Source organism: Ziziphus jujuba, chromosome 9, assembly GCF_031755915.1.
Source record: "Ziziphus jujuba cultivar Dongzao chromosome 9, ASM3175591v1".
NCBI classification, from domain to species: Eukaryota; Viridiplantae; Streptophyta; class Magnoliopsida; order Rosales; family Rhamnaceae; genus Ziziphus; species Ziziphus jujuba.
In genome coordinates, this window is record NC_083387.1 from 22,322,667 (window position 1) to 22,394,086 (window position 71,420).

The 71,420-nt window shown below is 33.9% G+C and overlaps 6 protein-coding genes and 1 pseudogene across 7 annotated transcripts in view; 5 read left to right on the forward strand and 2 right to left on the reverse strand.

Moving 5' to 3' along the window:
• The first annotated feature begins 269 nt into the window (after positions 1–269).
• Positions 270–7,227, forward strand: LOC107427377 (translation initiation factor IF3-1, mitochondrial). Its single transcript, XM_016037755.4, has 8 exons — positions 270–553; positions 907–994; positions 1,849–1,916; positions 3,029–3,127; positions 4,038–4,094; positions 5,410–5,478; positions 5,833–5,892; positions 5,994–7,227. Exons 1-8 carry the CDS (start codon positions 353–355, stop codon positions 7,041–7,043), a joined length of 1,692 nt encoding a protein of 563 aa, XP_015893241.3. The 5' UTR covers positions 270–352; the 3' UTR covers positions 7,044–7,227.
• A 6,876-nt stretch (positions 7,228–14,103) lies between these two features.
• Positions 14,104–25,481, forward strand: LOC107427410 (uncharacterized). Of its 2 annotated transcripts, none has more exons than XR_001582270.4 (15): positions 14,104–14,335; positions 14,938–15,595; positions 19,553–19,634; positions 19,723–19,779; positions 20,449–20,504; positions 22,063–22,297; positions 22,695–22,778; positions 23,008–23,082; positions 23,635–23,718; positions 24,231–24,295; positions 24,367–24,610; positions 24,683–24,771; positions 24,850–24,964; positions 25,052–25,153; positions 25,240–25,481. XR_001582270.4 is itself a non-coding variant. In XM_016037798.4 (15 exons), exons 2-14 carry the CDS (start codon positions 15,000–15,002, stop codon positions 25,091–25,093), a joined length of 1,824 nt encoding a protein of 607 aa, XP_015893284.3. In that variant the 5' UTR covers positions 14,104–14,335; positions 14,938–14,999; the 3' UTR covers positions 25,094–25,141; positions 25,240–25,481. The 2 variants fall into 2 exon arrangements, 1 of the variants encoding a protein (XP_015893284.3); XM_016037798.4 differs by having other exon boundaries at positions 25,052–25,141.
• A 2,095-nt stretch (positions 25,482–27,576) lies between these two features.
• On the forward strand, positions 27,577–30,355 carry LOC107427401 (monooxygenase 2). Its single transcript, XM_048480900.2, has 6 exons — positions 27,577–27,810; positions 27,923–28,069; positions 28,571–28,639; positions 28,724–28,889; positions 29,022–29,250; positions 29,662–30,355. Exons 1-6 carry the CDS (start codon positions 27,593–27,595, stop codon positions 30,198–30,200), a joined length of 1,368 nt encoding a protein of 455 aa, XP_048336857.2. The 5' UTR covers positions 27,577–27,592; the 3' UTR covers positions 30,201–30,355.
• Positions 30,356–33,700: 3,345 nt separating this feature from the next.
• On the reverse strand, positions 33,701–37,758 carry LOC125424203 (disease resistance protein RPV1-like). Its single transcript, XM_060820223.1, has 3 exons — positions 36,144–37,758; positions 35,499–35,786; positions 33,701–35,396 (listed from the first exon to the last, which is right to left on the reverse strand). Exons 1-3 carry the CDS (start codon positions 37,272–37,274, stop codon positions 33,840–33,842), a joined length of 2,976 nt encoding a protein of 991 aa, XP_060676206.1. The 5' UTR covers positions 37,275–37,758; the 3' UTR covers positions 33,701–33,839.
• Positions 37,759–53,958: 16,200 nt separating this feature from the next.
• Positions 53,959–58,738, reverse strand: LOC107427295 (disease resistance protein RPV1-like). The gene is made up of 4 exons (XM_048474731.2): positions 57,943–58,738; positions 56,164–57,271; positions 55,517–55,804; positions 53,959–55,414 (listed from the first exon to the last, which is right to left on the reverse strand). Exons 1-4 carry the CDS (start codon positions 58,437–58,439, stop codon positions 54,059–54,061), a joined length of 3,249 nt encoding a protein of 1,082 aa, XP_048330688.2. The 5' UTR covers positions 58,440–58,738; the 3' UTR covers positions 53,959–54,058.
• A 2,346-nt stretch (positions 58,739–61,084) lies between these two features.
• LOC112492955 (monooxygenase 2-like) lies at positions 61,085–63,767 on the forward strand (annotated as a pseudogene).
• A 5,143-nt stretch (positions 63,768–68,910) lies between these two features.
• The window catches only part of LOC107427372 (monooxygenase 2), a 2,877-nt gene continuing 367 nt past the window's right edge, over positions 68,911–71,420 (forward strand). The window contains 7 exon segments of the mRNA XM_048481020.2: positions 68,911–68,925; positions 69,320–69,396; positions 69,511–69,657; positions 70,050–70,118; positions 70,206–70,371; positions 70,505–70,733; positions 71,240–71,420. The exon segment at positions 71,240–71,420 is cut by the window's right edge and continues 367 nt beyond it. Coding sequence (XP_048336977.2) covers positions 68,911–68,925; positions 69,320–69,396; positions 69,511–69,657; positions 70,050–70,118; positions 70,206–70,371; positions 70,505–70,733; positions 71,240–71,420 — 884 coding nt within the window.

Sequence of the window (71,420 nt, forward strand, 5' to 3'; positions counted from 1 at the left end):
GCATTTATTGTTTTAGGCCTAGGTTATAGGCCTACTTTGGTTTTAAGATAGTCCCACACGTGTATTATTATATTTTTTCCAATTATAAAAAAAAAAAAAAATGGGTTTGAAAATTCAAATAAAAAAGAGATTTAAAAAAAAATAAAAAAGAAGCTTTTTGAAGGTAGGCCCATTTACTAATTGATACAGCCCAATCTCAGTCTTATGGGCTAATTAGAGAAAAGGCCCGCAATAGGTTTTCCTTTCCGACATGTTCGTCTTCTCTCTGCCTGACTCTGTCTCACTCATTGTGTGTGCTCTTCTTATTCAATTCCCTATGCCACAATTCCATATCTGCCGGTGAGAAAAGGCAATGGCTTTGTGGTGTAGGGTCGGCCAATCCAAGTTTAAGCACTTGTACCGCCATTTTAAGAGTGTCCCTTATGGATCTTTGCTCAATTCTACTGTTTCAAATACGAAACCATGTGTTTCTCCAGAGAACCCGTATTTGTCCTTTCTCAATAAACCCACTGATTTTTTCAACAAAGTGAGGTTTTTTGCTGCTCCTGTTCAGGTATTGATTTGGGAATAGCTAGTTGCTTATTGGGTAGTTGGTAATCTTTGGTAAAGTTTAGATTTTGGTGCTTTTTTTTTTTTTTTTTTTGTATTTTTTGTATTTTTGTCAGTGGTATTTGCATATTTTGCTTCCCCACCTACACTTTGGTGATGCTCTTATTGAGTAATTGAATTTTCAATTACTGGGGCATGATTGAAATTAAGTAGCCATCGGTTAATTTGTATGTTATCTCATTTTTTTGGTTGCTGGGTAGTCTGTAACTCTGGTAGAATGCTTGAAGTTTATGGTTTTTTAATATGGTATGACTTTTGAGTTAGTCTTAAGTGGTGCTGTGTGGTATGCTGTTTCAGGTTAAGCAAAAGGAGGAGAAGGATCAGAGTGGACCGCGAATAAACGAGCAAATTAAGGCTGAGTTTGTTCGGCTTGTGATGGAAAACGGTAAATCATTAGTTGTTGATAGACCATTATGCATCAAATGCATATTTAAATTTCCACCTTACGCATATCCATATTATATATACATTTTTATTCTGGTGTTGGTGATATTCTTATCGTAAAAAGGTATGTTACAAGCCCTTGCAATTGATATGAAAAGAAAATGAGGATGAGGCACCGTTGGTTAAAAAAATGAAGAATAGGAACTCTTATACTATAGATTCCAAGTAGACCAACAGTCTCATGATTGAATTATTGATCTGCACAGACTTCGGTATTGGGTGTGAGTGTTGAGTGCATGTCTAGTGTTGGTTTCTTTTTCCCCTTAAGTTTTTCAATGTATTTGAAATGTCTAGGTGGTGTATACATATCAGTGGCCAAGTGGCAGATGCAAATATGGCAAGATGTAGTAAATAGTCTGTGTAACATAGATTAGGAAAGCATAAGGGGTTTGAACATTTTGGAATGTAAACTTTGCTAGTATGAAATGCTTAATGTAAAAGAGAACAACAAAGAATAATCACTTCTCAAATGAACTAAAAAACTACGTTCTAGGGTTTTTTTTTTTTTTATATTATTATTATTATTATTATTATTTTTTTTTTTTTTGTAATAAAACTAATGAAGCTGTTAAGAATTGTTGCTTCTAAAATTGAGAAATAGCTTTTTTATTCATGTCCAAATAACTCTTGAGAAGCTGCTATAAAATGGTTTGTTCCAATGAAATTGTGAATAAGTTGCAATTATGCTTGCTGCTAATGAAAAGGGTGGAGTTTCAATTTTTGGTGCACTCTGCTAATCTATATGGCTGTAGTGAATTGTATGCTTCACTAATTCTAATCTACTTCTGCAAGCAGAGCATGCAATTGTCTCGAGCTGTGAGGCTCTGGATCGTGCAAGGAAACTCAAGCTTGATTTAGTCGAGGTATATATTTTAATTTTTGTGGTAATGTTACTTGTTCTGTAATTTAACAGAACCCGTTCCCCAAGTTCATTATTAATATAGTGATGCAAAAAAATATCGGTATACACAAGCTGCATGAGTGCATGAAAGCAGGCAGAAAATGAACGAAGCTACAAAGTCTAAAAAGAAAGGAAAAGAAATATTTAGCTAAGGAAAAAAAATATTTAGCTAACTGCTAGTCCTGAAAGATCAAAGTTACTGATACACACATAGATGTACTCTACTTCACAATTTTTTCTTTTTTTAAATAAAATTTTTCACGTGGCCATTTCTTCATACCAAGCTCTGAACATCTTGAGGTTTTGTTTTGCTTGATAAGAAACTTGGGTCTACCATTTCTCCCAACCTTCCCCAACCCCAGTATACACCTTTAATTATGTGCAACAATGCCCAACGGAATATATCTTTAACTTAGGGGGCCTTGTTTTGATCATCCACTAAATCCTAGCCATGGAAGACTACCTTCTATTTGTATATTGCATATATAAGATTTTGGGTCTACTATTTATCCCAGCCTTCCCCAACCTCAGCATACACCTTTAATTATGTGCAACAAGGCCCAGTGGAAGATATCTTTAACTTAGGGGGCCCTGTTTTGATCTGCCACTAAATCCTAGACATTCAAGATTACCTTCTATTTGTATATTGCATAATGCCGCCCAACCCAATTGTCTCATGTTGGGCAAAAATATACTGTTCTAGTCCAGCATAAGTGGCATGCACCTACTGAAAAGAAAGTATCAAACAAACTATAAGATCAACCTTTCTTTAATTTGTAGGAATCAATTAGTCCTTTTTGAATGTGGTATTATGTCTTCTATGACTTGAATAGGACTACATGCAAGTTTGTGTGTGACCACGGAGAATGTTGCATGCTTGCTTTCAAACACGTTAGTACATGCAGATTATTTAACTATTAATTAGCTACATCCTAGGTATGGGTATTGTTATTATGTCTGAAGCACATTATCAAAAACTTCAGTTTCTTATCAAACAGATAACTATTGATTATTGTAAATCATTTGTTAATGTAAAATGCATATCAATTAACATTGTTCACTTATATTTTACAGGTTCAAGGGAAAACCAATCCACCTGTCTGTAAAATAATGGACTTCCATAAAGAGAAGTATCAGAAAAAATTGAGGGAAAAGGATCGTGCAAAAGTCAAGGTACTATTTGTTATGGGTTTTCTTACCTTGTGTAATCTTGTTGCAATAAAGAAATCAATTTGCTTATGCGAAAGGAAAGACTTTGACAAATCTTGTTAGGTGGTAAAACTAAAGAGCATTACTAAGATTTAATTGAAAATGCATTCTATTGCTCTTTTTTTCATAACAAAAATCAATTATATCATCAAATTAAAGCTGTTATAGCATGAGAAAGATAATGGATATAATGCTTTAGATTAGCTTCTAGGAGTCAAGATGTAGTCATGATTCTCCCTCCTCTCCCCCATGCCCACTTGTGTAAGATTCCTTTAAATCTTTCATAATGTACTACCAAATTGATTTTGTGCTTTGAGTGGTTGCCTAGGGACATCAACTAACAGTTATGAAACCTTAACATTGTCCTCTAGGCTCACCTTGGTAATTCAAGTTTTTAGTTAATGAATTAATAGGAAAGAAATTTCAAGATTATGGAATCATTGTAAATATGTTACTGGAAATAGATTTGGATTGAAATTCTGTTAACCAACATGAAATGTGGAAGTGCTTTCTGCTTTGCCCTTTTACTTTCCTCTTGTTTGTGCTTATTTATGACTGGATCAGGAAAATGGTTAACAGTATCATATTTATCAATAATATACAAAGTGAATTGCTAAACTGGATGTCTCATTATAGCATGGCAAGTTTTGCCTGGTTGTTATAGTACTTCTAATTATTTTCTTTTCAGTAGATTGTTGCAGTTTTAAAACCAAAAGTTCTTTCTGTTTTGGCAAACTTACGTGGTAAATCGAGTAAACTAAATTAGGGTCTATAGTTGTTAATTTGTGTTTGAATTAGTCTTAGCTACTAGGTTTTTGTTTATGTTGATTGGCTGTGCTGATGATATTGAGGTCGGATTTTGTCTTCTATGCAGTCTGAGGGGACTTTGCGAACAGGAACTACTAAAGAAATCAGGTTTTCTGGAAAAATTGTGAGTTCTTTCTTTAAATTCCTTCTTGTTAGTTTTTTTGCACCATATGCTGATGCATCTTGAAGGCATGTTGTTAATTGATAAATAGGTAGAAACATGCTTCAAAAAAATAAAAAATTTTAAACCGGAAGCAAGTGTAAGGATGGTGCAAGTAGAAACTGGTTAAGGACTTGAACATCGATAAATGCATCTATGGTCAAATGTGTTTAGAGCAAGAATTTATTATGTCTTCTTTTTGTATGTTTAACTGTGTCGTAAAGTTGCCATGTAAAGTAATTAGTGGCTTAGTGCTCTGAATCATTCCATTGTTCTGAATTTTTTAGAAATTTCAAAATTTCATTTTGACCAGTCATGGTGAATTTTCCCTTTATTCACCTTCCCCAGATTTTGCTCCCTCTCAAGTGCTTAATTGAGTTCCATGTTTAAGGAACTTTGTGATTTATGCACTTAAATTCAAGCTTCTTAACTTTTTTCATTTTAATATATCTTTCCTATCTAAACATAAGCCACAAATTTGGAACCTTGATTTTATTTGGCAATATATGAAGGTCAAACATTTTTAAGTTGTGCTTTGTTTAAACTTGGAAGAAATATGTTTGTTTTTGTTTAAGCTGTGTGGTTTGATTACAATTGAAGGAAAAGATGACTGTTGTCATTTGTTGTCTATATTATATAGCTATCAGAAACCTAAATATTTTGGTTGACAATCATCTTTTTGAGTAAATTCTGGGTCTACTCATGTTATTATTTTCCCCCTACGATGAGTGCATATGTAACACCCCGATCCGAGAAAATGCCCCAGTTTGAATTTTTAATGAAGCTTGACCAAGGTTGACTGGGATTGACCAAGTGGGTCCCATGGTTGACTTTTTAGTGTGAATGGATCCTGACAGAGTGGTATCAGAGCTCTAGATTCTGTTATCCCTGGGAGTTTTTGGGATATAGTGTGATGGTGTATCCCGAGTAGTTCATTATCATCGTATAGTTATGGTCAGTCAGGGGATAACATAAGCAAATAGTCTTGAGTAGTGTGCAAGTCTCTGTTAACTCTGCTCCTGATCTAGGTCTATTAAATTTCAAGGACGAAATTTTTTATAATGGGGTAGGTTGTAACACCCCGACCCGTGAAAATGTCCCGGTTTGAATTTTTAATGAAGTTTGATTAAGGTTGATCGGGATTGACCAAGTGGGTCCCATGATTGACTTTTTAGTGTGGATGGGTCCTGACAGCATATGCCGAATCATCATTTGACATTTATTCGTTGATATGGCATTTGCAAACATATAAAAGAAAAGGACCTGCATCTGTTTTCAGGAACAAAAAGACCTGCAGATGAAAGCGGATATGGTAAAGAGATTAATGGAGCAAGGTTACCGAGTGAAGGTACTTCCATCCCATCTTTAAAACTAAAAAAAAAAAAAAAACTTGATTTTATCTTTATGTGATTGTTTTAGAGATGGGTGCCCATGTTGCATGAAAAATATAATGATGTATTTGATAAGGATTTATCTGCTATCTCTATGCAATATTTCAACTTCTACAAATTGACACTTTCCCCAGTTAGGCTTGTGGGGCACATGGACGGTGTTTTTTTTTTTTTTTTTTTTCAGAAAAAGAAATTATTACTGACATAGAGATGGCTATTATGTGGGCCTGTAGCTATCCTCTGGGAAGTCCTTCTATTAAGGTTTCAGGAACTAACCATGACTAACCAATGTCTCTTATGGTTTTAAACAGTGTACTGCCAGGGGGACTGCAGATGCCTTGGAAGGAACTTTAACCCGTCTCTCTGCTTTGGTATGTATTATCAGACTTTCCAAGTCTCCTCATAGTTCTGTCTGTCTCTGCTTTACTTCATTCTTTCTTTTTTCTCATTTGTTATTAGAAACCATTTGCAGATTGAAGATATAGCTGTTGTTGAAAGTGGACCACATTTGGGGAAAGATGGTGCATATGTGATAGTCAGGCATGTAAAATTTGGCTTATCAAAGAAGGGCGGTGGAAAAAAATATCAGGCTGCAGGAGATACGAGCCCTAAAGTTGAGAAGGTCACGTCAAACTCAAAACCAGTTGTTGATTCTGGTGGTCCTATTGAAGATCTGGAAGTGGAGGACATCCATTCTGGTGAAGCTGACCAAGCTATATCCTCAAAAGCGATGCAAAATGAAAATCTTAGGGGCAAGAGGACCCCCTGGTCAGTATCAGAGTCTAGTGATGATTTTGGTAAAGTATTCAACTTCAGTGAAGATGCAAAGAGAGTTGCCTCCAATCCTACAATTGAACCAATGGCTGATTCGCTACATGGGGCCTCCATTCGTTCTGATAGTGATGGTTCGGTATGGCATCCCAAACAAGTTTTTGATTCTACAAAAGCACACCCAATCGCTTCGCAATCAGATCCCAATATGACTGAAAATAGATACAAAAAGAACAACACAGTAAATCGATTTTCAACATCTAAAGTAATGGATGATAAGGGCATGGGTACAAGAGACCCAGTCAGGTTCCAACCCAGATTTTCAAATTATGGAAGGCAACCACCAACAGATATGAACTTCTCGCCACCAACGAGGGAGAGTGGGAAAGCCGAGGTCAAGGCTCCTCTATTTAAAAACTCGAAGCTTCCTCTTGATGATACTGCCAAGCAAGAATCATCTGGTCCTGGTGCTCCCAGTACTCCAAGGCCTGGTTATGGAATTTTTAGTGCTCAAAGTGCAAATTCTCCAGGGAAACAGAGTGTAGCAGGAGAAGTTAACCGGAATAGAGAAGAAAACCCTTATTCTGCGAGAAATCCTGCAATGAAAGGGTTCACAGCAAACCAGAACCCACCCGGTTCAAAATCTGGTGGAAGCCAGCCAGAGATTGATAAAGGTGGACAAGGGGGATGGGGGATCTTTGGCAGAGAGAGCTCTAATTTGGCCAGGAACAGTTTATCTAAGGAAAACTAGGCTGCAAATACAGTACACATTGTAATGATTATTTATTTTCAAGGTGTCTGATTGCTAAATGATATTTTTATTAGTCACGGTGCTTACCCATTATTTGAGAAGAACAAGATATTGATTTCCCTTCAAATATGTATTATTAGTTAGCACGCCCTTATAATATTTAACAGGCTGCTGAAAATTTTGATATTTCTGCTTTAAATTCTTTGTAGACAATCCTTGCATTGATAATAGAGTCCAATGTCTGGACCAACATTATGGTGATTACTAATGCGTTATTGCTGTTTTTTCTTTTTTTTTGGTTGGGTTTCAACATGTGGAAGTATATATATTGTTTTGCACTTTATTTGTTAACTTCTCCATATGTTGTTGCCCTCTCTCAAGCATCATTCCGATGGGATTCCAAATGATATTTCTGATTTTCACACAACTGGAAATTTGTGAGAAACAAAATTTACCTTATTTTTATATTATTAGTATTGATACCATATAAACCAACCTTTTTTTTTTTTTTTTTTTTAATTTTTCCCCTTCAATGTTCTAGTTTCCATGTTTTTGCAATTTACTTTTGTGATGTGCATGCACCATGTCACGGTCCCATTCTTTAGAATAAGCAAAAGTGGACCATGCGGAGCTTACAAGCCCCTCGTGGGTAGTGTGGTACTTACTAGCCCCTCGCAGATAGTAAGTTAACAGTTAGTGTCCCTTGAAAGCAAACAACACATAAAATATTAATATTATGCAAGCACAAAGTAAGTAATAAAGCAAACAACAATAATCGATAGTAAAAAGACAAGCACACAAGGCAACAATGAGATTGAGTGAAATGCACTCATTTTATTGGATCTTGGTGGAGAGAACAACAAAGCGGTTCAAGCACGCATTAAAAGTTCTCACCAATGCTAGTGGTATAGCCTAACACCTCGCCGACTAGCTACTCCCCCTCTAAAGAGCTTATTTAGCTATTTTTCTGATGAGAAGAAACATCAAAATACGCAAAAAATCATAATGGAACTATTTCTTACAACGCTAAATATAAATCACAGCAAGTGATCATGGACTTGACTAATGACCCTGGATAAACTTTAGTTTGGTCATTACAACCCAAATACAAGATACATGTCACTCTCACATTTTTCCTCACTCAATCTATCAACATCGTCGATGACGTAACCCTTTTAAATTCTTTAATCATCTACTCCTGTACTAGATGTTAATGGATGTATCTAACTCTGTCGGCTAGGATCTCCTTTGCTTCCTTCACCATCTTCAGTAGCTTAATGTTGACGTTGACTTTATCAGAGTTTGTGCATGCTAGATCTTCATTGTCTAAGTAATAGGGCTTTAGGTTGCTGACATGAAACATCGGGTGTACCGTCACCCATTATGGATTTACCACTTTATATAAGGCTCTCCCTACTTTGGCGACGATTAACATTGGCCCTTAATACTTCCTCATTAATCTGGGGTCTCTATCTTGCTGCCAGTGAAATTATTCTTGTGTCAACTTTACCATCACCATATATCCAACATTGAATTCCAAAGGCTTCAGCCCTTTATTTGCCCATTTCTTCATCCGGTTGGCTGCTTTATCCAAATAGGCTTTAGTTATCTCCATATTGCTTTCTATTCTTTTGTGAAGTTGAAAATCCTTGGGGTGTTACCCATCGTTCACTTACTGTATGAGGTAACTTGGGCTTCTAGCCATTAACTATCTTGAATAGGCATTTACTCGTGGAAGGGCCCTTTTATGCATTGAAACAGAATTGGGTTACGTAAAGGAGTTATGCCCAATTTTTCTAGTTGGCATTAACAAAGTATCGCAAGTACTCCTCCGACATGCCATGGAACATTTTTATCTGTCTGTATGTTTGCTGATGATAACTAAAAAAAATGTTGAGTTGGGAGCTAAGAAGTTTGAACAGTTCCAACCAAAAAGACTTTATGAATTTGGCATCTCGATTGCTAACAATATGTTGAGCACTCTCCAATAATTTACCACAAACTTAAAGAATAAACGAGCTGTCTTCTCAACAGTATAGTACTTTGAAATTGAGATGAAAGTTGTATATTTTAAGAATCTATTTACAACTACCAAAATACTAGGGAGATCCCCGATCTTTGAGAGGTTTATGATGAAATCAAGTGACACACTCTCCCATGATCGACAGAGACAAGAAATGGCTCCAACAATCCTAGTGGATTTTGTCTCTTCACTTTGTTTTATTGACACACAAGACAAGTTGAGTATAATCCATAACATCATCATGCATTTATGGCCAATCGTACCCCTATTTGATCAGTGTGTATGTTCTCTACCATCTTGGATGTCTTATCCATATGGTATCATGGCACTCTGTAGCAATATCTTCCTTCAATTTCCAAATGTAGGGACAAACAATCTATCCCCTTTCGTCCAAAGTAGGCCATCTTCTTTCTAGCATTGGTGTGTTTTCCCTTCTTTGCATAATTTTATGATGTTCTATGCACATGGATCTCCCCCTAGACGTTGCCTTATGAGTTCTCCTGCCTAAGTAGCTATAATGCTAGCCGCATCATTAGCTAGTACCCTTAATATTGCAAGTTCCATCTTATGACTTAATGCATCAACAGCTTGATTATTGGTCCCTGCCTTGTGTTTGAAGTGTAAGTCGAACTCTGCAATAAATTCATGCCAGTGAGCTTGTTTAGGAGTTAGTTTTGGTTGCGTGAGGAAGTGACTGACAGCTAAGTTGTCCTTTTTTTTTTTTTATGAATCTTGACCATAATAGGTAATATCTCCATGTCCTCAAGCAATGATTCACATCTAGCATCTCTTTCTCTTGGACAGTATAATTTCTTTCTACCCTTGATAGCTTTCTACTTTCATAGGCAACAAGGTGGTTGTCTTGAAGTAGGACTCCATCCAAAGCAAAATCTGATGCGTCAGTTTGTACTTTGAATGGTTTTGTGACATCCGGAAGCACCATCATTCATCATGGCTTCCTTCAAATCATCAAACGCACCCTGACGTTTGTTGCTCCATTCCTACGGCGCATGCATTTTTTTAGCAATTCCGTTAAATGAGTTTTTTTCTTTAAGAATCTTTTAACAAAACGACGATAGTAGTTTGCCAATCTAAGAAAAAATTAAGGTTCTTTGACATTAATGGGAGTCATCGATTCTTGGATGGCTTGCACCTATTTCATATTCATGCGAAGCTTCCCCTTTTCAATAATGTGACCTAAAAATTTGATTCTTTTCTTAGCAAAAGCACATTTCTCCTTTTACACGAACAATTAATTCTCTCGAAACCTTTGAAATACCAATCGTATATGTTCAACATACTCCTCAAGAGTATAACTGAAGATCACAGTATTGTCCAAATACACTACGATGAATTTGTCAAAAAAATCTCGAAATACTTAATTCATGGGAGTGCAACATGTTGCTGGTATATTGGCCAACCCAAATGGCATCACCAATAACTCAAAAGCCCTATATCGCATGACACAATTAATTTTCTCCTCTTCCCCTTCAATGATTCTCTCTCGGTAATATCCCGATCTCTAGTCTAGTTTGGTAAAGTACTTGGCACCACCAAGTTGGTTGAACAAGTTGGCAATTAAGGGCATCGAGTATTTGTTCCACACAATGACCTTGTTCAATGCTTGGTAGTCCACACACAATTGTAAAATTCCAACTTTCTTCTTCTGAAATAGCATTGATGCGCCATATGAAGCCTTCGAGGGCCTAAGGAACCTAGCTTCCAAATGTTCTATCATCTGCTTCTGGAATTTTGCTAGCTCTAGTGGAGCTATACGATATGGTGCTTTTGCTGGGGGTTTCACTCCAAGTTTCAATTTAATTTTGTGGTTGATATCTCATTGAGGGGGCATGTTCCTCGGTAAGTTAGCTGGCATTACATCGTTAAAAGATTTCAAAGCTTCTATCACTGCGGGAGGCGTTGACCATTGCTCTTACCCTCCTTTGCCACTAATAGTGCTATGTAAGAAGGTTCTTTGCATTTCAACCCTTTCTTAAATTAGAGTGCCGACAATAATTTGGAGTCACTTGGTTGCTTTCTTTGCACTAGGACCATTTCAGTTTGTTCGCCCATCATCAATAGCTATTAGCAACAAGAATGGAGATTGCTTTCTTCTCCACTAGAAAATCCAAGATGACATTAAAATCATCCATTGGAATCATAATCAGATCCACATGGTCCTTCCAAGATCCTAACTTGAGAGGCACTTGTCTCATCAAACCCACCATGGGTAAGGCTTTGGAGTTAAAAGTCTTCATTGGACTTGCATCTCTATGTAGGCTTAAGCCTAATCTCTTTGTTTTATTTTTTGAGCAAAAGTTATGGGTGGCACCTGTGTCCACCATCACACTTTTTGCGGCATTTTCATTGATCATCGCATCTACGAGCATGAGACATTTCTCATCAGTCTTCTTGTTCTGAACGACCTGTGTCTTAATGGCATTTTGAAATCTTAATGCCCTCACTTGAGTATTATCTTCTCTTTCTTTTATTATCTCCTCTTACGCTTCTACTGGCTCGTTCAATCGAATAGAAGTATGTAAAGCATTGAGGGTAGTTCTATGAGGACACTTCGTAACTATATGTGGACCATTGCATAAAAAGCATGCCATGAATCTAGGTTTGGTCCCTAAGGCATTGAATGTTTGAGGTGAAGGGTCTATTGGATTTGGAGGCTTCCTGTTATCACCTCTCCTTAGTTTTGTGAAATTGGTAGGTTTAAAGAACCTACCGTTTTTGGTATTCAATGGGGGAGGTTGGGGTTTCATGTTGTTAGAGCTTTCTAATATGTAATCCATTAAGCGCTTTACTGCCCCTAGTGCCGAGGCTAGATCCTATACCTTTTGTCATTGAAGTACTGTCCTGGCCAAGAATTCAAATCTTCCAGAAAGTAAAAAAGTTTTTCCTTTTATGACATATCATGGACATCTAATATGAGTGCCGAGAAAGCCTTCACATAATCTCTCACATTGCTAGTTTGTCTCAACTCTCTCAAATGTCGACAGGCAATGTAGTCCACATTCTCAGAAAGGAATTAGTTCTTTAGTTTCTTTTGCAATTGATCCCATGTATCGATAACACATATCTTATTTTAATGTCCTCGTACTTGGATTGCCACCATAACTTTGCATTGTTTATTAGATACATTGTGGCTATCGTCATCTTCATTTCCTTCAAATTTGGCCCCGCTGCTTGAAATTACTATTCCATATCAAATAGATAGTTTTTTAGCTCTTTTACATCGCGTGCATCTCCATATGCGTAGGGTTCGGGCCCTTTGAGTTGCCCGTACTTTACTCCCATTGGGGTGGTAGGTTGGTTCTCCACTATCTGCATGGTGAGAGTGAGCTTAGTATTCATATGCCCCCAACTTGATCTTGAATGCCTGTACGGTAGCTAGAAAATCCTCCGTTAAATCATTCACAGTAGCCAATAGGCTTGCTATTGCATCTTTCGTGACTACGTTTCGCTTGACAATAGTTGAGCCCGAAGCACTGTCAGCCCCCCATGGGTCTTTTCTCGCGATTGCTTTCAATTGACTTGCCAAATCATTAATCATCTCCATCCTTTCAATGACCTCACACCAATCATGGTCTTTGACATGTGTCTCCACAGTCCCAGCTAGCTCTCCGAGCTGCTAATCGAAAGCATCAAATCGCATTTCATTTGTCATCATTGCATCCGTGTGATTTGACTCGCAATCGTGCTTTGATACCAACTGTCACGGTCCCACTATTTGAAATAAGCAAAAGTGGATAATGCGGTGCTTACTAACCCCTCGCGGATAGTCAACCAACCATTAGTTTCCCTCGCAAGCAAAAAACTCATATGATATTAGTATTATTCAAGCACTAAGCAAGCAATAAAGTAAATGACAATAATCGATAATGAAAAGACAAGCACACAAGGCAACAACGAGATTGAGTGAAATGCACTCGTTCTATTGGATCTCGATGGAGAGAACAACAGAAATGTTACGAGCACACATTAAAAGTTCTCATCTATGTTAATGGTCTAGCCTAATATCTCACCGAATAGCTACCCCCTCTAAAAAACTTATTCAGCCATTTTTATCTTGGCGAGAAGAAATATCAAAATACACAAGGAATTATAATAGTACTATTTATTACAACGCAAAATATAAATCAAAATAAATGACTATGGACTTGATTAATGACTTCGAATGAATTTTAGCTTGGTGATTACAATTTAAAAGGTACATATGACTCTTACATGCCACATGTGAGAGGTTCCCTCACCCTAATTAAGGGCATAAATGGAATTAACCCTACAATGATGTTTAGTGTATGTTACAAATAAAAGTTGTAATGGCTTTCTATTCATAACATAAGGGTTTTGAATGAAATAAGGGCTTATTTCTATCCTAAAATGAATTTTCTTTAGTTAAATAAATCATAAAAGAATTTTGATTGATTTGTCATGCAAGTGCACATGCATCTTGACCATTTAAAACTCAATGTCAACATTTGGAACTGATGCTGCATTGTTCACGTATCTTATAGGGGTCTGTTTCTAATTTAAATACTATATGGGTGTAAAGTGCAAAAACATTAAAACTATCAGGGTATTTGTTTTTTTTTTAAAGTTGAACAGTAAGATAGTTTTAAAAACATTACAAGTTATCAAATATGCTGTTCATTTTATTTTATTATCATTTAAGTTGAACAGGAAGATAGTTTTATGTCATTCACCCAAAAAAAATTATTTTATTTACAATCTTTTGAAGTCATCAATTATATATTAATAATTTAATATTTCTTAAGCTTTTATAGTTTTCATATATATATATATATATATATTTCTTTCAAAATATAATATTATAGCCACAAATTTTATAAAAATTTATTTACATTCTCATCATTTGTATTATTATTAATTTTATATTATTTTTATATAAATATTTACCCTGTATAATATGATGGATATTTTACAAATACAACATATTATTTTTGTCCTAAATAAATTGTTGTAATTATAATTAATATTTTGATAATAAAAATTTTTAATTTACAATATCCAAATCTCAATTGTAAAGAAAAAGCTCGGCAGCCACTAAGAGAGCCTTTGCCCTAGAAAACGGAACGAGAACGCTCAAAACACAAACACAAACCTTAGTTGCGTACTTTGGAGCTGAGCTTAAACCCTATTCATCATCATCTTCCACCTTCTGAGCTTTACATTCACGACCACTCTTTTTACCCCCCTTCCGTCGTCAATTTTCGCTGCTCTTTTTGCGTTTTTCAATCTGGTAATTTGTTCGAACTCTCTCGCTAAAACCCTGCCTTTTTGGCTGCATAGAAAATACCGTAGAAAAAAAGAAAAGAAAAAAAGAAGAACTGTTAGGACATACAATTTTTGTTATGTGGAGGCAGTTTATTCCTGTGATTTTACCTCTTGGTTTAAGCCTAACTTTGTTCTAATTTAGGGTTTTGCGTAGCTTTCACTTGTTTTTGTTTCTTTACGCATTGTGGGGTAAAATGCATTTTAATTCGGGTTCAGTCACTCAAGGTCAATGGGGGTTGAATTGGACTTTTTTTTTTTGAGTTGATTTAGGGATTTATTAATTTGGGAAGGAAAATAGTTCTTTTGGGGTTTTAATTGGGAGTAGTGAGTCCCATTTTTTTTTTTTTTTTTTTGAATTTATATTTTTTATGGAGCTTCTGCAACTAACTCTGACGAATAACTGGAAATTCAGTTATACCAGCTTAAAATTGCAAAGAATTCAGCTCTGACATTTGAAATTTTTTAAAGTTTCTATTTTTTTTTTTTTAAAGTGAATAAAGGTTTGTTTTATTTTAATTTCTTTTGGTGATTGTTTTTACATTTTAAAATGTTTTTCATTGGTTGCAGATAAGCAATAAAGTTTTTAAGTTTGTGAAGCCGTTTGGTACATTGTCTTGTGCAAATTTGGAATGGATTTCGATGAGTATGATTATTTAGAGAAGACAGTTGAAAACCCTGAACCACTCCAGAAAGCTAAGGAAACTGCTAATGGTAGTGATGAAGTTGTAAAATCTTCTGGAGAGAAAGATCGTAGTAGGAGTTCAAAACATAAAAATGATGCAAAGGATAATGAGGGAGAGCATCGCCCAAAGCGTTCAAAAATTGATGAGCTGCGCGAACATAATAGGCGTAGAGAAAGTGGCTCATCTCGGCACCGCTCACAGTCCAGAGATGGAGAAAGGGAACGGCACAAGAGTAGCCGGGAGCATAGAGATAGGGAGGACAGGGAGAAAGATAGGGAGGAGAGAAATGGGAGGGATAGAGATAAAGAGAAGGATCGTGATCGAGACAGAGAAAGAGACAGGGAAAGGAGAGAACGTGATCGCGAAGGTGACAAGGAAAGGGAAAAGGAAAAGGACAGGGAGATGGAGAGAGATAGGTCTCGCCGAAGCTTGAGTCATTCGGAAAGACATCGAAGTGACCGAGAAGAAAGAGAGAGGAGTCGGGACAGAGATAGAGAAAGAGATAAAGAGAAGGAATTGAGGGAACGGGACAAAGAAAGCAGGTATTCTTTGCATTTTTATTCTTATTCTGTCTCCATAAGCTACTTTGGATGATTGTAACTGCTGTGAAACATGTATGATCCTTTTATTAGATCAGTGTAACTGCATTCTGCCCATAAATGATTAAATTAACTTGTCAGACTCATGAAGTAATTTAAAATGACTATTTCATTCATTACTATGAGCAGGCTATTGGTTTATGAGTGCATGGCTGCAAACTGATGGTTTTAATGAGCCTCTATGTTGCTAATATAAGCACTGGTCAAAAATTTTCTTCATGTGGAGTATTCGATATATGCTCTATTCAAATGAAAAATGGATCAATTAAAAACCTTAATTTTCTTACAAAAGAAGTCCCTCATGAGTTGATAAATTTCGTTTATTTTTCTTTTTTTGTTTTGTTTGTGCTTTTATTTCTGAACTGGGGTTGGTACAAATCAATGATATTTGGAGTCACCCCTTTTTTATATATAAAAAAAAAAAAAAATACTGACAGCTGAAAAGTGTGGTATACTCATTTTGTATATCATGAAATCTAAAGACTTTAAATTTTGATGGTAGATTATAGATGTGATTTTCACCGTTCTGGGCAAATAAGGTAACTTGTTTCTTATCTGTAACTGAGTCTGCTCATTTTGTTGAGATTGGAATTTAATAATTTAAGTTAAACAATGCACCAATTTTAGTAGAAGCTTCATTTGTTGTTAAGGTCAATTGTATTCACAAAGCATAAAATGGCTTTGTAAAAGTTGGTCCTTTGGAATTTTGCAGCTGGAATGTCATTAGAGCCATGATGTATTTTAATGGGGTGAATTTTTAGAACTTGTACATCACTGATTAAAGTGAACTATACATTTAATTTGTGATACCTTTAATTAATGGGGCACAAAGACTGGTCCTTAAGAAGTTGAACAGTACATGGATGCAAAAACTTGTGAATTCTGTTTTAGAGGCTTGAAGATGGGCATTTTTTTTGTGGGAAGTGTTAATCAAACAATTGATAATTACGTGTGAGCTCCATATGCATGGGGGCTTCTTGTAGTCTTTTTTTCCCTATTTGTGTGGAATTCCTTCAAGGAGCAAATGATTTGGATAGAACACATTATTGGATTATTTTTAAATCCAATGCAAGTCGAAGATATGCATCTTATCTGTGCAAATATTGCATATTGTAAATCCTTTAGCATGAAGCCATCAGTGTCTTATGTAGCATCAGTAAGACAGGAGAAAAGATGGGAGTAAGAGATTATATCCCTATGTGCAAATATTTAGCAAGTGGGTATAAGAAGGTGTTTGTAATCCTGTAACTATAATGAAGTGATCCTTTCTTCTTCTTTTTTATTTTTATTTTTTTATTTTTGGTTCTTTGTTTAATTAAGGTCTAATTTTGTGTTTTGTTGGCCATTATCGACTATTTCTCATTATTCAATTAATAATGTTGAAAGGTTAGATTGATGACAATTTTGATAAAATAATGATAAAAAAAGCTCCTGTTAGAGTTTCTTTTATGATATTTTCTGGCTGAAATTGTTGATTACTTTGATTGGTTTATTACCATTGTACTTGTTTTTTTTTTTTTTTTTTTTGGGCTTCTCCCCCTTGTTTAATCAAGCTTAAGATTATTTATTGTTGAAGTGCTCAGTTGGATTGTATTTCTTACTGATATTATTGTGTCATAGCCAAGTTCCCATCAGCACCACTGTGCAAGGGATTACAGTGTTGCATTTGGGGTCAGTTTAGAATTGGTGGTTGCTTCTGTTTGTGTAGTAGTATTGTCTTGTGCGTTGCACTATAAATTATCTACTACCAGAGAAGGGGTAGGTGGGGAGGCTCGAGTTCCAATGAATTTCTATGTTCTGCAGTGTCCAGTTGATGATTTTATACCTTCATGTCAGTTTTGTCTTGATTGTTTATGAAGTGAATATCTGGTATGCATTTCCATTTTGTCATTTGGGATTTAGTTCTGTGTGAATCTCTGTTACAAGATACTTTTTCTGGTGTTGTGTTACATCTCCAGCTGAAGGTTGAGTAGGATACTTGTATGTGATGTCTTTCTGAACAGCGAAGTTAGCAAGCTTTCTAGTTATGGTGTTTATAAGGACGCTGAGAATTTTAAACTTCCATTGGACAAAGGAATTTTTGTAACTTAAGTTGATCTCTGAATGCTGAACTTTATTGGCATATGTTTTTTATTTTCATTTGGTTAATTGATGGGTGGATGATTGTCTTGTTTTTAGACTTCTATTGTCCTTCATTTTTGTTTAATTGGCTTCGAGTTCTGTGCAATGGAGGTTCTGTGTTAGATGTGCGAGCATGTTCATTTGGAACAAAAATTTGATCCTCTGTGCGAAAGATTTTTTTTTTTATATCCATTTTTTATCCTCCAAGTATAACTCTCGCTTGCTTAACGGGTCTTATACTGTTTTCAACATTAATATTCTTAGTAGGCTAGTGTAAGATTCATTAGTTTCTTCTACTATTTACTAGCCTTACACTTCTGAATATTGAACACTAGATTCTGGGAAATCGCAGATACGCTAGAGCAATCTACAGATGGTCGTACTGGCATTTGGGCCAGGCTCAGGAACTCAGGTCATGGGTCTTATATGTTTCTTCCTAAACTATCTGGAATCTTTCCAAAAGCTTGCAATGCAAGATTAAGGGTTCAATTGTTGGAGATTTTGATCGGTGGTGTCATGTTATGCTTTTCGTTATCCTCCACCTTTGAACTCAGTTGCTTAATTATATTTATTCTGTTGCAGAAATGCTGGTGAGGGAGTGATGGGCTTTGCTTAAGAGAAGCACTTCATCTTCTGGTGATTGTGGGAAAATCAGTGTCCAGTGGGCTACAGATTGGCCATTATTAATTTGCAGTATATATGAAACATATTAATTAGTATGTTGATTGGTTACTTGCCATGACTTTTAGGTTCTAGGTATCGTAGTTTTCCCAATTATTGCTTTTTCAAAATCCTAGTTAAATGTGCATTGATTAGTTATCATATATCTGACAGATTTTGCAACTCTGCAGTTGCAAGTTGATTTTGATAATCATTGTTGCATCTTGATGGAGTTTTGGGTTTTCTTTGCCTTTTTTTACCCAATTAAATCCATATTGTGTCTGCAGCTATATCAACTGACATTTACTTAAAAGTACTTAAAGTTTTGAAATTGAAACTTATGCAGATTAGTCATCTGGGAGACTTCATCTTTGTTTTCTTTCTTTACAAGCTTTTTTAAATATAAAACTTGCACTTGAAATGCTTTCTCAGTAATTTGAAAAACCCTGGGTTTACAACCTAGTATGGTAGTATTCTCTTGCACTTTGTGTGATCTTGTTTTGGGAGCGACTAACTTCACAAATTGATAATGGACTATTATGTTAATATTTAGGCCCAAGTTCTGTTGTTATTTCTTTTGTTGTTTTACTGGAATATAAACTTTTAACAGGTTCCAGATAATTGCAACTACTTTTGTTGTTTTACTGGAATATAAACTTTTAACAGGTTCCAGATAATTGCAACTAGGTCCTTTGGCTCTGCCATCCATACAACACTATGATGCTGTTTCATTTAAGATTATGTTGTTTTTAGAAGGTACAAAACCCTATGATGCTGTTCTACTTTAAGATTGTTTTGATTGTTGAAGTTACAATATATTATAACTTCATTTCTTACAGCTGGGCAACATAGATGATTTCTTGGTCTGTGTCTCATTCAATTAAATGTTATGTTGTTCTTCAGGTTGGTTCTTATGAAATTTTAAGACCACCAAAATATTGTATATGGCTTTCTGCTTCCTTGTTGACTTAATGTAGCTCTTTACAACGTTACAAATGCTATTTCAGCATGGATCCAAACGTATGCTTTTGTTGTTCTATAAATATTGTCTCAGCAATAATTTTAACAACTAATGGTAATAAAGAATTTCAGATAATTTTTTTTTTTTCATTCTTGCAGACGGCATAAAGAGAAAAAAGATGAAGCGACAGAACCAGAGGCTGACCCAGAACGGGATCAGAGGACAGTATTTGCTTATCAGGTACAAGTCATTTTGCATGCAAATTGCATTTAGTATTTACTGCTTTCTTTTTGTATATAACTTGTTTTATAACAAACAATTTTGACAGATTTGTCTTAAAGCTGATGAAAGAGATGTCTATGAGTTCTTCTCGAGGGCGGGCAAGGTTTGTACACCGGTCTTTATACATTTGGTTCGTTTTCTAATTTATAGAATATGACTTATAAAAAAAGGTTCTAACCATCCACTCTCTTGTTATTATCGTTAATAGTCTGTCCGCTTTGTCTTTGAATGGGTCAATGAGTTGCAAACTTTAGGCTGAAGGCAACTGTTTTTCTTGTGTGATTCACTAGCAAGTTGTAGTGGGATACCCTAGATAGTACTTTTCCATGGAGTTTCTGCCTTCTGTTTTATATGGAAACTGATGCAAATCCCTGATTTCTCCTAGTTTCTGGTATTATTATCCTTAGACTTGAGTTTTGGATATATCCTTGTCCAGTCAGAGCCAAACTGGAACTGTTTAATTTTTGGATATTTGTTTTGGTGAACGGATGGCAGGATTAGACATCAAGCCAATTCGAATTTATCACATGATAAAATATATTGGACTAAAGCCAATACAATTCTGCTATCAGGTTTTGTTAAGATCAGTTCAACATTTAATTCTGCCATCTGTCATGCTAATTCACATATAGTTATGTAATTTTTCTATAAAATAGGAAACTGGAACACTTTTTTCGAAATTTATGTATTTTGTGCTGATTATTCCTTTCTTTTGTTGACAATACTCTTGCTATATTTTTCCATTTTCTTACCGCAACTCAATGATCTGCAGGTTCGAGATGTGCGCCTCATCATGGACCGTAATTCAAGACGTTCTAAGGGAGTTGGGTAAGTTCCATACATGTGTTGTAAATGTAGTTAACTTGAATAGTCTTTCTGTTCATGGTTGTTAGTATCGTATGATATGCGAACGATACGTATCACTTTGGTGGGGCTTTGGTATATGCTATGAATTATATCGGAAATTATACTGTATTGGACCAAAAATGTATCGATTGATACTTCTGATACACCCAGAAATACATTTTCAACCCAAAAAAAAAAAAAAGAAAAAAGGAAAATTGATGATCCAGCTTTGCCAAGAAGAAAAAGAGAAAATCGATAACAGCTTTCCAAATCTTCTTCTTTCTCATCTTCTTTTGATTGTATTTTTTTCTTCAAAAGTCTTCTCCTCTGTTTTTCCAATATATTTGACTTCTGTTTATCCCCAGCGAAACATGTGTTTTCAGCATTAAAAATCTTCTGGGCTCAAATTTTGTTGGTATGTTTGTCCTTCTGTGCTTTATCATTAATTTGTTATTATGTTGCTATTTGTGTTGTGATAGGAGTCTATTATAGCTAGAATATTGTATATTCTGTTATTTTTAATAGCTTTGTATTCCTCTCAACTTCTCCCTCCTAAACGGCTTTCCAAATTCCACTTACACTTGCTTTCCACTAACTTTTTTTCCCCTCCTCTTTATGTTAGTCATTAATATGAAAGAGAAAGTAAATAATCCTATGGAATCACTGTGAAGAAATAGAAGGAAAAAAAAACTAGGAGTGTATAGTATACATCATCTAAACTCATAGTGGGGAGTTCTAGGTTGAAAAATCATTTGGCAAGAAACCAGGTTGATATTGCTTCTTATACTAAATGTGGTGAAGAGATCAGTGAGTTTTTCAAAAATATACCAAGGCTAAGATGGATTTTCTTAGAATAATAAAGACATATATATATATATATATATGTGTGTGTGTGTGTGTGTGTGTGTATGTATGTATCGCAAAAGCAGTGTATCTTATGATATGCGATACACTTTTTAGGCAAGACATGCTCGATATGATACACATTTTGACAACTATGTTTCTATTGTTGTGGTCTTGTATTCATAATTCTGAAATGTAATCTATCTTCCTCCAATTTTGATTATAACTTGAATAACTGGATCTTATAATAGAAACAAAATTAGCAAGCATGACATAATATTTTGAGAAGTTGTGGTAACTTGAAGGAATTTGTTGGTTGTTTGAGAAGATTTGACTCCATGAATTAGTTGTATATAGAATTTTGAAAAATTGTGTCATGCATTTTATAGTTGAAAATGGTAGGTAATTGGATGGATTGCTGTCTGTCATTTCAGACTGAAAACATTTTTGACATTGGACAATTATGGAGAGTTCTTAATCCTCATGGAGGATTCAAGTCAAATGGAGTTGTCAGTTTGAAAGAAGCCAAATTCATGATCATTTGAACACTGATATAAAATGCAGATCCATTATGCTGATGGTTAGAGTGGAATAAAATGTTGCTAGTGTGTTAATAATTAATTTTTCATCTTTATATGTGTTATTTTAAAAATTTTTTTTTTTCAATTATTTGACATGTGAAGTGCTTTCATTGTAGGTATATCGAGTTCTATGATGCAATGTCAGTACCTATGGCAATTGCACTCTCTGGTCAGCCTCTTCTTGGTCAACCAGTAATGGTGAAGCCATCAGAAGCTGAAAAGAATCTCGTTCAATCAACTACTGCAGTGGCTGCTGGAACAAGTGGGCTTATAGGCCCATATTCTGGTGGTGCTAGGAGACTTTATGTTGGCAATCTGCATTCCAATATAAAAGAAGAAGATCTACGCCAGGTAAACATATATATTTTGTTTTTCTTCTGTAATCGATAGACAAGATTTTTATTGCTGTCGTCTTATACTTGGTTGATACTGAAATGACTAAAGTCTCTTTAATTGGGACTGGACACTTTTTTGCAGGCTGCAATGCTATAAATTCCACATGGCACTTTAGCTGAAACTAGCACTTAAATTTTTATTTTCTCTTTTGGTTACAAGTTCTTTTAGATTCTTCCAAATCATATGTAATACATTTTGTACATTAACATTGATGATTTCTGGTTTCTAATAGGTTCATGAGTTTATTTTTCTGTTTAAAGCATTAATTCTTTATAGTTACTACCCTTTAGATTATGGATGTTCTTTCTAAAATAAACTATGATGATGGTTAATTTTATTGCTATATATACAGGTATTTGGAGCATTTGGTCCTGTGGAACTGGTGCAATTGCCTCTTGATGAAGCTGGGCAGTGTAAAGGTTTTGGATTTGTTCAGGTGTGTAGAACTTGCAAACCTAAAAGTCTGGATTTGTTTATATTACCATTTAAAAAAATGTAAAAGAACTGAATGGCAAATATTTTTATTTCTGGTTCAGCTGGGTCGTTGCACATTTATTTATTGGTGGGTCTTATGTGCCTCTGATGCTATTTCAAGTGGCCTTGTCAGATGCTTGATATTATGCCTCCTTAATTTGTTGGTGATTGTGTTAGTTATATTCCTGCAGTTTTCACGTCTTGAAGATGCACGAAATGCATTGAGTTTGAATGGGCAGTTGGAGATTGGAGGTCGAACAATTAAGGTAGTGTTGCTTTTTTAATCTTTATCTTTCTTTATTTGTTCTATATTATGTTCTTTTCATTTTATATATAGATAAGCCTGTGTCTACTTACCGGGCCATATTTGTGGCTTAAGATTGATGACGTACATGTAGTATGGGAGCCAGCAATAGTTATTGTGGTAAATTTTTGTCAAAACAAAATAGGGTTAATTTAGCCATACCATGTCTAATTTCATTGTCTTAGTGTTTTTATTTTATTTTTTACTTAATTCTTTTTATACATCAAATTATTTAAGCATCGTCTAGCCGTTTATTGGTCTGTATCATCTGTAGAGATTTTTTCATGGTGGATTTTTTTTCTGGTGGAACCTAATTTAGAAGCTGCTGCATTGTCTTTTGTTCCAGGTCCATAATCATGTGCTTCTGAATCAGTTTTGCTTTGTTATTCCTTTAGATTGCTACTTGATGAATCCTATATGCTTATTTCATCCTCGAGTGGCTTTTAGCAAGTCCTTATTCCAATAAAATTTGCAATGTCTCTTGTGGTCTTATTTCATTCCTTTCTTTGTTTAGGTGTCGGCAGTTACTGATCAAGCAGGAATGCAAGATCTTGGAGTCAATACTGGTGATTTTGATGATGATGATGGAGGTGGCTTGGTTCGTAATATCTACCTTCTGTTTATAAGCATAATGGTTTGCATACAGATTGTAACAAAGTTTAATTGGTATATGTGGCTCAATAATGCTTGGAAATTGTTAGTTCATATCTTGGAGCTGCCTGTTTTCACTGCTTCTGGAATTATATATGCTTTTGTTTGTTTAGTGTCTAGGAGCTGTCCTATTAGATAGTATGATTTAATAGCAAATGATTAGACTTTAGGTCAGAAGTATCAATTTCAAACCTAGATGGGGTTTTCTGGACCCAACACTGGTTTGGGTGTTATTTTCTGCTGGCACTAATTGGTAAAAAGATCTTATTGCTGTTTACAAGGCTTCCAGTAGCAGCACTTCTCAGCCAATGGTGGTTGTACAGCAGCAAAATATTTCTTTTATTTTTAATTGTTACCTTCTTTATCCAACATTCCTAATTGAAAGCATCTGTACTGGATACAAATTTTTGTACTTGGGCTAATTGGAAGTTGCTGACCTACTGTTCTAATAATTTTCAGTCGCTGAATGCACGATCTCGAGCACTACTCATGCAGAAATTGGATCGTAGTGGCACCTCATCGAGGTTACTTTACAAACCTATAAAGCGTTTGAATTGATTTGGTATGGTTGATCTTACACTGATAATGTTTGCAGCATTGCTGGTTCCCTTGGAACTCCTGTTAGTAGCACTGGACTCGCTCTATCAACAGCACCGATTCTGGGAGCTGCACCAGTGATTTCTCCCCTTGTTGCTCCCCTAGCCCCTGTTCCTCCTGTTTTTGCTGGACTTGGTGGTGCAGGTCTTCAAGTTCCAACTGCCAGTGTTCCTTCTATAGATACAATTGGTGTTCCAAGTGAATGTTTGCTATTAAAAAATATGTTTGATCCAGCACTTGAGGTTGGTACCCATTCGTTTTCTAATATCTCTCTTTCATCTCTTATTTTGTTATATGATATTGTTTCTTGGCAGACGGAACCAAACTTTGATTTGGATATCAAAGAAGATGTTCAGGACGAATGTTCAAAGTTTGGAAATCTGAAACATATATATGTAGACAAGTAAGTTTTGGTATAAAATGCTAGCTTTTTGTCTTCCATTATTACTGTATAGGTTTCTGATTCATTCTCAATGTACAGGAATAGTGTAGGTTTTGTATATCTCCGGTTTGAAAATACACAAGCTTCAATGGCTGCACAACGTGCTCTCCATGGAAGGTGGTTTGCTGGGAAGATGATCACTGCAACTTACATGGTATTTTTTGCCTACTTTTGCACATTGTAGTCTTTGTGATTGGTACATCAAATATATTTTAATAAAAAATTTTCATTGTCGATGCAGTTACCCCAAAATTACGAAGCTCAATTCCCTGACAGCAGATAGAGATTGAGATTTTGCATGTGCAATATTAGTCCAAAAGATGGTCCATATGTGAGTATGCAGGTGGATGCTGGCCTTCCTTGTTGACTCTGTTTTTCTAGTTACTGTATTTTGATATCGTTGTTATTGGTCATCCTTGGGTAACACAGGTACAAATGCAAATGGAAAATGATCGTCGTGAAAGTTAGTCATAGGAGCAGAGCAGGTGCATTTGTTATTTTTGGGGCCATGAGAATTTAGATATCATCTTTTGTAAACTAATTGCTGTCGAGATTTTGAAAATGTCAAGAGGCGACTTTAAACATATTTTTGTGGTTTAAAATGATGATATTTGGGTACCATTGCGAGTAATGTTTAAAAAACCAAATTATTCAGCTTTTTATTTTCAAAATCTGCCGCACGTCTGTTTTTTATTTTTTATTTTTTGCTGCCTGTAAGTGTTATTGGCGGATTCCTTTTAATCTTCTCTCGCATCTTATTTTAATTTTTCTTATTTATTTAAAAAAAAAAGTGCTTTTTTTTCTTTTTTGAAATTTAATTAATTTGTTTATGAAAAGCCACTTGGCTTGATCTGATTGTTTGGCTTGAAGCAGCGTTAATTCACTGCCCCATCACACTGTCGTTTTGCTGTTGTCATTGTCATTGTCAGCAAAACGTATTAGCAATAAGCATGTTCAGAAAAATGTGTTACCTGAACATGCTTCTCTTATAGGATGTTTTGCTGTCATCGTTGTCATTGACAGCAATTCCTATTACCCATAAGAGGATGTTAAGCATACAATATAAACTGTCCAGTAAAGTCTAATAAATTATTTATGATTCAACTGTAACCGTTTACCTACCCAAGTAGAATACAAGTGTTAATGTTTAGTTTTTCATTTAATCCTGCTAAAGTTGATTTTGTTTATCAGATTATAGGAATAAGTAATGCCAGACTTAGCAAATTTTTTTATCAAATTTTAGATATCAAATAATGTGATAGTTTATTAATGATTGGTAAAGTAATATAATCTAAAATTGAGTTTAATAGATTCAATAAAGTAAAAATTTACCAAATGTCTAAATCATATATATATATATATATTAGTGTTAAAAGGTATCAAAATTTTCATCAAATGATGCATATTAGATTGTTATTGATTGATATATTTATATAATCGAAATATGAAAAATAAATTTTTAAAAAGATAAGTGAATTAATCAATTGAATGCTATTACATACATTTTGATAAATCTAATATTATTACTATATATAAATGAATAGTATTACAGATATAAAAATGGTCATCAAATCTTTTTACCAAATAACACATCTCAATCAATAAGATAATGATACAATTATTATTTATTTCAAATAAAAAAAAAGAAAAAAAAAGAAAAAAAGGTAGATAAGTTTGTTGGGGCCAATCTCATAGGTTACTTTTCCAGAGCACTGAATGTGATATGATAAGTCATTATCATTCGACGTCATTGCCAATGTATTTCAGTGTTTCATCCTCTTTTCCTAGTTTGACTCTTTTTCATGCACTGAAAGATCAGTTTGTATTTCATGTCTTAATTAATTAAAAAAAAAAAAAAAGAAAGAAAGAATTTCATGTTCTAATTTGAAATTATATGCATACATGAACATATCTAATTATATATAAACATATGAATAGCAAGAGATGCCTCAAATAACCGTAATCAAGAAACACAATTTTGATTTTTATGGTCTCATTCTTTATTTATTTTTTATTTTTTTATTTTTTCTTTATGAAAATGTATTAGGGAGGATGGAGCGAAGGAAAAGCTGAGTATTGGATTGGATTACTACTGAACATTTCATTATTTTATCCTTCATGTTAAATTCTTGTTGGATTGCTGATTTGTAAAGACGAGCAACGTTTTCAATATTTTTCTCAGGACCCAGATGGATAAATAGTCTTCAACAGTATCGATTTTGCTAATATAATGAATATTTATGGAATATAACAAAGTTTGAATACATGGTTTTTTTTTTTTTTTTTTTTTTTTTTTTTTTTTTTATGGTCCCATGCTGATAGAGTTTTTAATTTAACAATCATATGTAAATTTGTCATATAAGGTTGGTTTATATAATTGGATGATGAGATTATTTTGATTACCAAGAGCTTGAACAGCTGGTATTTTATTTCTTCTAAAGCACTCGTACTGGTTAGAAAAATGCAAATCACAATTCACAGCCCATCTAATACTACTCGAAATTGACTTCTTCCTACTTTATTGATACATAACCACAGCCGCCATATTCAGCCAAAAAAATAATAATAATAAAAGAAAAAAGAAGAAGGAACAAAAAAAAAAAAAAAAAAAAAAAAAAAAAACATAATCACTTCCACTATGCTCTGCTGTTGAGACTTGAAAATCAAAAAGTCCAAAAAAGTGGGTCCCTTTATCCCAAAACTCTTCATAATTCACTAATTTATTCTCCACTAATTTATTCTCCACCTTTGCTTTGCCATCCTCCCACTATCATCTATATAAATGTGTACATATCTCTGTCCCTCTCTGTGTGTGTGTGTGTTTGTGTGTGTGTTATTTAACCTATTTTACTTCCTCCCTTTTTGTGCCTTCAAAAATCTTGTAGCTAAAAAAGGAAGTGAAAGCCAAAAGGAAATTAAGGCCATGGACGAAGCACTTGAAGATGTTGTGATTGTGGGAGCTGGAATTGCTGGCCTCACTACATGCCTGGGACTTCACAGGTGTTCACTTGCTTATATATACATATATATATATATATATATATATAGTTACATATATATGTAATATGTTTATGGATGTTGTAAGAAACATATATAAAAGTAAAATTTGCAGGCAAGGCATAAGAAGCTTAGTGTTGGAATCTTCAGAGAGTCTGAGGATAACAGGATTTGCACTGCTAACATGGACAAATGCTTGGAAGGCCTTGGATGCTGTTGGAATTGCTGACTCCCTCCGCCAACAGCATGAGCTGCTTCGTGGGTAATCTTCACTTTAAACTTCTTTCACTTCAATTTCTTTTTTTTTTCCTTCTTTTTTCGTGTCAAAAGAAGCATTGTAGCTCGTCATGTTTGTGTTTTTTTTTTTTTTTTTTTTTTTTTTTTTTTTTTTTCCGACCATTTTTCCAAGATACTTTCTGCTTTTAGCTTGTCATGCTTTTAATTCATAATTGCTGTGCAGAAAATAAATTTTCTGTTTTTGACTTTATTTCCAAAATATTTTTCGTAATCACTTAATTAATCAAAGTTATCTTGAAAATCTACCGTCTAATAGCCCACTTTTATTTTGCTACTTTTAGGCTACTTAATTTTCTGTCAACTATTTAAACGATGCATTTGTAATCTGCAAGCTACAACTTATTTACTTGTTTTTTTTTTTCTTTTTTTTTTTTTTTTTTTTTTTTTTTAAATTACATTGGTGTTGCTTCCTATAATTCAATGATCAAAATGGAAAATTTTTAACTGTGGGATTTCTGTAATGTAGGAATGTGACTTCCTCTACAATTTCAGGGCTCCAAACATCAAAAATGTCATTTCTTGCCAAAGGGAAACAGTAAGTTTAAACTGTAATCAGTGTCTTAGTTGCAAGCAGAACTGGGTCTAACTCTGCTACAACTGGGTGTTTGATTATGTTCAGTGGAGAGCACGAAGTTCGTTGCTTGAAAAGGAAGTTATTATTGGAAGCCCTTGCCAATGAACTCCCTGGAGGCTCCATTAGATTCTCATCCAAGGTGGTTTCTATAGAGGAATCAGGCTTCTTCAAGCTTGTTCATCTTGCTGACGGAAATATCATAAAAACTAAGGTAGAATCCCAATATGAGGGACTAATCTAATCGCAGATAACCTGCTTGATGGGTGTTCAACCACTTGATTGATATGGGTTTTGCCTCAACTTTGTGCGTTTGAATCTGATCCTCAAATGCTGTGAATGAAAGGTGTTGATTGGTAGTGATGGTGTGAACTCGGTGATTGCAAAATGGCTGGGATTCAAGAAGCCTGTCTTCACAGGAAGATCTGCCTTCAGAGGCTGTGCAAATTTCAATTCCAAACATGACTTTGACCCCATGTTAATGCAGTTCTTTGGACAAGGTGTTAGATCTGGTGCCATGCCCTGTGATGATAAATGCGTTTACTGGTTTTTCACTTGGACACCTTCTAACCAAGGCAAGCCCTTCAAACCTATAGTATAATATATTCCCATTTTGCTTTCCTTGCTTCACAAAAACTTTCTTTTCCCTCTCACTCAACACAATAAATATCCATGCCAAAAAGCAAAATAAGTACTCGTTTGGAAACGTTTGAGTTCTGGATTTTTGGTTTTCAATTCTTTCATTAAAGGTTTTTAATTTGAGTTGCGTATAAGCAGCTTGTGGTTTAAAAAATAGTTAGGCTTCTCGCCTAACCAGAAGCTTGAAGAACGTTTTACCTTTTGTCTTTATTAAATGACCATATCGTTTATGTATGCTTGAATCTTGATCTCTCCAAAGAGAAAGAAAAACAGAAAACCAAAACCAAGGTTATGCATAAAATTCTCAGTTTATTCTTCTATTGTTCATTGCTCTTCTTGTCTTGTAGAGAAAGAGTTAGAAGACAAGCCAGAGAAAATGAGACAATATTTGATGAGCAAGCTTGGAAATATACCAGAACAAGTAAAAGCAGTAATTGAGAACACAGAATTGGATGCATTTTTATCATCTCCATTAAGATATAGGCATCCTTGGGAGCTTCTATGGGGAAACATAAGCAAAGGCAATGTTTGTGTAGCTGGTGATGCACTCCATCCAATGACCCCTGATATTGGCCAAGGGGGTTGTTCTGCTTTGGAAGATGGTGCTGTTTTAGCTAGGTGTCTTGGTGAGGCACTATTGGAAATTAAGCAAAAAAGTGTTATAGATGCAAAAGAAGGATACAAGAAGATTGAAATGGGTTTGAAGAAGTATGCCAAGGAGAGGAGATGGAGGAGCTTTGATCTCATTGCTACAGCTTATGTTGTGGGTTTTATACAGGAGGGTAATGGGAAAATCATTAGCTTCTTGAGGGACAAATTTTTTGCCCCAATCCTGGCTGGTTGGCTATTGAAGAGGGCTGATTTTGATTGTGGGAAGATCCTATAATCATTAGATGCTGCCAACATGATTTTCGGTTAATCTTTGCATATGTTCACATTATCATGTTTTGAATTTCTTGTCAAAAAAGTTGCCCTTGTAATTGTGGACTGGATTAAATGTGAAATAGATGAGTGAGGCTCGTGTAGTGGTATTCCCTTAAATCCACGCCTACCTTCCTGCTCTTTGGATTAGTTAATTATTATAATCCTATCCAATATATATATATATATATATATATACTATTTTAAAAAATTACAATAATTAGAAAATTATTGTAATCCTCAGATGGTACACTAATGTTAATTTCAGTAATGAAAGTTTCAAGAATATAAGTAGATTTTTGAATATATATATATATATATATATATATCATTAATAGCCTTTACCTCTCTCTATTCTCTAACAACAACGTTTTAGGAAATCTCCAAAGTGGAGCTAACAAGCCTCATAAATCTGGATATTTTGAATTTGTTGATGAATCTCATTTGGTTGGAAAAATCCCAGCAAGAAATGGCAACATGAAATGGCCAGAAACTCTTTGATATATTTCTTTAACATTTCAGAACCATTTGAATCTCTCATACAGTAACTTATCCGGAAAAATCTCAACAACCAACCAATTTCAGTCACTTGAGGAACCTATAATATATTCCATGTTGAAAAAGTGATTGGCATGTGCTTGTCATTGTTGAAAAAGTGAAGCGTTTGCAAATTGAGAATATACACAGAAATTTGAAGGAAATTTTAATTAAAACTAATCTAGTATATCCACATATCTCATTTTAATTGTGTTAATATATTTTTGATCAAAACAGAAAAAATAAATAACCAAATAAGATTTTCAAACTTATGCAACGGAAACAAGAAACAAAATGTAAATTGCTATCAATAAAAAAAGTGCTCAATATTTAACATCCGATTAAGAGAATTAATGATCAAAGTAAAGTTTAATCATGCAATTTGGCTTCACAAAAATATAAATGTTTATTACAAGGAAAATCTTTCACAAATTCTAAATTTAATGCAGCGCTTCTATATATTAGTTAATACAAAATTTGTTTTGTCTGAACCCATGATTTTAATGATATGGATACGAGGAATATACAACCTGACCAGCTTTACTTATCAAAAAAGCCTTTTTTTTTTTTTTTTTTTTGCTATTCTATTTATCTGACATGCAATAAGAATATAGCAAATACAAACTTCAAACCACAATTCTGGGGTCAATCTCATTGCAAACTTTTCCAAAACATTAAATGTGATAAACCAAGTAAGAATTTGGATTTTTTTTTTCTTATTCTCTCTTTTCTATCTCCATATCTGTTTATTTTATTTAAAAATATTTAAAAATAAAATAAACCAAGTAAAATAAATAAATAAATAAATAAAATGAAATGAGATTCTATTGGTCAGACAAAAATGGGAAAAAAAAAATGGTGACAAAAGTTCTCCCTCCGATAAATCATTATCATTTGGTCCCTCCAAATTCCTCATAAAACTGAAAAAGTCTTGTTAGTCCCACTTCATAAATAACTTGATTGTTTTGTGGTTGTTTGATTCTGTAATAAATTATTATTATTATTATTATTATTATTATTATTATTATTATTATTATTATTATTATTATTGTTGTTGTTGTTGTTGTTGTTGTTGTTGTTGGTGCTGCAAAATCCATAGAAAAGCAAAGAAAAAGGATGGGCCTTGTGGATTGTTGATGGACTCTCATTCAATCTTTCCAATAAAGAGTCTATTGTTAGCCCACTTCATGAAGAACTTGGCCATTTTGTGGTCCATTTATTTAAATTTGATAATGTCACAAGCATCATCATTTAGTGTACTAAATTAATTGCTAATTATATATATATATATATATATATATAAATAAGTGTTATTTGATTCATTAACATATTAATATAACATAGATATAAATAAATCAACTATTAAAAAAATAAATATAATTAAATATAAATTAATAAAATAATAATATTATATAGTTAATAAGGAACTTGTAAATTAGGTGATGCCTTCGTTATTATTCTTTAAATTCATTTTATTATAATTGTTATTATCATTAAATTATTATTATTATTTTTTAATCTGAATATGGCCAACATTTTTTTTTTCTTTTGGGTTAATGAAAATATGGCCAACACTTATTGTTTGGGTTACTAGAGAACCAAATGAATAAACAGTTATTAAATGTATAAGATGCTCTTCTCGCCCATAATTTTTACATGTTTCGACTACACAATATATATATATATATATGTGTGTGTTGTATTTTAATCAAAAAGATAAATATATCTCCATAAAATAATATCTGAAAAATAGGATGAATTATATAATCCATTTTAAAGGAAAATAAACCATATGTGCAAAATAATATGAATTACATATCCATTTTGACATTTTGATACCTTTGCTTGTCTGATGTTGGATGTGTAAATTATGATGCATATGCACCATAGCACAGCTGTCTAAATAAAAAAAAAATATATATATATATATATATATATACATATATATATATGTATATATTAAAACGAAGAAGAAAGCCAGGGCAGCCCACTCGTTGTGTGAGATGGAAAAATTTGCACATAACACAAATATAAAGCAATTTTTCTAAAAGTGTCCTTTCTTATATGGTTCTGTATCTTACTTCTAGAATAATGTAGGGGAGAAAAATGAAAAAAATGAAAAAAATAAAAAATAAAAAAAATAATAAAACATTTCAGTAATGTTGCTTACTGAAATCTTTTGGTTTGTTACTGATAAATTTTTTTTTTTTTTTAAGATCATGTTGTTTATTTTCTATAATAAGATTTCGGTGTGTAATTTTTTCAACATTATGTGACATAAATGTCCACAACAGAATATATGTAATTACTTGGCTTTTGAACTAGATTTTCAATGTTGTTAAAGCATGATATGCAAAAAGCAATAATTCTAAAACTAATCCACTTGTGGATTAACTATTGAAGCTCAAAGAAAGAAAACAACATTTCATCTAAACAAAATTTGCAATTTTTTGAAGAGTGTCCTTTCTTTGATGGTTATGCATCTTATTTTTGAATAATGTAAGTGAAAAAGTATGAATTTTTTTTTTCAGTAATGTTGCTTACAAAAATCTTTTGGTTTTTTATTGTTAATTTTTTCTAAAATAATGTTGTTTTTTTTTTTTTGTTTTTTTCTATAATAAAATTTCAGTGTCTAATTTTATCAACATTATGTGACATAGATGTGCAGAACATAATATATATAATTATTTGTCTTTTGAGCTAGATTTTCAACGTTGTCAAAGCGTGATATGCAAAAAGCAATAATGCTAAAATTAATCCACTTAAAGAGTGAAGCTCAAACAAAGAGTGATTGAGTTTTGTCCTGCTTTAAGCTCAACCCTGTTTTCACAAAAATTCTCCTATCTGTTTATTCTATTGTATAAAAAAAAAAAAAAATAGATAAGATAAAATAAAATAACAGGGCATCCAATGCAGTATTGTTAGTTGGAAACAGTTAAAATGCAATATTTGCACGTAAGACAAGAAAAATTAACAATAACTATATTAAGCTAGAACCAAAATCAAAATATAATTTATATATATATATACAAGCTGGAGTTTTTTAATTTTTTTAATTTTTTTGTCGTCATCCTTCAAAAGGATATTCGATGCGGTTGCTGGAAATTGGGTTCATAGCTTCTATGTCTTGCTCGTACACCAGACGGACACCACACGATCTAATGTACTTCTTTGTAAGTGTTTCACCATCCAAGTCTTTTGTTTGAAATGAAAACTTAAGCTGATTGCAGTTATTGCTTTGCCACTCTGCCTTGATTTTATTACGAGGCATATACGATAACCAAAGGTGATCCGCTGGGGAACCCACCACTGAGACCACGTTTCGATGATAAGAGTTTGATAGTCCAAATCGATGGCCCCTTTCGTGAATCTTTACATTACAGTCGAAAATTGGGCTTGGTATAAGAGCGCATAAAAAAACAGCCAAACCCATCCACTTACTGTTACACCAATTCGGATCTAGTTGTAAAGTTATGGAGGGCTCGAAACTTGTACGAGTGAACCAGGATGGAATTTCGTTTCCAGGAAGAAGAATGTCAAATCTTTTAAGGGGGAGATTCTGGAGGTGTGCTTTTAGTAATGTAAATGCTGTCCTGTCGCTGCCTTGCCTTGTTGCCAATTTCAAGCATCCCACGCAGGTTGCAGAACACACCAAGCTGCATATCTTCTTCATTAATGGATCAAGAAACTTGTCCAGTGATACACAGTAACTAAGACCTACCCATTCTAGACCAGGAGGAAGCTCTGGCCCCAACAATTCTAGATCTCTACAGTAACTTAAATCAATATGCCTAAGCTTGGATAGTTTATTGAAACTGATAGGTAGGTGAGAAAAATCATTATTGCTGAGGTTTAACTGTTCTAAAGAAACTAAGCAGCCAAGATTTTCAGGAAATGCTCCATTCCCAAGACCGCAGCTGACTAGTTCCAACTTTTTCAAAGAAAAAAGACCAGCTGATGATGAGAGACCTTTTCCAACAATGATTTTCATCATATTGTTCCATTGTCGTCCTCCGCAACAAGATAGTGTTTTAAGGTTTTCAAGAAGTGCAATGGAAGATGGTAGATCTCTGTCTTCTACAGAAATGCCTCTCAAATTGAGCTCCTCTAAACTATTTAAAAGCCCCAAGTCCTCTGGTAAGTTGGTAAGGCTTACACAACCTTCAAGGTTTAGAACTTTGAGAGATTTCAGACTACCCATGCTTGTTGGAAGATTTTGTAGACGAATGCAAGCTTTCAGGTTCAAGATAATAAGCCTTTCAAGAAGTCCGATGGATGGGGGAATCTCCACTAGGTTTCTACAATCTTCAAGAATCAACTGCTCTAGATATGTAGCCATCCCCAAGTCCTGGGGTAAGTCGGTGAGGCTTACACAACCTTCAAGGTTTAGAACATTGAGAGATTTCAGACCACCTATGCTTGTTGGAAGATTTTGTAGACTATTGCAAGCTTTCAGGTTCAAGATAGTAAGCCTTTCAAGAAGTGTGATGGATGGGTGAATCTCCGATAGATTTACACAAGCTACAAGAATCAACTTCTCTAGATTTGGAACCACCCCAAAGTCTTCAAACTTTCTTAAATTTGTTGAATAACTTATGTCAATGGTTTTCAAATTGTTTAAAGGCTGTTGCATTGAAAAGAGAAAAAAATTTAGTTATTTCGTCAGACAAAATATATATTTTCCATAACAGATTAGCAAAGAACAAGAAATTCTAATGGTATTTACCTTGATAGCGTTGTTCCAAAGGTGTTTGCTCAACCACAACTTCAATTCAACAAGTCCACCTCGTTGGAAATTTGATGGCAAATACTTGGCAGGAAATTCATGCCACCTAAGGAATCGTAACTCGTTAGAAAGATTTCCAATATTCAGTGTCTGACCATCTCTCATTTCCAAGACAAGATTCTGAAGTATGAGCAATCTTAACTTCTTCATGTTTGAGAAGGCTTCAAAATCGCAAACCAATTTCTTCGGTTCTAGAAAACGGCATACTATGGCTTCCACTTTTGTTCCCTAATAGTTAAGATTAAAACATACAAGTGAAACATAATGTGTAAGAGGCTGTATGTAATGTACAGCCAATTGCCGCATAAAAACTGTATATATATAATTTATAAAAACACGTTGGTATTTCAAACATGCCAAATGAAAAGGATTTAAATGCATTTTGTTACTTCCTAATAATTACAAGCTTCAAAATCATCTAATATATTACTGTTCCCAAAAATAAATAATAATAATCGTCAAAATGAACAAGGAGATAAAAATATAATAGCTTCAAAATTACAACATACTGAATTTATGAAATTGAAATATTATGAAATACAAATGCCAAAACTCATGGTTTTAATTATGTGAGAAGCCTCTTACTGTGTTATGCTCTAAAACATGACATAAATCATCATAATCCCATATTCTACAGCGTCTTCCTGGTTCATGGCGAGATTTTCCCCTTACAATTTCCTTTCCCATCGCTTGCAATAAGTCATGCATCCGAACTTTGTCATGATTGTCAACATGTAGGAGAGATTTATCAATAAGAACTCTTATCCCGATTTCTGTAAAGAAACCACAACTATCCATAATTTGAATAATATTGTCTTCTTCAACTCCATTGAAGAAGCATGCAATATCTAGGAAAATACTTTTCTCTATTTCCTCAAGTCCATCAAAACTGATTTGAAGTACTTTCATAATCTCCTTGTTTGGATACTCCTTCAGCCTATCCACAGCACTTTCCCATTGATTTACACTTTTTCCACATAAAAAGGAACCTAGTACTTCTAAAGCTAATGGAAGGCCGTGAGCATATGCTATCACTTGTTCAGACAACTTCTCATATTCCTTTGAAGGATGAGTACTTTTGAAGGCTTTGTGAGAAAAAAGTCGAAGACCTTCACTATAACTCAATTCCTCAACTCTATATATGCTACAGTCCATATATGTACTTAGGAGCAAACTTTCGTCTCTAGTAGTTACAATTATTCTACTTCCAGAGCCAAACCAATTATTTTTCCCAGCTAATGCTTTTAGCTGGTCGAATTTGTCAATATCATCAAGGACAACAAGTACTTTCTTACGGCATAACTTACTTCTTATCATGTCCATTCCTTTATGAATATCCCTTATTTTTGTAGGCAACCCATTTAGAATGTCTGAGAGAAGATTTTGCAAATACACAAGACCGTTTTCCTTCTTTTCACAAACTTCTCTAACATTTGAAAGGAAGCTGCAACCTTGGAATTGAGAAAACATCCAATCATAATAAGCTTTGGCAAGAGTTGTCTTCCCAATTCCACCCAACCCACAAATTCCAATAAAGTGAACATTATCCAATGATGAAGTACAAACACAGACATTTAGTTTCTCTAGTCGTGAATCCATACCAAAAAGGTCCTCCGAAATGTTTAACTGTGCAACACCAAGTTTATTTGATACCTTTGCGATAAAGTCTTGTATAAATTTTGCTTCATTCCTTAGAAATTCAAACATGAAAACCATAGTAAGTGAAAGTATAGCATTAAGTTTATAAATGTAATTTCTCTACTTAAATAAGTTTGTATATTTGTACAAAATTTTGTATTTTGTTAATTATCACTCATATTATAATGGGAGACATGCACGGTGATATGGAAAATGCTACCGGTTGGTTATCACTGCACCATATAAATTTTTGATTAAGGTAATTAACACTGTATCACTTGTCACCTTCTTAAGGACTTAAAGCCGATTTATATGTTTACCCATGTATAGAAATAAAAATTCCATTTACAACAATAGATAAGGCCGAATTATCAATTAGTCAAACCATGTACTTGAAGTTTAGTTGGATTAATCGACTATATATATGTGTAAATACTATATATATGTGAAAATATTTTTAGGAATTGAAATTCTTACAAAAGAAAAATATAAATACAAAAAGATATATATGTTTAAATTTGTAATTTTTTTTTTAATGTTAATAAACATATATATATGTGTGTGTGATAAAATCTCCTAACTGTATATAAAATCTCCATGTTACCTCAATAATAAAACAAGATGTACATTTTAAGGGTAAATTTTGTCTGCCTCTTTAACGTTTTAATCAAAACGCATTAACAAGAACTACAAAAAAGAGAATAGGGTGCAGTCCCAGAATTGCAGAAAAGATCATGGAAACTGATTTACCACTTAAGGACTTGGCCTCCTGCTTCCAGACTATTTGAGTGATATTTGTATCTCTGCCTCTCTATTGTGTTTTACTTCTACGGAGTCCTTTATCATTTGAGACTCACTTCTGGGACAACTCTCTCTTGTGTATTGTTGCCGTATGGCTCGCAGGCAATTCATTACAGGCTGGCAAATAACAGTTTTGTTTTTGGGAGAATCAATTAACCAGTCCAATTGAAAGGTTCTGATTATTTTAGAGCTACATTTGGGAGAATATTTTGTCTAATCAATCATAAATCATATAATCCGTAGAAATTTGAATAAAAACACCTTGAAGTTGAGTTTGGATAGCATTGGGTTTGGATTGTTTAATATGTATTCAAAAGCATATATTTCATCTGTTTTATAATACATTTCTAAGATTATTGTCACTTTGCATGAAAAAGTATTGTGGAATCTTGTAAGGTTAGAATGTTATATTGAAAGTTTGAAACTATGTACTAGGATCATACCATTTGTAATGGCCCAACTACTGGGCTATTGGGTTAGGGCATACTCCATGGTCTGGGGTTCTACACAGGAAGTGCTACATATATGTTTAAGTGGGGATGTCGTAAGTGGGCTTTATGGTTTTGAGCCATTAGTTTCAAAAGAGATTCGGCTTCCTTGCCAGTGTTTGACTTGAAGGGGCAATATTGACTTAGAAGGCTTCAGAATTAACTAGTATATTTGATATACTTGGTTGGCAAGTAAAGCATTGGAATTTGTGAAGAAAATACCCAAAATTGGAAATGGGAGCACGGGCATAGTGGAGAAGTTTAGTGTCGGCTAAAGCAATCGAGAATAGCAAGTATAAAAGGAAACTTTGGCTTCCATGCGTGATGAGCTACCCAAGTGAGCTACACGGAAACTCTCGGGTGGGTGAGAGAGCAAGTTTTGGTAGAGTGGTAATGTGTGTGTGTGAGTGGTGTCCCAGTAGGAAGAGCCTATGGGGTTTGTATGTGGGCCCGATTCAGAAAGTTCTAGGTGGTCATAGTTCTACGTGTTGTATATGTATGTGTTCAAAGGGTTGTTAATGGAGCTTGAGAGATTGTATATTATGGATGATGATAGCTTGAGAGAGAGAGAAGTTACGAGAGCAAAAAACGTGTATATATTTTCTGGTGTATATGTCAGAGAGAAGAGAGTATATTTTTGCTTACATAATGAAATGTAAAATGATTACAATTTTGTGATATAAAAAGCATAAATCTGTATTTTCTCTCTCTCACACTTTCATGCACTCATTTTCTCATTCTTCTAGTTTGTTCTATAACACGTGGCATATAAGCCACTGTGAAATACACCTGTATGATCTCATTTTTCCATATTTGCCTTAGCCTCCACGTCAGCACAGCAGGTTATATTCCAACACTCCCATGTAACCTCTGTGCTGAGACAACTCCAAGCTTTTCCCTCAAATAATTGAATCTGTCCCTTGGTAATGATTTGGTAAATATATCTGCAATTTGTTCTTTGGAAGCACAAAATGTCAAATCTACAATTCCATTCTGCAAGGCCTCTTCGATGAAGTGATATCTCCTGTCTATGTGTTTAGTTTTCTGGTGAAAGACTGGATTCCTTGTGATGGCAATGGCTGAGGTATTATCACAGTGTAGAGGTGTAGCTCTCACTTGCATTTCACCAAAATCTTCCAACACAAACCGAAGCCAAATTGCCTGTGCAGTTGCTTCTGAGGCACTTATATATTCTGCCTCAGCTGTAGAGAGTGCTACACAATGTTGTTTAACCGAAGCCCATGAGAATACACCACTACCAAAGCTAAATGCATATCCAGATGTGCTTTTCATATCATCCATAGAACCACTCCAGTCACTGTCACAGTACCCTACTAAAACAGCTTGTTGTCCCTTGACATATTCTATTCCATAATCTAAGGTACCTTTGACATACCTTAATACTCTTTTTGCTATACCAAGATGCTTCTTTGTGGGACAATGCATGATCCTTGCCAGTAAACTTGCAGCAAACATAATATCTGGTCTTGTTGCTGTCAGATATAGAAGACTTCCCACTACCTTTCGATACATCTCTTCATCTGCAGTTCCACTTCCATCTTCCTTGCTGAGTTTCTCATTTGCAATTAATGGTGTAAGAACTGGATTACAATCAGTTAAGCCAAACTTGTTCAGCAATGTAGAAGCATATTTTTTCTGGTGCACGAAAATGCTGGAACTTGTTTGTATTACTCCCATTCCAAGGAAATGATGTAACAATCCCAAGTCTGTCATTTCATATCTTTTCATCATATCTGCCTTAAACCAATGCAACATTTCATCATCATTTCCTGTATACACTATGTCATCAACATATATGGCTGCAATGAGTATTCCTTTTTCTCCCCTGGTCTTTGTATAAAGAGTGGCCTCACTTTGACTCTTTTGAAAACCATCCTCACTGAAATATGCATCAATCTCACTATACCAGGCTCGAGGGGCCTGTTTCAATCCATATAATGCCTTATGCAGCTTATATACTTTATCCTCATGCCCTTCAATGACAAAACCATCTGGTTGTTCTACATAGACCTCTTCCTGCAGCACACCATTTAAAAAGGCTGACTTAACATCAAGCTGGTACAATTTCCATCTTTTGTGAGCTGCTAAAGCAATTAAGGTCCTAATTGTGTCAAGTCTTGCAACAGGGGCAAAAGTTTCATTAAAATCCACTTCTGGTTTCTGTGCATATCCTTTAGCCACTAACCTTGCTTTGTTTTTCTGAATTGAGCCATCAAGATTAAGTTTTGTCTTGTATACCCATTTAACCCCAATTACAGGCTTATCTGCTGGTCTACTCACCAACTCCCAAGTTTTATTTTTCTCAATCATCCTCAACTCATCTGTCATTGCATTGATCCAAGACTGATTTTGTGCTGCTTCATTGCAGTCTTCGGGTTCAATGATGCAATTGTTGCATTTTGCCAGAATATCGTCAAATTCCTCCATTTTACTGGTGTATGATCATATTCAACATGCTTTCCACCTGTTTCAGTGTGTGTAGGGTCAGTGCTAGTACCCCTAGGTGCATATGAACTGTCCCTGCTGCTGTTTGTAGTCTCCCTTGAATTTTGCACAATTTGAGCTGATTTTTCTGGTGTATAGTAAGTGTCTTTGAATGCTGGATTCACTTCTTCTGAGACTTTACAACCATCCTTGATTGCTGAAATTATCCTTCCTCCATTATTTCTCTCATCTTCCTTCCAATTCCATGAGCTTTCTTCATCAAATATAACATCCCTTGATAAAATCAATTTTTTAGCTATAGGATCAAATATCCTATACCCCTTCTCACAGGTTCCATAGCCAACAAAAATTCCTTTCACACTTTTTGAATCCAATTTATGCCTTGTTTCAGCTGGTACATGAACATAACAAATGGATCCAAAAATTTTCAAATGTCCTACACCAGGTTTTCTTCCACTATAGGCTTCGAAAGGTGTCACCCCATTCAAGGCTTTAGTAGGACATCTGTTTAGCAGATAGACAGCTGTGTGAACAGCTTCTCCCCACAAGTAGTAGGGCATTTGTTTATCATGTAGCATGGCCTTGGCCATTTCAATGACCACCCAATTCTTCCTTTCAACTACCCCATTCTGTTGAGGAGTGTAAGCCACTGTCATTTGTCTTTGAATTCCCTCAGATTCACAGAATTTTATAAACTCTGCAGACAGAAATTCTCCTCCTCTATCACTTCTTAGACACTTAAGTTTAAAACCACTTTGCAACTCAACCATTGCTTTAAATTTCTTAAAACAGATAAGAGCTTCAGATTTGTTTCTTAAAAAATACACACAAACCATGCGTGTGCAGTCATCTACAAACAGCATAAAATACCTGTTTCCAGCAAGTGTCTCTGTTTGCATTGGTCCACACAAATCTGTATGAACTAATTGCAGTGGCTGATATGCTCTCCATGCACCATTCTTTTGGAAAACTTCTCTATATTGCTTTCCAAATTGGCAGCCTTCACAGACCTTCATCGTTTCTCCAAGCTTTGGCAATCCCACAACCATATCCTTCCTTTTTAATTCAAGCAAAGCATTTGAATGAAGATGTCCCATTCTTTTATGCCAAATTTCCATACTCAGCTCAGTTTGAACTGTTAATGCAACCTGCTCACTCGATGTCATAGTCAACGGATAGCATCGATTTGTTTTTGCTTTGACTTGCACAATCAGATTCTCAAGCATAGGTCCATCATACACATGACACATTCCACCACCAAATGTCAGATAATAGCCATGCTCATCCATTTGACCAACACTCAACAGGTTTTCTTTCAAGCCAGGTAAATATAGTACCTCTTTGATATGTCTTTTTCCCTTGTCAGTGTCAATCACCAATGTTCCTTTCCCAGCAATATTCTCTAGTGTTCCATTAGGCATTTGAACTCTTCCAAACATATTTCTCTTCACATCAGTTAATAAACTGATATTTCCTGTCATATGGTTGCTGCAGCCACTGTCTATGTACCATTCACTGTTTTTGCTTGAGTCATGAGTCTCACTTGCTGCATAAAACATATTCCCTGTCATTTCCATCTGATTTGTACAATTGGCTTTCTGCACATTTCTTCCAATTGTACATTCTCTTGCCCAATGTCCAAACCTGTCACAATTATAGCATTTTGGCTTGCCTTTAAATCTACATTCTCCAAAATGATACTTGCCACAGGTTCTGCATTGTGGTTTTGAATTATCTTGACTGCTTCCAACCTGCCATCTACTCCCTCCGTGAACAGTGTTTGCAGCATGTGTGTTTGTCATTTGAGCTCCATGAAACCTTTGCTGAAATTTTTGTTTAGGTTCCCATTTCTTCTCTTTTGAGGACCATGACTTTTGAAACTTAGCTACATTAGATTGTGATACTCCTTTGTTTTGTATTTTGGAATTCACAGACAATGTAGAGAATGCTTTCTCTATGGAATCAGTAACTTGCTGGTCAAGTCTCTGCTCTTGACTCTTCAAAATCGCAATTACTTCTTGAAATTCCACTGATGTCAAGTCCTTAGTATTTTCTATCACCAAACAGATTGGTTCATATGCTTTTGTTAAGCTAATTAATACCTTTTGAACCATTCTTTCATTTGATAGTGTCTCTCCAAACGTTTTCATCTGGTTTACTAGATCATTCAGTCTTGTAAGATAATTGGACAGTGTTTCATCATCCTTCATCCTGGTGTATTCGAAATCTCTCCTTAAACTTTGCAATTTCACAGATCTTACCTGATCTCCACCGTGAAATTCTTTGTACAAGAGCTCCCAAGCTTCTTTTGCAGTCTCTGCATTTGCTATCCTTGGGAAAATTTGATCAGTAACAGCACCTTGAATAATCCCCAAAGCTTTTGTATCCTTCATGTAAGACTCCATCATCTGTTCATCATCTTCACTTGCTGAGCTTCCTTTAGCCTCTTCAATTTTCCCCTTTAGCTTCCCAGCAGAAACTGGAATTCCTTTCTCCACAAATTTCCAAAGCCCGAAGGATTTGAAAATGGTGACCATCTTGATTCTCCAAAATTCATAGTTCTCTCCTGAAAATATAGGAGCCCTTACTTCAGATCCAGCCATTGATGCTTCAGATCTGTAATACTAGCCTACACTCTTCAATCGAGCTCAGAATTGCTCGAGCTCTGTTTCTATTTTTTTTTTTTAGAGCACATTATTTACTCCCAACGCAGATTCAACCAGCTCTGATACCATGTTAATGGAGCTTGAGAGATTGTATATTATGGATGATGATAGCTTGAGAGAGAGAGAAGTTAGGAGAGCAAAAAACGTGTATATATTTTCTGGTGTATATGTCAGAGAGAAGAGAGTATATTTTTACTTACATAATGAAATGCAAAATGATTACAATTTTGTTATATAAAAAGCATAAATCTGTATTTTCTCTCTCTCACACTTTCATGCACTCATTTTCTCATTCTTCTAGTTTGTTCCATAACACGTGGCATATAAGCCACTGTGAAATACACCTGTATGATCTCATTTTCCATATTTGCCTTAGCCTCCATGTCAGCACAGCAGGTTATATTCCAACAAGGGTCCCGTTGTGAGTGTTTGTACGAGTCATCGAAAAGTAATTATAATATAAGTGATTTTTCCTCCAACAGGACTTGAGTAGAAATTATTTTGCATTTGTTGATTGAGTTATCTATGAGGTTTAACTGTTCTAAAGAAACTAAACAACCTAAAAAATCTTCAAGATTGCTCCTTCCACTAGTTTATATTTGCTTACATCCAATTTTCTCAAAGAATAAAAAAGAAATTTAGATGAGACCTTTGCCAACAATGAAGTTGATTATATTTTCTTGTGATCCTGAAAATCCTTCCAAAAAATATAGTACCTCAAGTTTTTTCAGAAATGCAATGGAAGATGGTACACAAGTGCCACCAAGATGAACCTCTTCCAAATTATTTATATGCCCCAAGTCCTCAGCAAAGCTGCCTAGCCTTGTATAATAAGAAATAATAAGAACTTTGAGTGATCCCAAACCACTTATGCTTGGTGGAAGATTTTTTAAACAAATGCAATGCTTCAGGTTCAGTAAAGTAAGCCTTGTAAGAAGTGTGATGGATGGATGAACCTCCACTAGACCTTTACATTTCTTAAGAACCAGTTTCTCTCTATCTGGAACTACCTTGAAGTTTTTCAAACTTTCTAAAATTTTTTGAATCAGTCGTATGATTTTCAAATTGTTTAAAGGTTGTTACATCAAACAAGAGAAGATCTAATTATATCATTAGACAAACGATTTATCAAATATAAGATCAGGTTATAATGGTACCTTGATAAGGTTGTTCCATAGTTGTTTAATACTGCTTGACGTGGAAATTGCTAAGCAACCAAACTCTTCAGAAATTACTCCGTCTCCAAGACTGCAACTACTTAGATCCAATTTTTCAAAAGAATAAAAGACAACCTGAGTTTAGACCTTTGTCAAGAATGGTACTGATTATATTTTTTTGCCGTTGTGATTGTGAAGATAGGATCTTAAGGTTTTCCAGTGGTACGATGGAAGATAGTAGTTATGTTACACTAGTGCTGCCGAGATGAAGCTCCTCCAAACTATCTAAATGTCCCAAGTCCTCCATTAAGTTGTGAAGCCTTTTACAATTAGAAAGTAGAAGAACTTGGAGAGAATTCAAACCTTTTATAATTGTTGGAAGCTTTTCTAGACTATGGCAATGAATAGGTTCATTAGAGGGTAAATTTTGTCTAGTTTTCCCTTTTGATATTTGGAAAAAACACATTAACAAGAATCTGCTGTCTTAGAATTACATAAAAGAATAGGAAAGGATCTTAATTTTACTGAATAGAGAATCAGTAAACAGAGATTTATTGATGTGGCATCCAGTTAGGTCGGAGAAACAGTTTCTAGCTAGTAATGGACAACTTTCATACACCTTCAGTATATATATATATATATAAATATATATATTTTTGGTTCAGCTACATATTTCTAACAAAATAGGAGATCAATTTGGTTAAAATAAAAAGTAAAAATAAAAAAAAGGCAATACTTGCATTCTGCAACCACTGGAGAAAATCTACACCAAGTTCTATACCAAGTGCTTTGTCCCCTCCTTTCAAGACTACGAATGCTCTATTGCTCTTAATCACTTTTAAGAACAGCATTCTATATACAAACTTACTGCTTTGTGATTAACATCTATCAGTATCCAAGCAAGGTTTCAATGGTTTAATTCTTAGTTTTACTCCTAGAACTGTTCACCACGTGTGTTGTACATGAGTTTATGGTGCTTTTTAGACTGAAATAATGTTAGGGACTAACGACAATATGGTTTGGCGAGTTTGAGAACTAAAATGCCAAAAGAAAGTTTGGCGAGTTTGAGAAATAAAATGCCAAAAGTAAGTTGGACCTATTTGGGAATGTTTTTTATTTTCAGTTTTCAAAGTATTATTTTAAATATAAAAAAAATAGATGATTGTTTTATTTGTTTTATGAAAACAAGAGTGTTTGGTCAGTGGTTTTTGAAAATAGTTTTTAAACTAAAAAATAGAAATCATCATTTTAATGTTTTCTAAATTTTACATTTATCTATACACCACTGTCATTATATTTTAATTTAAAGGTTGTTGTTAGAATGATTTTATGCATATATTTATTTATTTTTTAACGATAAAAAAAAATAATTTTGAAATTTATTTAACATGTTTTTTATGACAGAAAAAAATATGCTATTTGCAATAAAAAGTACTGTTAGAGATGCTTTTAATTGTTTTCTATAAATATATAGGAAAAGAGCCATATCCATTTTCTATTTCAAATATTGGAACACAATTTAAACTTTCACCTTTTTATTCAGAGGCACATGTCAGGACCCGTCCAGAATTCCTCCCCGGAACCCTAGACAAGCCCTGATCCCAGGGAAATACCACCGAACTTTCCAACGGAAAATCCGGCAGAACCTCCCCTAAGGGTAGGACTAACCAAAAATTTACCTGCACCGAAAACACACTTCTATAAACATCCCCTTATTCCTCCCACGATACTACAAATTCTTCCACAAATTTCAGCACTTCAAAATAAGTACAATAATCCAGTGTGAAATAAATACAACAAGAGTGAAAGAAATATTACAACTGCAATAAAAGAAGAACAGGGTACTGCACGAACTAAAACAGCGAGGAAGGTCGAGTCCGCTCCGAATGAACACCGACAACCTGGCACCTAGAGGAACGGAATTTAAGGGTGTGAGATGCTAATCATCTCAGTGAGTGACCCTATCTACTATACAATATAATACCACGGTAATACAGCAGATATATAATAATTAATTGGAAAATAATAATTTCTCTCAAAACCCTTACGATTCTTTCAGTTGGAAAAGTTCCCCTTTTAAAACCTTTTCACAAAACCCTTTATTCGTATTCCCTGAAAACCAAGACATCAGATAAATACCAGAACAGTAATAATTATGTTTTAAATTCCAATACAGCTTTAAAATGTTTTATTCTTAAAACCCAGTTCTAAAAATCATTTGATGCACCCACTATATACCAGTGGCGCCAACAGTACCCAGCGTCCCAAGGTACCACCAGACTGGAGGTTATAGAAAGAAACCGGCATACGGTCGCGTGGCGTCCCACTGCACCGCTGCTAACCTGGTGTCCCGGCCATGGAGGGGTGGCCACCCTCATCCGATGGCAACCACAGGACACCCTCATAATATCACCTGCGCGCTACTCACACCCACCTGCGTGCTAATCATATCCGTGTGCACAATATCCATATCACATATAATCAGAACACCAGTACGTGCATGGTGCATCTAAAAATCATAAAATTCACAAATTTAAATTATATAACAAATTTCACATTTTTGCATAACCATAGCGGGTATAGTCCATCCGCTTGAACCCGGAAATTCTCCACAATTTCTTTATAATCAATACCATAAATTCCATGATTTTCAAATCCACCAACTTCCAAATCCATCAATTCAAATATCCACATTTTCCCAATAGCATAAATAATTCTCGAAATATAATAATCAAATCTCATAATATTCCATGGGCATATTTTATAAAAATTGAAATCACCAACATAACCAAATATTTTCTTTGAAATATTTGAAAATCAAATCATGCCCAATTTAATATTAAAACCACAAGAATTTCAAAATTCTCAAACCCATAAAATAATTTCAAAGGGCATAAATTTGTAAAATGCACATTTTCTTAAATCCAATAAATTCACCAATAAATCCACAATAAATTAAATAAATATTTGGCACATAGAAATTAAATTCCAAATATTTAAATCACACATAATATATTCACCAATTAAATTCCCAAAATTAATTTGAAGGTGGGTCACTCACCTGGAGCACGCAATTAAACCATGATCCACCATGGGATCAATTTCACGACTCACCGGTGCTCCTAGAACAAAATTCACAGACAGTCAAATAAATTAATATTTTAATCGGGTAAATAATATCCGGTACCCGGGGGGTCAAACACAAACTTTAACCAAAATGGTCGAATAATATACCGAATCGAAGCTCGTGGAACGAGGAGCGCATTACCGGTCTCCATCGACCCCAATTCCACCGGAGGTGGCCGGAAAGTTTCGGCCGGTTTTAATCCCTTCGTATCTTGCAAATCGACGGGAGTTGAGTTAATTGGAGCTCAGAATCGGACTGAGAGGGTCCAAATTAGTGGGAAAGGACCGGTTGCATGATCGATGGCTGCCGGAAAATGGCCAAACCAGCGGCACACCGGCCGTCGGCTATGGAGGCCGATCCCGACGCGTCGGCTGGCCATTTGGCCGGAAATTTGGTTGCCGGTGTCGCCCAGCTGTGGGCTTTCACGTCGGCCGGCGCGTGCATGGTTCCGGTGGCCGGCAAAAGTGCAGCAAGGAGAGAGAGAGAGACGGGCGGGAGAGAAAAAAAAGTTTGCGTGTTTTGTTGATGGCTCGGGGAAGAAGAAGGGAAAAAAGAAAAGAAAAGGAAAAGAAAGAAAAAAAACAGGTGTTTTCCCACATGGGGAAAAGAAAGAAAAAGAAAAACAAAAAGAAAAGAAAAAGAAAAAGAAAAAGGAAAATAAAAAGAATAAATTAAAAATAATCAATTAATATTAATAATAATATTATTATTTAAAATAATAATAAAAATAATTTGATTTTAAACATGGTTGACATGTGGCATTTCACCATGGTGACACATGGTCACCTTCATTAAGTCACACGTGGCACATCGTTACGCGTTTAAAAATAATATTAAAATAATACGGTATTTGAAAAACTCTACAGGTCCATAACTTTCAAACCACATGTCCAAATCGGACGTGCCGCTAGTCTACGGACTTGTATCGACGAGCACTTCACAACCATGCATGAGTCAACGCTCAACCTTGCATGAATAAAAAGTCAACTCTGGCACCCCTTGGACAGTTTGGACCTCAACTTGTTTTGCTCATAACTTTCAAACCGTAGCTCCGTTTTTAACGTGCTACCAGTCTACGAACTCGTGTCAATGTGTACTCCGTAACGGTACCTCAGTCAATCTAGAATTCCAATCGGATCAAAAAGTCAACTTTTGACCCCTTCGGTCAACGGTCAACTGTCAACCTCGGTCAACGTGCAAAAATTCCGACATGGTTCGGGACGGGGTGTTACACACATGTGGGTATCATTATGTATAATCAATTCTAAATATATTTAGTAGATATTTGATTTTGTTTGGCTGAAAATATTAGTTATATTAACCAAAAAAGCAAGAAAGTTGCTGTAAATTGGGACTGGTGGGATGCCACTCTCCCATAACACAAAATCACTAAAACTAGAAGGAAAAGCATCAAGATCAAAAGAGCCAGAGAGTGATTCCTTATAAGTACCAGGTACAAGCAAAACAAGCCACAAAATTAACCTCTCTTGCATCCAAACAAAGAAGATATCCATGAAACAAGAACTAGATTCATTAATACATTTCAAAATGCTTTTAGCAGCCCAATGAACTGAAACCTTTGTGGGATTAGTCTACCTTTCCACAACAACTTTGGCATCACTTTCACAACACATAAACTGCCACGCTCCTCCATTGCCATAAGAACAGCATGGAGAATGGCAAAAGCCTGTGCATCTTCTGGTTGAGGTAATTTGAATAAAAGTAATTTGAGGTTGAATTTGAATAGCATTGAGTTTATAATATGTAGTCAAAAGTATCTATTTCATCTGTTTCGTCTCATCTTCTCATCAAGTTGAATATACTTGCAATAAAAATAATGTGTTAAAAAACGAAGGTTTCAGCATAATTAATTGAATGGTTTTCCAAAATATTTAAAGCCTTTGTTGGCAATTTTTCCAAAATATTTGCACAAACACATGGCTTTCATATTCCCCCATAGTTAGGTGGACTTTTGTGATACATATTTTGGATATGGTATTGAGATCGTTATTTTGGCTTCCTTGCACTGTTTGACTTTGGTAGAAATTGTTTTGCAATGGTTGATTTTTTATTTTTCTCTTTTTACCGATTTTGTTTTTGTTTTTGTTTTTATTTTATATTAGTAATATCCTTATGTTTCATTCATATTAACTGGTGATCTAGTTTTCATTTTTTAACTTTTTGTAATTGTGTGGATTGGTACATAAAAAGTGGAGGGTTTGGGTAAATCAAACTCATAATTATGTGATGTTTCAGAATTGCTTTGCAAAACTGTAAGCGGAGATGAGAATGATTTTGAGGTACTTGAAATGTTACTCGAGGCTTTAAGGTTTCCTCATTGTTCTGCTAGCTCAAAGCATCATTATGAAATTATTGGTTGTAATTTTGTAAGCTTACTTTTATTGAACAAATTACCTATCGGTGTGTGCTTTTCATTGATTTTAATCTGTCTGCTTAGTTGCATGTCTGACTTGGAGGACAAGAAATCAATACTTGTATGTTTATGAAATCGTTAAAGCAGTCATTTGTGCTTTACTCACTAGCAAAATGTTTTTAAGTTTGTCCATTTAGAGTTAGTTAAATCTGGAATTTGTGGATTGGTTGAAAATGAATATGCTGGTAGTTTTGCAATCAACTTGGAGTGGTATCATTAGACTCTTTAGTGTTTACTAAGTGGACTCTTCTTTCCTATGATCTTTCACCTTTCCCTTTTATTCTTTTTGGGTTTTTCTCTATTATTGTCTACTTGGCGATTTCATTCTCACTTACTTTTCTCATTTGGCAATGGAAATTTGACTTAGGTAATATAGAAAGTCCATGTTGGATTGAGAAATGTTATATTGACAAATGATCCAAGATACATGGCAGTTTTGTAAGTGTGCTTTTTTTTTTTTTATGGTTCTACAGCTTATTTCTGGAGTGGAGACAATCTTGATGTGAAGAAAGATTTCAGCCATTATACGGCTTATTATTTTGCAAACTAATCCACTTATGAAACTAAAAAAAAAAAAAATCTCAACAAAACATCATGGATACTTATTCAAAAGAAGTACAAAGCTATGTTGAAATTAAATCTTAAAAGATTACAAATTTCTTCATGCCATTTGTTGAGAAATATTTGATATAATGTGACCAAACTCTCATATTATGTACCAAACAATGTTGGTTCTTGTTTGTACAGTTATTTTGTTCTGGACTGGACTTTTTTCAAAAGTATGATAAACCATTCCATGATATGCCAACAACTGTCTTTTTCATTATTCTACAAAAAAAAATATATATATATATATATCTTTTTTTATTAGGCTAGAAATTTGAACATGTATAATTAATCAAGAATAATATATTCACTAGAGGTCTGAACAAATATAATAAATTATTATTATTATTGTTATTATTGTTATTATTATTATTATTGTTGTTGTTGTTGATGCTGCAAAATCCATAGAAAAGCAAAGAAAAAGGATGGGCCTTGTGGATTGTTGATGGACTCTCATTCAATCTTTCCAATAAAGAGTCTATTGTTAGCCCACTTCATGAAGAACTTGGCCATTTTGTGGTCCATTTATTTAAATTTGAGAATGTCACAAGCATCATCAATTAGTGTACTAAATTAATTGCTAATTATATATATATATATATATATATACGGAAATTCTATGGTGAGGACGGTCCGCATGAGGACCGTAATATTAGTGACGGTTTTTTATAGTATTAACGACGGTTTTTTAGAAAATCGTCACCAATACTATGAAAAACCATTACCAATATTGTGGTCCGTATGAGGACCGTTCGCACCATAAACGGACTGTATATATATATATATATGTATATATATATATATATATAATTGTTATTTGATTGATTAACATATTAATATAACATAGATATAAATAAATCAACTATTAAAAAAATAAATATAAATTAATATAAATTAATAAAATAATAATATTATACAGTTAATAAGGAACTTGTAAATTAGGTGATGCCTTCATTATTATTCTTTAAATTCATTTTATTATAATTGTTATTATCATTATTATTATTATTATTATTATTTTTTAATCTGAATATGGCCAACACTTTTTTTTTTTTTTTTTTGGGTTAATGAAAATATGGCCAACACTTATTGTTTGGGTTACTAGAGAACCAAATGAATAAACAGTTATTAAATGTATAAGATGTTCTTCTCACCCATAATTTTTACATGTTTCGACTGCATAATATATATATATTGTATTTTAATCAAAAAGATAAATATATCTCCATAAAATAATATCTGAAAAATAGGATGAATTATATAATCCATTTTAAAGGAAAATAAACCATATGTGAAAATTAATATGAATTACATAGCCATTTTGACATTTTGATACCTTTGCTTGTCTGATGTTGGATGTGTAAATTATGATGCATATGCACCATAGCACAGCTGTCTAAATAAATAAATAAATAAATATATATACATATATATGTATATATTAAAAAGAAGAAGAAAGCCAGGGCAGCCCACTCGTTGTGTGACATGGAAAAATTTGCACATAACACAAATATAAAGCAATTTTTCTAAAAGTGTCCTTTCTTTGATGGTTCTGTATCTTACTTCTAGAATAATGTAGGGGAGAAAAATGAAAAAATAAAAATAAAAATAAAAAAAATAAAACATTTCAGTAATATTGCTTACTGAAATCTTTTGGTTTGTTATTGATAATTTTTTTTTTAAGATAATGTTGTTTATTTTCTGTAATAAGATTTCGGTGTATAATTTTTTCAACATTATGTGACATAGATGTCCACAACAGAATATATGTAATTAGTTGGCTTTTGAACTAGATTTTCAATGTTGTTAAAGCATGATATGCAAAAAGCAATAATTCTAAAACTAATCCACTTGTGGATTAACTATTGAAGCTCAAAGAAAGAAAACAACATTTCATCTAAACAAAATTTGTAATTTTTCGAAGAGTGTCCTTTCTTTGATGGTTATGCATTTTATTTCTGAATAATGTAAGTGATAAAGTATGAAAAACAAATTTTTCAGTAATGATGCTTACTAAAATCTTTTGGTTTTTTATTGTTAATTTTTTGTAAAGTAATGTTGTTTTCTTTTTTTCTTTTTTTTTTTCTATAATAAAAATTCAGTGTCTAATTTTGTCAACATTATGTGACATAGATGTGCAGAACATAATATACATAATTATTTGTCTTTTGAGCTAGATTTTCAACGTTGTCAAAGCGTGATATGCAAAAAGCAATAATGCTAAAATTTAGCTTTCCAAATATAGGTAAAAAATTGAAAAATTAAAATTTTTTTTCAAAGCTTTCATTTAAAAATAAATAAAAACATTTTTTTTGGCACACTATTTTTATATGCTCATTTGTTATTTTACATTTTCATATGCATTGCTATTATTATATGTTAATATAATGAGTGCTGTTGGAATGATTTTGTAAGTATAACTCTCTATTTTTGAATTATTAGACAAATAAAACTCTTCATTTTGAAAGTTCTTTAATCGGTCATTTATAGTAGAAAATATACTTTTTGAAATATAGGGTATTATTGGGGATACTCATAACTCTCTTTCTATGAAAATGTTCATGCCAATATCATAATATTTGATAAGGAATTCAAGTAAAAAAAGAAAAAACAAAGAAAAAAAAAAAGATGGAATATAAAAGTGACAAAAAAAAATTATAAAAAATTATTTGTTGGACAATTTTTATTTGTTGGACAATTTACTATAAAAAAAATTATTCTCTATTCTAACCTGTATCAATTAAATTGATTTAAGTTTATAATTTTTGAATACATTATAGATACTTTATAGATTATGAAGCTGTTCTCGCCATGGTACAAATCTGGCATAAAAGTGATTGAGTTTTGTCCGCTTTAAGCTCAACCCTGTTTTCACAAAAATTCTCCTCATTGTTTTTTCTATTGTGTCAAAATATATATATATATATATATTAGATAAGATAAAATAAAATAAAAGGGCATCCAATGCAGTATTGTTAGTTGAAAACGGTTAAAATGCAATATTTGCACGTAAGACAAGAAAAATTAACAATAACTATATTAAGCTAGAACCAAAATCAAAATATAATTTATATATATACAAGCTGGAGTTTTTTAATTTTTTTAATTTTTTTGTCCTCATCCTTCAAAAGGATATTCGATGCGGTTGCTGGACATTGGGTTCATAGCTTCTATGTCTTGCTCGTACACAAGACGGACACCACACGATCTAATGTAAAACGGTGTAGATGTTTCATCATCATCCAAGTCTTTTGATCGAAATGAAAACTCAAGCTGACTGAAGTTAGTGTTTTGCCACACTGCCTTGATGTCATTACGAGGCACATACAATAACCAAAGGTGATCCGCTGGGGAACCCGCCGCTGAGACCAATTCTTGTGGACAAGTGGTTGTTATACAAAATCCATTGTCTATAAAAAATCTATCGTCCACTTCCTGAATCACTACCTCAAAGCTGATACTTGGGCTTGGTATAAGAGCGCATAAAAATAGAGCTAAACCCATCCACTTACTGTTACACCAATTCGGATCTAGTTGTAAATTTATGAAGGGCATGAAACTTGTACAAGTGAACCAGGATGGAGTTTCGTTTCCAGGAAGAATAATGTCAAATCTTCCGCTGGGCCGATACTGAAGATGTGCTTTTAGTAATGTAAATGCTATCATTTCGCTGCCTTGCCTTCTTGCCAATTTCACGCATCCCACGCAAGTTGCAGAACACCCCAATCTGCATTGCTCCTTCATTAATGGATCAAGAGACTTGCCCAGTGATACACAGTAATCAAGGAGTAAAATTTCTAGACAAGCAGGAAGCTCTGGCCCCAACAATTCTAGTTTTCTACAGAGGCTTAAATCAATACACCTAAGCTTGGATAGTTTATTGAAACTGATAGGTAGGTGAGAAAAATCATTATTGCTGAGGTTTAAATATTCTAAAGAAACTAAGCAGCCAAAACTTTCAGGAAATGTCCCAAGACCGCAGTTGACTAGTTCCAACATTTTCAAAGAAAAAAGACCAGCCGATGATGAGAGACCTCTTCCAACAATGATATTCATCATATTGTTCGATTGTCGTCCTCCGCAACAAGATAGTGCTTTAAGGTTTTCAAGAAGTGCAATGGAAGATGGTAGATCTCTGTCTTCTACAGAAATGCCTCTCAAATTGAGCTCCTCTAAACTATTTAAAAGCCCCAACTCCTCTGGTAAGTTGGTAAGGCTTACACAACCTTCAAGGTTTAGAACTTTGAGAGATTTCAGACTACCCATGCTTGTTGGAAGATTTTGTAGACGAATGCAAGCTTTCAGGTTCAAGATAGTAAGCCTTTCAAGAAGTGTGATGGATGGGTGAATCTCCGATAGATTTACACAAGCTACAAGAATCAACTTCTCTAGATTTGGAACCACCCCAAAGTCTTCAAACTTTCTTAAATTTGTTGAATAACTTATGTCAATGGTTTTCAAATTGTTTAAAGGCTGTTGTATTGAAAAGAGAAAAAAATTTAGATATTTCGTCAGACAAAATATATATTTTCCATAACAGATTAGCAAAGAACAAGAAATTCTGATGGTATTTACCTTGATAGCGGTTTTCCAAAGGTGTTTGCTCAACCACAACTTTAATTCAACAAGTCCACCTCGTTGGAAATTTGATGGCAAATATTTGGCAGGAAATTCATGCCACCTAAGGAATCGTAACTCTTTAGAAAGATGTTCAATATTCAGTGTCTGACCATCTCTCATTTCCAAGACAAGATTCTGAAGAATGAGCAATCTTAACTTCTTCATGTTTGAGAAGGCTTCAAAATCGCAAACCAGTTTCTTCGGTTCTAGAAAACAGCATACTATGGCTTCCACTTTTGTTCCCTAATAGTTAAGATTAAAACATACAAGTGAAACGTAATGTGTAAGAGGCTGTATATAATGTACAGCCAAATGCCGCATAAAAACTATATATATATAATTTATAAAAACACGTTGGTATTTCAAACATGCCGAATGAAAAGGATTTAAATGCATTTTGTTACTTCCTAATAATTACAAGCTTCAAAATCATCTAAATATATTACTAATCCCAAAAATAAATAATAATAATGGTTAAAATGAACAAGGAGATAAAAATATGATAGCCTCAAAATAACAACATACTGAATTTATAAAATTGAAATATTATGAAATACAAATACCAAAAGTCATGATTTTAATTGTGTAAGAAAACCTCTTACCGTGTTATGCTCTAAAACATGACATAAATCATCATAATTCCATATTCTACTGCATCTTCCTGGTTCATTGCGAGATTTTGCCCGAACAATTTCCTTTCCCATCTCTTGCAATAAGTCATGCATCCAAACTTTGTCATCATTGTCAACATGGAGGAGAGATTTATCAATAAGAACTCTTATCCCGATTTCTGGAAAGAAACCACAACTATCCATAATTTGAATAATATTGTCTTTTTCAAATCCATTGAAGAAGCATGCAATATCTAGGAAAATACTTTTCTCTATTTCCTCAAGTCCATCAAAACTGATTCGAAGTACTTTCGTAATCTCCTTGTTTGGATACTCCTTCAGCCTATCCAAAGCACTTTCCCATTGATTTACACTTTTTCCACATAAAAAGGAACCTAGTACTTCTAAAGCCAATGGAAGGCCATGAGTATAAGCTATCACTTGTTCAGACAACTTCTCATATTCCTTTGAAGGATGAGTACTTTTGAAGGCTTTGTGAGAAAAAAGTCGAAAACTTTCACTATAACACAATTCCTCAACTCTATATATGCTACAGTCCATATATGTACTTAGAAGCAAACTTTCGTCTCTAGTAGTTACAATTATTCTACTTCCAGAGCCAAACCAATTATTTTTCCCAGCTAATGCTTTTAGCTGGTCTAATTTGTCAATATCATCAAGGACAACAAGTACTTTCTTATGGCATAACTTACTTCTTATCATGTCCATTCCTTTATGAATATCCCTTATTTTTGTAGGCAACCCATTTAGAATGTCTGAGAGGAGAAGATTTTGCAAATACACAAGATCATTTTCCTTCTTTTCACAAACTCCTCTAATATTTGTAAGGAAGCTGCAACCTTCAAATTGAGAAGACATCCAATCATAATAAGCTTTGGCAAGAGTTGTCTTCCCAATTCCACCCAACCCACAAATTCCAATAAAGTGAACATTATCCAATGATGAAGTACAAACACAGACATTTAGTTTCTCTAGTCGTGAATCCATACCAAAATGGTCCTCCGAAATGTTTAACTGTGCAACACCAAGTTTATTTGATACCTTTGCGATAAAGTCTTGTATAAATTTTGCTTCATTCCTTAGAAATTCAAACATGAAAACCATAGTAAGTGAAAGTATAGCATTAAGTTTATAAATGTAATTTCTCTACTTAAATAAATTTGTATATTTGTACAAAATTTTGTATTTTGTTAGTTATCTCTCATATTATAATGGGAGACATGCACGGTGATATGGAAAATGCTACCGGTTGGTTACCACTGCACCACATAAATTTTTGATTAAGGTAATTAACACTGTAACACTTGTCACCTTCTTAAGGACTTAAAACCAATTTATATGTTTACCCATGTATAGAAATAAAAATTCCATTTACAACAATAGATAAGGCCGAATTATCAATTAGTCAAACCATGTACTTGAAGTTTAGTTGGATTAATCGACTATATATATGTGTAAATACTATGTATATGTGAAAATATTTTTAGGAATTGAAATTCTTACAAAAGAAAAATATAAATACAAAAAGATATATATGTTTAAATTTGTAATTTTTTTTTTTAATGTTAATAAACATATATATATGTGTGTGTGATAATTTCTGTTAATGCATCCCTTCACCTTTTCATATAAATATATATGCATATGTATATGTATGTGTTTTCTTGTTTCGAAACTCAATCATAGATCAGAAAGGAAAAAGGGGAATACATAGATAAAAGGAAAAGGACAAGTATATATATTGCCTACCCATCATGTAAAGCCCATCCAGCAAGACTGGCAACTTGTGTTAAAGCATTCCTCCATTTCTGCACCTTTTGACTAAAATCTTGTTCATATCTGTGGAATGGTTCTCCAAAACTTCCAATCTGCTTCCGTACATGAGATGGATCCACATGGTAGAAAATTGGCAGAACAATCTGTTTAAAGGCCTCCCTGCATTCAAGAATCTTGACAAGCTCATCCAAACACCAACTCGAAGAAGCATAGTTTTCCGAGAGAACGATGACCGAACAGCGTGAATTTTCGATGGCTTTCAACAGTTCTGGGGAAATGGATTTGCCTCTCTCAAGTTTATCGTCGTCTAAGAAGGTGTAGATTCCTTTCTGAGAAAGAGCAGAATAGAGATGACTTGTAAAATTGTTGCGGGTGTCTTCACCCCTAAAACTCAAAAACACATCATATTCTGTTCTACGAGAAGAAGAAGAAGAAGAAGAAGAAGAGAACATTGAGTAAGATCTTTTCATAGTTGCAAGTGGAAGAGATGATAAGAATATAGATCAAAGGGCCTGTATAATTATCACAAAGGTCAGATTTGTGCAGTAACAGGACTAAGAAGAAGGAATGCCAATTAGTAACACCTACATATAAAAATGAAGCTCAGATCTACCCATAGAATTGCATTCCAGCTTTACGCGTTTTTAGGTTTACTTTATCCAAGGTCTACACATTGTGTGGGAACCTTCCAGGAAAAAATGGAAACAAATAAAAAAGTAAGAAAGCGTGTTTGGTCCATTACTTCCTGGAAATTAGGTACTCTGTTTTCCTTTTCCCGCCTTCAATAAATCAGCGTTGACCCCAGTGGGAAACCCCATGGTAGGTTCGACCAATTAGCTAGCTGCTTGACAAGTTCTTGTTTGGTCTGACTTGATTCTATATAATTATTATTTGCAAAACCTGTTGGCTTATGCCAACAAAATTGTACATTTTTTAAAAGCCTCTGTTTTAGTTACATAATTACCTCTCAACTGTGTATATAAAGTCTCCAAGTTACCTCAACTAATAAGACAACATGTACATTTTAAGGGTAAATTTTTTCTGCCTCTTAGACTTTTTGATCAAAACACATTAACAAGAAGTACAAAAAGAGAATAGAGTGCAGTCCCAGAATTACAGAAAAGATCATGGAAAATGATTTAGCACTTAAGGACTTGGCCTCCTGCTTCAAGACTATTTGAGTGGTATTTGTATCTCTGCCTCTCTATTGTGTTTTACTTCTACGGAGTCCTTTTATCATTTGAGCCACACTTCTAGGACAACTATCTGTTGTGTATTGTTGCCGTATGGTTCGCAGGTAATTCATTATACGCTGGCAAATGACATTTTTTTTTTTTTTTGGAGGATCAATTAACCAGTCCAATTGAAAGGTTCTGATTATTTTAGAGCTACATTTGTCAGCCGGTTTTGGAATTAATTTGTGTTTTGGAAAGATTACATATACGTTAACAATAGCAAAAACCTTTTTGGAAACTTCCTTTTTATTTTATTGATTTTTATTATTATTATCTTTCGGTGAAAGATTAAAAGCGTTTCTTTCTTTTCAATGGAACTGGGATATATGAAACGTACATAGGTGAAATGTATCTCCAAATCATAATTCCACAAGAATCCAATATAAATACCAGAGAATACATTGCTTGGTTGCTTGTAATTATAAGAATTATATATTTTTTATTTATCCAACATGTGTCTATCTGCTCGAAAAACCTTTTTTTATCGCATCAATCTACAATATTTTTTTTTCCCCTTTAATTAAGTCCGATTTAATATTAAGGTTTTATATTGCCTTTGCACCCAAAAAAAAAAAAAAAAAAGAAAAGGGGTCTATATTGGACATATGAATATAATATAATATTAGTATACTTATGATTGAGTTTTTATCAATTAACCTAAACAACCACTAGGTGTAAGTATTGAGCGTTTAGAACTACACTGAAGGCGGGGCTGTATGATGCATTATTCTCATCTGGACTCTGTAACAGAGTATTATTATTATTATTATTATTAATATATTTCATGTGTGTCATCCTCTAAGTACCAGTTTGAGTTTTCATCGTGGGCCCATTTTTCCAATTAAAATTTCCAATCCTATTTTGAAATTATATATAAACATCTGAATAACAACCAAGAGGTAGTGCCTCAAATTACCTGAACGAAGGAACTCAATTTGGATTTTTCTTCTTTTTTTTTTTTTTTTTTTTTTTTTTTTTTCCCTTCAGGAAATATATTTTTCTACGCAGGTAGTTTGAATTTTTAGAAATAATGATTACTTTAATAAATAAAAAAATACGAAGTAAAAGAAATATTGATTAATATACTTTTGATAGGACAAAATTTTGTCTTTTCATATATAAAACTAGATAATAATTTATCGATTGGACTATTACTTTATATTTCATTATTTCTTAAAAAAATAAATAAAAAAAGACTACTACAGAATGTTTCATTATTTCTTAAAAAAAAAAAAAAAATCTTGGTTGGGTTGCTGATCTTGTAAAGACAAGCATGTTTGTGAATATTTTTCTCTTTTATTCTTTTTTTTTTTCCGGCTAAAATTGTGAATATTTTTCCCAGGAGTGGAGACATTGTCTCATTCATTACCAACTTTGCCAATGTAATGAATTTTTTTTTATATATGGTATATATCAAAATTTGAATACACTTTTTTTTTTAATATATATAATATATATATATATATATATATATATGTATATATGTATATATATTAACAAAGATACGTACCTTGTTACATAAGGTGTGTTTATATGATTGGATGATGAGATAAATTTGAAGATAATGAGTTTGAACAGCTGGTGTTTCAGTTTCTTTAAAGCATTGTTATTGATATTGGACTAAATTTATAGAAATGCTACAAATGATCACAATCCATCTGGTACTACTCAAAAGTGGCTGCTATGTACTTGATTAGTAGTACATTCCACAGCCACCATGGTTTGCGGTTAAAACTTGATAATCGCAAGTCCAAAAAAGTGTCTTCCGTTATCAAAACTCTCAGGCACTAATTACTCTCCATTTCTTATTAGTTATTACATCTCACTCCCTGTATTTTATACATATATATATATACACATATATTATATGACCTATTCCACTTGCCCTCTAAAACTATCTGTGCCCACAAATCTTGTGACTAAAAGGAGTTGAAAGCCAAAAGAAAATCAATTAATAAGGCCATGGAAGTAATTGAAGATGTCTTAATTGTGGGAGCTGGAATTGCTGGCCTCACAACAAGCTTCGGACTTTACAGGTTCTCACCTTGCTTATATCTTTTATTCTGATATTTATTTGCTTTTTCTAAGAACTATCTGTTAGTTTATAATGGATACATGGTAAGAAATGTAGGAGCATAATTTTGCAGGCAGGGTATTAGAAGCTTAGTGTTGGAATCTTCGGATAGTCTGAGGATAACAGGATTTGCATTGCTAGCATGGACAAACGCTTGGAAGGCATTGGAATTGGTGACTCCCTTCGCCAACGACATGAGCTGCTTCTAGGGTAATCTTCACTTGCACTTTTAACTTCCTTTAGTTCTTTCATTTTTTGGTTATTTATTTGATTCCCAACATCTCTGAGATGTTTCTTTGTCATTGAAAAAATTCACTGCTTTTTGTTTCATTTCTTCAATGGTTCTAGCTAGAAAAGAAAAGCAACTCGGTACTTCCAAAGTATTTTTTGGTAGTCACTTAAACTGATCAAATTTATGCTGAAAATTTATAGTCTAATAGGCTTGTTTTTCTGTCAAATACTTATAACCATGCATTTGTAATCTGCCAGCTACAACTTTGTTCATTTATTTTTACTTTTTCAAAAAAATACATTGTTGTCGCTTCCTGTAATCTTATTCAAAAAGGAAAACTGACTGGGATTTCTGAATTCGTAGGAACATGACTTCCTCCACAATTTCAGGGCTCCAAACATCAAAAATGTCATTTGTTGCCAAAGGGAAACGGTAAGTTTAAATTGTAATCACAGTGCTTTAGTAGTAAGCTGAAGTGGGTGAAACTCTGCTAAAACTGGGTGTTTGATAATGTCCAGTGGAGAGCACGAAGTTCGTTGCTTGAGAAGGAAGTTATTATTGGAAGCCCTTGCCAATGAACTCCCTAATGGTACAATTAGATACGCGTCCAAGGTGGTTTCAATTGAGGAATCAGGCTATTTCAAGCTTATTCATCTTGCTGATGGAAATATCATAAAAACCAAGGTAGAATCCAAATGTGGGGGACTTAATTTAATTGTAGATAACCTGTTTGATGGTTGTTCAACCAATTGATTGATATTTGTTTTGCTTCAACTTTGTGCTTTTGAATCTGATCCTTAAGTGCTGTGAATGAAAGGTATTGATTGGTTGTGATGGTGTGAATTCGGTGGTTGCGAAATGGTTGGGATTCAAGAAGCCTGCCTTTACTGGAAGATCTGGCTTCAGAGGCTGTGCAAATTTCAATACCAAACATGACTTTGAGCCCATGTTAATGCAGTTCTTTGGACATGGTGTTAGGTTTGGTGCCATGCCCTGTGATGATAAATGCATTTACTGGTTTTTCACTTGGAGACCTTCTAACCAAGGCAAGCCCTTCATATCTATAATATAATATATTCTCATTTTTCTTTCCTTGCTTCACAAAAACTTTCTTTTCCCTCTCACTCAACACAATAAATATCCATGCCAAAATGCAAAATAAGTTCTCGTTCTGAAACGTTTATGTTTTGGATTTTTGGTTTTCAATTCTTTTCTTAAAGGTTTTTAATTTGAGTTGCGTACAAGCAGCTTGTGGTTTAAATAATAGCTAGGCTTCTCGCCTAACTAGAAGCTTGAAGAGCGTTTTACTTTTTGTCATTATTAAATGAATATATCAGTCATGTATGCTTGAATCTTGGTCTTGATCTCTCCAAATAAAAAGAATAGCAGAAAACCAAAAGCAAACCAAAACCAATACGCATAAAATTCTCACTTTTTTCTTCTATTGTTCATTGCTCTTCTTGTCTTGTAGAGAAAGAGTTAGAAGACAAGCCAGAGCTAACGAGGCAATATGTGATGAGTAAGCTTGGAAATATACCAGAACAAGTAAGAGCGGTAATTGAGAACACAGAATTGGATGCATTTTTATCATCTCCATTAAGATATAGGCATCCTTGGGAGCTTCTATGGGGCAACATAAGCAAAGGCAATGTTTGTGTAGCTGGTGATGCACTCCATCCAATGACCCCTGATCTTGGACAAGGGGGCTATTCTGCTTTGGAAGATGGTGTTGTTTTAGCAAGGTGTCTTGGTGAGGCACTATCGGAAATAAAGCAAAAAAGTGGTATAGAAGCAAAAGAAGAATACAAGGATATTGAAATGGGTTTGAAGAAGTATGCCAATGAGAGGAGATGGAGGAGCTTTGATCTCATTGCTATAGCTTATGTTGTGGGTTTTATACAGGAGGGTAACGGGATAATTATTAGCTTCTTCAGGGACAAATTTTTTGCCCCAGTCCTGGCTGGTTTGCAATTGAAGAGGGCTGATTTTGATTGTGGGAAGATCCTATAATCATTAGATGCTACCAACATGATTTTTGGTTAATCTTTATGTATGTCTAAATTACCATGTTTTGAATTCCTTGTGGACTGGATTAGATGTCCCTTAAATCCACGAATCACCTTCCTGCTCTTTGGATTAGTTAATTATTATAATCCTATCCAATATATATATATTATACTATTTTAAAAAATTGCAATAATTTGAAAATTATTGTAATCCTCAGATTGTACAATAAGGTTAATTTTCAATAATAAAAGTTTCAAGAATATAAGTAGATATTTGAATATATATCATTAATAGCCTTTATCTCTCTCTATTCTCTGATAATAACGTTTCATGAAATCTCTCAAGTGGAGCTAACAAGCCTCATAAATCTGAATATTTTGAATTTGTTGATGAATCTCATTTGGTTGGAAAAATCCCAGCAAGCAGTGGCCACATGAAATGGCTAGAAACTCTTTGATCTGTTTCTTTAGCATTTCAGAATCATTTAAATCTCTCATACAGTAACATATCTGGAAAAATCTCAACAGCCAACCAATTTCAATCGCTTAAGGAACCTATAATATTTTCCATATGTTAAAAAATTGGCTTAGTTTTATGTTAAAAAATTGATTGGCATGTGCTTGTCATTGTTGAAAAAGTGAAGCGTTTGCAAATTGAGAATATACACAAAAATTTGAAGGAAATTTTTGTTAAAACTAATCTAGTATATCCACATATCTCATTTTAATTGTGTTAATATATTTTGATCAAAACAGAAAAGATAAATAACTAAATAAGATTTTCAAACTTATGCAATGGAAACAAGAAACAAAATGTAGAATGCTATCAATCAAAAAGTGCAAAACAATATTTAACATCCAATTAAGAGAATTAATGATCAAAGTAAAGTATAATCATACAATTTGGCTTCCCAAAAATATAAATGTTTATTACAGGGAAAATCTTTAACAAATTCTTAATTTAATACAGAGCTTCTGTATATTAGTTAATACAAAATTTGTTCTGCGTGAATCCACGATTTTAATGATGTGGATACGAGGAATTTACCACTTGACCAGCTTTCTTTGTCAGAAAAGTTCTTTTTCGCTATTTTATTCATGTTCCAAAACATTAAATGAGATCAAATAAGTCAGAATTTGGATTTTTTTATTCTCTCTCTCTCTTTTTTTTTTTTTTTTTATCTCCTTCTCTTTTCATCATACATTATTATTTTATTTAAAAATATCAATAAAGAAATAAAATGAACCAAGTAAAAATAAATAAATATATAACTCATTTCTAAAAGTGAAATGAGATTCTATTGGCCAGACAAAAATGAAAAAAAGAAAAATGGAGACAAAATGTAACACCCCGTCTCGAAGTACATCGGAAATTTCTCAAATTTGACCAAGATTGACCGGGTTTGACTGTCATTGATCGAAAAGGAGTCAAATGTTGACTTTTTGCTCCTGATGAAATCTTACATTGACCGAGGTGCTGTTACAAAGTACACGTTGTCACCAGTTCATAGACTAGTAACACGTCGAAAACGGAGCTACGGTTTGAAAGTTATGAGCAAAACAAGTTGAGGTCCAAACTGTCTAAGGGGTGCTCGAGTTGACTTTTTGTTTATGCAAAGTTGAGTTTTGACTCATGCATGATTGTGAAGTACTCGTCGATACGAGTTCATAGACTAGCGACACGCTTAAATTGGACATCTGGTTAAAAAGTTATGCACATGCAAAATTTTCCGAATATCGTAATATTTTAATATATTTGGCTTGAGTGAACAGTGTGTGCCATGTGTTGCAATTTCAGCAATCTCGTGAGTGAACAGTATCACCCATGGGTGGCTTTTATTTTGACAAAACACGGGCATCAGGGAGAGGAGAGAGAAAGAAAGGAGGAGAGAGAGAGGGGGAGAGAGAGAGAGAGAGAGAGAGAGAGAGAGAGAGAGAGAGAGAGAAAACCAACTGGCCACCGCCGTTCACCCACTTCCGACCACCAGAACAGTACACGTGCCACCCTAGCTTGAAGCCTACCTAAAAACCAGCCGGCCAACCAACCACCGATGTGCCCGGATCGAGGCTTTTTCCGGCTGCGGCGACGATTCTTCAAACCCAGATTTCTCCCTATTCCGATCACTGTTTGCCTCACCGTCAGTCCCTTTGAGTTACCCATCACCAGATCTACCTTCCCACAAAAAATCACTGCCAGTGGCCACCGGACGCGCCGCCGGCGGTGACGGGTTCCGATGACCACGACAACTCACCGGGAAATTAAGTTTCCGGCTGCACCGCCCCTCCTTTCCCACTAATTCCGACGCTCTGAACCCAAATCCGAGGTCGTTTTCCTCCAATTTGTGACAGATTGAGAGAATCGAGGACTTCAAATCCATGAGCTTTCTAGCGAGATTCCGGCCACCATGGGTCCGATCTCCGGGAGGTAAGCCTCAATCTGCGATCTTCGTTCCATAAGCTTCGTTTCGGTATATTACTCATTAATTTTGGTTAATATTTGTGTTAAACCCCCCAAGTACCGGGTATTATTTACCCGAATAAAATATTAATTTATTTGAGTTGTGTAATATTGTTGTTCTAGGAGCACGTGTACATCGTGGAATTGATCCCATGGAGGATCTTGGATTAATTGCGTGCTCGAGGTGAGTGACCCACCTTCAAAATTATTTTGGGATGTTAAAATATATATATTTTGTGTTAATTGGTTATTTGAAAAATATGTTTGATATGTTGAATATTTAGTAAATTTATATTTGGAATTTTGATGCCAAAATTGAATGAAATTAAATATTTGTGCATTATAAAATATTTTGGTTTTAAGGAATTTGAGATTTTAGTAATTATTATCAAATTTCATTGTTGGAATATTTCATAATGGAATATTTCAAAAATATGTTTATGCGTTCAATATTATGAGAATTTCTATCTAGAATTATATTGCCAATTTATAATGTTTTTAATATATGTTTTGGTGCCAAAAGAATATATTTGGGAATTTAAACAAAATTGTGGTTTTGATTTATTTTAAATTATTGTTGATTTCATTGATGGATTTGAAATTGATGGAATTTATATTGATGGATTTATGCTGGTGACATTAAAGAAAAATGTGGGAATGTGAATTTGAAAAAAGATATAATTCCCACGGTGAATTTTGGAAAAATTTGGTATTTTAATAATAAACTTGGTTATTAGTTTTAGACGCACTCATACAGTACTGGTGTTCTGTACTGTGTATGTGGATGAGCGCGCAAGTTATAATGTTTCCTGTGAGTTGCTATCGGACCGAGGGCAGGCAAGTTTGATATTGGCCATAAGCCGCCCCCCTCCATAGCCGGGATGATCATTTAAGCAGCGGCGCTGTCAGGATGCCGAAGCGACCGTATGTAAGTTTCTCTCTTTAACCTCCCGTTACACGGTGCTCGGGACGCTGGGTATCATGGGACATCACTGGTATATAGTGTGGTGCGTCAAGTAATTATTTTTCTGATATAAATTTCAATTCCTAAAGTTTTAAAGCAGTATTTAAATTAGAATGTATTTAATGTTGTTTTTATTATTTATTTAAATTTAAAGCTTTACACAAATTTTATGAAATTGATATTGTGATTTTATTACCTATTCTCATTAATGTTTAAAAGTTATTTGCCTTGATTTTATCATTTAAATCGATTGGTATTTTAAAATAAATTCTATTATATTTTTATCATTTGTTTTATATCGATATTTAAATTGATTTAAAATATTTCTTTGATTATTTCATTGATTTAATTAATAAATTTTATAATTTATATATTGGGTCTATTTTTTTCCTTGTGCCAAATTTCTTTAATACAAGTTTAATTATAATTTTAATTATTGTATCCAATGATGTCTTATTCTATATTTCCCTTATAAATTTGGATCCTTAAATTCTTGTATTTTATTTGAAAGTTATTTGATTAATTATTCCTCGATTTTTGGGGCATAAAAGATTGGGTTTTGCAAAAATATTTTAAAATGAGAACTTTTTCAACCGAGTGAATCGTGAGGGTTTTGAGAGAAAATATTATTTTTAATTAATTATTAATTATTTATTTATTTATTCTTAATTAATCAAATGTACTATAATTATCGTTGCTTTATAATTATACAGTAGATAGGGTCACTCACTGAGATGATTAGCATCTCATATTTTTAAATTTCGTTCCCCTAGGTTCAAGGATTGGGAGACGTTGATCATCCGGAGCGAGCCCGACGTCTCAGTTCATTGCCGAAAGTCCAAAAAGCATTTCCTCCCGTTTTCCTCTTCATCTTGTATTGCTTCTTTATCTGTCATTGTATTAATTTCATATTTATTTGTATAATGCTCTGTATACTGATTGGACACATATTTATTGAATCATATATTGATTCCCTGTTATTATTTTAGAGTGCTGTAAATTTGTAGAATTATATTGTAGTAAGATGGGAGGAATAAGGTGGTGTTTATAGAAGTGTATTTTCAATCCAGAAAAATTGTGGTAAGTCCAACCCTTAAGGGAAGTTCTGTCGGATTTCCCATTGGAAGGTCCAGTAAGGTTTCTTTGGGATCAGGACTTATCTAGGATTCCGATGAAAAATTTTGGACGGGTCCTGACACAAAAATTCTCCCTCCAATAAGTCATTATCATTTGGTTCCTTTTTGGATGTATATTGATAATAATACATTTCATATTTGTCATCCTTTAGTCCCAGTTTGAGTTTTCATCGTGAGCCTAATTTTCTAGTTAAAATTTCCTGCCTAGTTTTAAATTATATATAAACATCTGAATAACAAGTAAAAGGCAGCACCTCAAATTACCCGACTGAAGAAACTCAATTTTGATTTTTCTTGTTTTCTTTTTTTTTCCCCCTCATATCATGAAATGTGTTTTTCTATCCAGGTAGTTTGAATTTTTAGAAATAATGATTGCTTTAATAAAAGGAAATGCCAAGTAAAAGAAATATTGATTAATGACCTTTTGATGGGTCAAAATTTTGTCGTGTCATATATAAAACTAGATAATAATTTATCAATTGAACTGTTTATTTAGGAAGGATGGGGCAAAACCGAAGCAATTATTTGATTAGACTATATTTCAGTATTTCTCAAAAAAAAAATAATAAATAAAATAAGACTATGACCGAATGCTTCATTATTTATTTTTAAAAAATAAATAAATAAATAATATTTTTGGTTGGGTTGCTGATCTTGCAAAGACAAGCAGGTTTTTCAATATTTTTCTCACGAGTGAAGAAATAGTCTACTTCATTATCAACTTTGCCAATGTAGTGAATTTTTTTTCATATATGGTATATATCAAAATTCGAATACATGTTTTTTTTTTTTTTAATATATATATTTATATACATAGACATTAACAAAGATACGTAATGTTGTTACATAAGGTGTGTTAATATAATTGGATGAGATAAATTTGATGAAGCTGGTGTTTCAATTTCTTGTAAAGCATTCTTATTGGTTTTCCTAAATTTATAGAAATGCTACATATCATCACAGTCCATCTGGTACCATTCAAAAGCAACTGCTATTTATTCCACAGCCTCACATTGTTTGCGGTTAAAACTTGATAATCACAAGTCCAAAAAAGTGTCTCCCATTATTCAAAACTCACATGCACTAATTACTCTCCGCTTCTTATTACATCTCCCATCCTGTATTATATATATACATATATTATATGACCTATACATTCCACTGGCCCTCTAAAACTATTTGTGCCCTCAAACATCTTGTAACTAAGAGGAATTGAAAGCCAAAAAAAGAAAATCAATTTATAAGGCCACGGAAGTAATTGGAGATGTTGTAATTTTGGGAGCTGGAATTGCTGACCTCACAACATGCTTGGGACTTCACAGGTTCTCACCTTGCTTTATATCTTTTATTTTGATATTTATTTGCTTTTCCTAAGAACAATCTCTTAGTTTATAATGGGCTGACATGGTAAGAAATGTACGAGCATAATTTTGCAGGCAGGGTATTAGAAGCTTAGTGTTGGAATCTTCGGATAGTCTGAGGATAACAGGATTTGCATTGCTGACATGGACAAACGCCTAGAAGGCATTGGATGCTGTTGGAATTGGTGACTTCCTTCGCCAACAACATGAGCTGCTTTGTGGGTAATCGTCACTTACATTTTAACTTCCTTTAGTTCTTCCTTTTTTGGTCAAAGAACATTTAGCTTTGTCAAGTTCATGTTATTTATTTGATTCCCTACATCTCTGAGATGCTTCTTTGTCATGGAAAAAGTTCACTGGTTTTTGTTTCATTTCTTCAATGGTTGTAGCTAGAAAAGAAAAGCAACTTAGCACTTCCGAAGTATTTTTTGGTAGTCACTTAAATTGATCAAATTTATGCTGAAAATGTCTAGTCTGATACTTATAACCATGCATTTGTAATCTGCAAGCTACAACTTTGTTCATTTATTTTTCTTGTTTTTTTCCATAAAATACATTGTTGTCGCTTCCTGTGATCTTATTCAAAAGTGACTGTGGCATTTCTTAATTTATAGGAACGTGACTTCCTCTACAATTTCAGGGCTCCAAACATCAAAAATGTCATTTGTTGCCAAAGGGAAACAGTAAGTTTAAACTGTAATCACAGTGACTTAGTAGTAAGCTGAACTGTATGAAAACTCTGCTAAAACTGGGTGTTTGATAATGTCCAGTGGAGAGCACGAAGTTTGATGCTTGAAAAGGAAGTTATTATTGGAAGCCCTTGCCAACGAACTTCCTAATGGCACGATTAGATACTCCTCCAAGGTGGTTTCAATTGAGGAATCAGGCTACATCAAGTTTATTCATCTTACTGATGGAAATATCATAAAAACCAAGGTAGAATCCAAATGTGGGGGACTTAATTTAATTGTAGATAACCTGTTTGATGGGTGTTCAACCACTTGATTGATATGTGTTTTGCTTCAACTTTGTGCTTTTGAATCTGATCCTTAAGTGCTGAGAATGAAAGGTGTTGATTGGTTGTGATGGTGTGGACTCGGTGGTTGCAAAACGGTTAGGATTCAAGAAGCCTGCCTTTACCGGGAGATCTGCCATCAGAGGCAGTGCGAATTTCAACACCAAACATGGGTTTGAAGCATTGTTCATGCAGTTCTTTGGACATGGTGTTAGTTGTAGTGCCATGCCTTGTGATGATAAATCCATTTATTGGGCTTTCACTTGGTCGCCTTCTACCGAAGGTAAGTGCTTCATCCTATAATATATTATCATCTTGCTTTCTTGCTTCAGAAAAGAGACTTTTTCTTCAATGTTTATGTTTTCAGTTTATGCTTTTAGTTTTTGGTTTTAAAATTTTTTTCTTAAAGGTTTTGCTTTAGTCATATATAATTGGCTGCGCTTTTAAATAATAGTTAGGCTTTTTACCTAACTAAAAGAAAGCAACTACAAGATTAAGAAAAAATAAAAACCAGAAACACCAAATTGAAAACCATTTCAAACTTTTTATCGTAGCACTCATTTATCATTCATGTATGCTTGATCTCTCAAATAAAAAATAGAAACAGAAAATCATCAACATATTTTTTACCACACGAGCTATAAGCAAACCAAAAATGGCTTTCGCTACGGCTCCAGTGGGTTCCCTTAACCAAGCCACTGCCTATAAGTCCTCAGCTCATTCTTCAACAAAGTCATGCATAAAATTCTCTCTTTTCTTCTGGTGTTCACTGCTCTTCTTGTCTTGTAGAAAAAGAGCTAGAAGACAAGCCAGAGCTAATGAGGCAATATGTGATGAGCAAGCCAAGAGTGATGCCAGAACAAGTAAGAGCAGTAATTGAGAACACAGAATTGGATGCATTTTTATCATCTCCATTAAGATATAGGAATCCTTGGGAGCTTCTATGGGGAAACATAAGTAAAGGCAATGT

Coding starts and splice junctions, on each gene's coding strand:
- LOC107427295 (XM_048474731.2), bottom strand. CDS start 58,439: ATGAAAAGATCTTACTCAATGTTCTCTTCTTCTTCTTCTTCTTCTTCT. Junction 55,805..56,163: donor ATGTTTTAGAGCATAACACG/GTAAGAGGTTTT, acceptor CTTAACTATTAG/GGAACAAAAGTGGAAGCCAT. Junction 55,415..55,516: donor TTTGGAAAACCGCTATCAAG/GTAAATACCATC, acceptor TCAATACAACAG/CCTTTAAACAATTTGAAAAC.
- LOC125424203 (XM_060820223.1), bottom strand. CDS start 37,274: ATGGTTTTCATGTTTGAATTTCTAAGGAATGAAGCAAAATTTATACAA. Junction 35,787..36,143: donor ATGTTTTAGAGCATAACACA/GTAAGAGGCTTC, acceptor CTTAACTATTAG/GGAACAAAAGTGGAAGCCAT. Junction 35,397..35,498: donor TTTGGAACAACGCTATCAAG/GTAAATACCATT, acceptor TCAATGCAACAG/CCTTTAAACAATTTGAAAAC.
- LOC107427377 (XM_016037755.4), top strand. CDS start 353: ATGGCTTTGTGGTGTAGGGTCGGCCAATCCAAGTTTAAGCACTTGTAC. Junction 554..906: donor TTTTTGCTGCTCCTGTTCAG/GTATTGATTTGG, acceptor ATGCTGTTTCAG/GTTAAGCAAAAGGAGGAGAA. Junction 1,917..3,028: donor TCAAGCTTGATTTAGTCGAG/GTATATATTTTA, acceptor TATATTTTACAG/GTTCAAGGGAAAACCAATCC.
- LOC107427410 (XM_016037798.4), top strand. CDS start 15,000: ATGGATTTCGATGAGTATGATTATTTAGAGAAGACAGTTGAAAACCCT. Junction 19,635..19,722: donor GGACAGTATTTGCTTATCAG/GTACAAGTCATT, acceptor CAATTTTGACAG/ATTTGTCTTAAAGCTGATGA. Junction 23,719..24,230: donor ATGATGATGGAGGTGGCTTG/GTTCGTAATATC, acceptor AATAATTTTCAG/TCGCTGAATGCACGATCTCG.
- LOC107427401 (XM_048480900.2), top strand. CDS start 27,593: ATGTGTACATATCTCTGTCCCTCTCTGTGTGTGTGTGTGTTTGTGTGT. Junction 28,640..28,723: donor TTTCTTGCCAAAGGGAAACA/GTAAGTTTAAAC, acceptor GATTATGTTCAG/TGGAGAGCACGAAGTTCGTT. Junction 29,251..29,661: donor TTGGACACCTTCTAACCAAG/GCAAGCCCTTCA, acceptor CTTGTCTTGTAG/AGAAAGAGTTAGAAGACAAG.